Below are 72089 nucleotides of genomic sequence, written 5' to 3' on the forward strand. Positions count from 1 at the left end.
GGGCCCCGCCAAAATACATCATGTGCTTTTGTTTGCGGGGGGGATTACAGAACCACGGGCAGGAAACAAGTGTCGAACAACATTTTCAACTTCTAAGACCAGGTAAAGAGAAGCCGAACGATTTGAAGTTTCTATGAACCTTGTACGTCACGGCATTTCCTGCTGTTTCGTGCATCTCCAGGAGGAATGATCTCTTTCCTCTTCTATTTTATCCCCGACAGACGCTGCTTAAGCTGTTTTCATAAGCTACCCATTTCTAGAAGCCCTTGTAGAAAAAGGATCAATTTAACCAAGGGAGGTTAAAAAAAAAAAAAGCAATCTTTTTACTATTCATGAAGGATATCAATATTATAGCAATCAGACTCGACCAGAGCCATTGTTCCTTTGCAACTCCTAGAGAAGGTGTAATTTTAACAGTAAAAGGCCATTTCACTATTAATTGGGTCTAAGCTATAACTACACAATTAGTCAAGCAATCGCCCTGAAGGACACAGGCTTTGAGCTTCAGGATGAAGAGATGTGAAAACGGCAAAGAAGCAGAGTTCCATCTTGGATTTTCTGTACAACCTAGATTTACCTTAATTGGAAGATGCCAGTTAGTGCGTTAAGTGTCAGCTTAATATAGGTGGCACTGGGGATAGCTAGGGCTTCCAGACTCACAAAGTGCTACCATCTGTGGTGGGTCTTTTTAAGGCTGTCTCTAAAATTATCATGTGGATTGGGTAATTCTCTGGGTAGTTTGCCCAAGAGAATTCAATTGCCTCCCAAGGTTTCAACAGCCCCTGGAGAATTTGTCTTGGCATTTTAAGGGAGGCAGCACAGAAGCCTTGAAACCAAGGAGTAGGCGATTTGAAGGTGGGTTTCTGGCCTCGCCAGCATCCCCTAGACACAGAGGGGCACCCATGTTTCCATGTCTGATGTCCTGCCATGCTGTCTTTTCTCCTGGTCCATCCATGTCACTGCTTTCTGGTCAACTACAGGGCAGACCTCCACCCACCCAGAGCCAAAAGCATAACAAACACACACCATGTGATATTTCAGACCACAGCGGGAGGGCTTTTTCTAAGGCTGCTTCTGGATTTTCTGTCTTCCGGATCTCCCTGAGGATCAGGCTACATAATAATACCCCACATACATATCAAGTCTATAGTCTGGAATGTGCTTGCCCTGCATTACCCAGTTTACCCCCTGCAACTTCCTGCTGGGGTTGGCGGGATTGTCACTGTTAGATGTGACAGACATTGGAAGACTTCCCCAGGTCCCAAAGCCGGACCCACTCAGGAGCAGGACTCGAACTCAGGCTCAGATGGCAGTGAAGCCTTTCCAAACTTTCTACACACAAACCTGGCATCCACAGCGCAAGACATGTGAAGGAAGTGGAGGAAGAATGGCCCCCTCTTCTCCCTGCCCTGTCGGCAGAAACAGGTGGCCCCATCTATGTCCAAAGGGTTGAAAGACCCCCTTGTCAAAATCTCTTCTTGACTCAAGGCCGGACACGGAACAAGAAATTCCTACCTCTCAGTTTCCTCCTTTAGGCTAAAGTAGCATGTCTGCAATGCTCCAAGAAGTGTTATGTGGGAGGGGAAACCTATTAACTCAGGATCCCCCATTAGCCCACATTTCCAAATTTGCACTCAGCAGGACCCGAAAGGAATGACATTTAGTAGTGGAACATCTGGATCGGGGAGAAGGCAGGGAGGGAGAGGCTGGGAGCCGTCACAGTGAGAAATAGGGCAGAGGGAGCCTTCCCCAGGAATCGGGAAGCCCTTGGCCGGTGCAAGGTGCCCAGTCTGGATGGAAGATGAGGAAAGAGAGAAAAATAGACAAAAGGACATGTGTGAAAAGCTGCCAGAGACTCATCGGACCTGGGGACACCTTCTCCAGCTTTTCCCAGGATGCATCATCGATAAACCAACACGATAGGATCCATCCTGCCCAGGATACTCTGTAGGGGTTGCGGTGCAGCATGGTGGTGAGATTAGGTGGGGACCTTTCCAGCACCGTCTTCTCTGTCCTGGAATGTGGTACCACCATTGGAAATCAGAGCCGCGTGCCAACTGGGTCGTGAGGTAAACTGCTTGGGTACGTCTCCTTTCTTCCTAATGCCAAGGACACCATCACAACTGGACAAGGAAGGATAGTGAAAAATCCCTTATAAAACCCCGAAGGTACCATTCCACAACCCCCAGATGTTCCAGAAGGACCTTTGCGGAGGGCTTTTCAAGCAGCACCCACACAAGCCAATCTACCAGATGTCGAAATCTGGGGTAAGAAAGCAAACCCTGCACTTCCCTAGGCATCTGCCCCACCGATGCAGGGGCCTGGCCTCTCCCAGTGGGCAGCAGGATTGACTTTCAGTCTGAGCTGTCAGCTTGCTGCTGGAACCTGTGTCCTATGACTGTCAGGTAAAACTTGCAAAATCCTCCTTGCAAAAAAAGACTCGGTGAGGGCCCCTGGATCAAGCCCAAACTCAGAGGCCAAAAAAATCCATTTGCAAATAAAATGAGGTTCCGAGACATCATGCATGTCTAGCACATGAACTTGGAGCCTGGAAACTGAAGCTGAATTGTACAGATTCCCTTCCAGTGGCATTCCGGGAAATGCGTGCCAGGGTTCATGACATATGAGAGTTTGTAACTTCATTTTCTATAATACATTTCACACAAATTGTACCCCGACTTGCTTTGCACAGTTAAATAATACAGTTACATACCCTATGAGAATTCACCCACAGAGTTAACATACTAGAATATTCTGGTCCCATAATATATGAAGTCAATCCTTGGTTTCTTATAAGATTCAACACACACACGCTCAGTGGAAAGGGTAGATTTTCTTTTATTCAATGCTTTCACTGCATAAAGACAGATCATGGGCTATATTTTATTTAATGCAACAATTTTCAAACATTTTGACCTGCTTTCTCAAACAGCACCAAAAATAACCTGTGTTCTAGGAAAATAGAGTAAACAGAGGTAGAGTATATCCTACTGAAAATGTACAGAATAGATTTTCGGCCAAAAGATGGGAAGATTAAGGATAGAGGCAGAACTCCTCTCCCCCCCATAGGGATGCCCTGTAGGCAGTGGAAAGAATGTGGTAAGTACAACTAAAATTGGATTTAATCATCGCTACTAATAAAGGGCCAAGGCTATATGGCAATTTACTGTGCTGTCGGCAAAATGAATTGCTTAAGGCACATTAGCCGCGTATTAGATAACGCACACAGTAAGGAAATTATGATTAAAATAACTGTAGAGTAAATACTGAACATGCTTTACCATAATAACTCTTTTCAAAAATCTTTTAAAGATACCTCCCCCAGTGAATCTGTTTATCATCGTCTACAATTTTTATCAAATTCAATAAGCATACTTCTTACTCTATAAAATGTTTTTGAGTGGTCTTTTTATTTTTTTTTTCAGTTGGGAAATGAAAGAGTGATGTCAGATGACAGCATTAAATACTATTAAACAGACCGTAACTAACATTCGCTGTATAAATTATACATAAGCTGACACTTTTATGCACTTTGTGAAGAATTGTTTCATGGGTTATGAAATCTTTTCCAAAGCAAGCACCACAGAATAACATGACTAGTTGTGTTTCATGGCTACAAATTGGGAACTGAATTAGTATTCATTTATGAAGTTTTCACAGGGAACCCTTCTCATTCAAACACTTGTAGATTATAATTTATTTTTATCTGAGGCATAATTTTTCACGTGGCGTTTTTGCCAAAGTCAATATAACAGGAGCCAAGCCCTGTTCCCTATTCCCCATTTATACCCTCCTCTTCTTGGCTGCCTCCCTCCATGTGTCTTTTCTAGCTGGGAAGGTAAACAAACCAACCTGCCTCATAACAATCAGCTCTGCCAAAATGCTGAGCTGAATCTTATTTTTTACCAGTTGAGCCCGCCACACTTAGGACTCTATTCACACACTTTTGAAAAACAGCTTTTGCATTCTTAAACAAGCAGTCCGGGCCCTTGCTCTATGGCAGAAAGCCTGCACATTCACTTCGGATTCATGAGGAAAAGCCCATGCCAGAAGTGACGATCACCACCGGATTTCAAGACAGCCCAGATTAGCAAGGAGAACGTGCAGGAGCTTGGAAAACACCCCTTAGGATACCGCCAGGCATGCCAGGCTCCCCTGTGGCACACAGACACTTGGACTCCATTCCAAATACACACAAATGGTCACAGGCCACGTGCGGACAGAGTAAGGTCCAACAGGAAAAATACTGCAGTGTTAATGTGATAGGAAGGTCTAAGGATGGCCAATTTGCTGCCATGCGTTATTGTAACGAACATTTACCAATGGAATGTACCAGCGAGAACACCCGAAAATGGGGTTGTTCTGTGGATTTGAATTTTCTGGATAATCCTGATGAGGTTGCAGGGGCTTTAGAGTCTAACAATTTATTTTACATGGTGAAAATGTATTTGAATCTTTAATAATCAAGGATTTTCTTTGGGCTTTCTGAAATCCAGAAAAATGCCTTGTACACAGCAAAATATGTACCAGGAGACGTATGTGTTACTAATACATGTCAAGTGCTCAGTGCATAAGACCTCAACAAATATGTAATTGTTATCGGCGTTATTGGAAAGTGAGCTGATATATCTGTTAGGGCAATAAAGGTCAAGTTCTGGGTACTGCTGACTCTGGGTCACGAGATTCGTGTCTACCTCCACAAGAGTGAGAAGAAGACACTGCAACTACCCTCCGCTCTCTGAGCCTATTTCCCTACACATTTCATACTGAGCCAAACTGTTCCAGCGAATTTCGACACCAGCTAGGATTTTGCTTGAACTGAGACATTTGGGATGTGCATAGAATAAGAAAATCCTCCTCGCTCATCGAGGTGTTACTGCTGCTTGTTAGCCCACGCCCAACATGGGTGTCGGGACGCTGTGCCTCCCAGATGACCACTGCCCGCAGGCTTCAGTCTAAAGTGGGCTGGGGGAAGCAGCCGTGCTCCCTGACGGCTGCTCATGGCAGGAGCCACGGGGGAGGCTGACAGATGCCACAGAGCTGGGCGTCAGTGCCGAGGCAGAATGCTGGGGACAGCTTTGTCACGGTTGGTCAATGAGAATTTCAAAGTAGGGGAGCAGATTGTGCATAAGAGCAGAAGACAGCTACCAGCTCTGGAAAATATATAAACACACACACATATGTGTGTATGTATACGTGCATACATATATGTATGAGTGTGTATGCGCACCCACATATACATTTATATGTACTTATGTATATGTGTATTGTGTATGTGTGTATATGTATATGAGTGTATGTGTGTGTGTGTGTGTGTGTAAGATAGCAGATAAAATTATGGCCTTTTTTCCCTGTATTTGCAACCCACGAGTACAGTCCTCTCCACTCTGGCCTTCTCCACCCAAGCGTGGCTGGACATGAGAGGCTCCTCTCTCTCTCCCACTGGAAGTGGCCCAGAAACACCACTCTGAGGTTTCAAAGAGGAGGAGAACACAAGCTGGAGAATAAGTATTACGCATTAAATGTCTGTGTCCCCCCCAGATTCAAATGTTGAAGTCCTAGCCCCCAGTGGGACTATATTTGAAGATAGGACCTTTAAAGAGGTGGCTAAGGTGATGGAGGTCATACGGGCTAGGCCCTGACCCAACATGACTGGTGCCCTCGTGAGAAGAGGAGGGAATCTGACTCTCCGTCTGCCTGGTGACAGCACAGCCAGGAGGCAGCCAGCCACAAGCCATAGAGCGTTGCCACCAGACGCCAATGCTGCTGGACCTTAGTCTTGGACTTTGAGCCTCCAGAACTGAGAAAACAAGTCTCTGCTAAGACTGGCAATCTGAGATGCTGTATTGTCAGCTCTCGCCCACGGACACGAGTGATGAATACAATCAAAGCCCAGGTATGGCCACAATACGCCTCAGGGAGTCTAGAAATAGGCGATGAGTCCAGGCTAAAACTCCCACAAAAACACAAGGCTTGTGGGTGGCTCAGCCAGTTAAGTGTCTGACTCTTAATTTCAGCTCAGGTCATGATCACATGGTTCATGTGAGTGAGTCCTGTGTCAAGCTCTGCACTGGTTGAGATTCTCTCCCTCTCTCTCTGCCCCTCCTCTGCTCATGATTCTGTCTCTCTTTTTCTCAAAACAAATAAATAAACTTTAAAAAAGACGTAATTTAAAAAAATTAAAAAAGCTGGGAAACAGCTGGGTACAGACACGACTGTATTTAATTTCTGTACCCGGGGTCATAAAACATGCCTTCTGTACCTCATCTCTATTTCTATGTTGACACTCCTGAGTCATGTGAACAGGGAATTATCAAGAATGAGGGCCTTTGCACTCCGTGATCTTACCTGTCCCTGTGCCTTCAGCCACCATCTTTGCGGGTGTCCTGCACTTCCACAGCTTTGCCTGAACCTCTCTCCAGGGCTCCAGACAGGCACCGAATAACGACCAACACTCCTGAGCACTTAGCATATGCCAAGGGAAGATGCTTCACACAAAAATTAGCTCTTGTAATCCTGACACAAGCTAAGTGGTAGGAGAGGCTTGGGGAGTCAAGTCCAAGCCCAAGACGTCAGTGTGGGCATCTGTCTCTAGATGCCCAACTAGATGCCTCACTGTAGACCCAACACCTGCTATCTCTCCCTGGCACCCCCCCCCCGGGTACTTCACACTCAACTGTGCAGACACCTAACCCTTCTCCTCCCTCCAGATCAGATCCACTCCCTTTTAATTTCAAATGCTTTCCCTGGATGCTACAATTCAGGGCTTCCTGGGAATCACCTTGCTTCCCTACACAGAGACAAAGGAAACCACCAGAATGTGCCGCCAGGGTTCGATCATTAACATTGATGATTTTACCAGAGAAGAGTGAGCACCTCCTTTAATGGGGGCTGCAAAGGCAGGCTCTTTTTGGAGTAGCCAGTCAGCTTTCTGCCCCATAACGCTGTTCGACATCAGAGGCGGTTTGTTTGTTTTCTACGGCTACACAGCTTACAACAGCCTGCACAGCTTAAAACCGCACTCATTATCTCACAGTTTCCTTGGGCCAGGAGTCCCAACATGGCATAGCTGGGTCTTCCGCTCTGGGTCCCCTAAGACTGCAGTTAGAGTGTTGGTCACACAGTGTTCTCTTGGAGCTCAGGATCTGGTGTTGAGCTTACTCTGGTTTTTGTCAGAATGTAGTCACTTGTGGTTACAATACTGATACCCTGGGCTCTTGGAAGCAGCTCTCTTCTCTGTAGGCCATTGACAGCTGGCCTACTTCCCTCTTGGAGACCATCAGAAGAGTCTTGCCTGTGTTGAGTCTCTCCTTTCATGGGAGGCCCAGACTCTTCAAGGGCTCACCTGATTAGGTCTGGCCATGCCTGATAGTCTCCCTTTTGATGACCTCAAAGTCAAGTGATTAAGACTTCAGTCCTATCTGCAAAATTCCTTCCCCTTTACCATATAACTTAGCATCTTACTTGGGGGCCCTACCTCCCTCAAGGGGAGGAGATTATGTACAGCCTGTGCTCCAGAGGGTGAACATCTCGGGGGCCATCTAAAATTCTGCTTGCCACAGGTCGGAAGCAGAAAGATTTGGCCTTGGACCTGTAACGACATGGCCATCTTTGTTTAAAAGACTTTTTGAGGTGAACTCTGGCCCCCAACATCCCAGAATGGCCTAGAGCACAAGGATGCCGGCTGTCATGGCCATGGTCGCCATAACGCCATCAGTGTCTATTCTGAGCACCAGTTCCTGGCCAGGCACTGAGCCCCATGCCTGGACGGACAATCCCGATGCCTGCCACACCACAGGATGGCTTCCATTGTATGAGGATATTCTTCAAGGAAGGCTGGGGGCAATCCACGCCTCTTCTCTGAGACCTCTGCTCAGCTGGACCTATTAAAAGGCCAGGAAATCATAGAATGCATCTGATAAGGTTCCCTCCACTCAGGAAGGGCAGGTGCAAGCCTCTTCTGTGGATGGTATCATCCTCTTGTCGGCTGGTGTGGGGCTCATTCTGGAGCAAGATGGTCAGGCAGGACAGAGGCACAAGGACCCAGAGCCCAAGCAGAGTGGCTGGTTCAGAGGAGCACCGGCATGTGGAGATACCCTTGCTCATTGTCAACACCCTCTACCTGACAAAGCACAGGACCTGAGGAGGCCAATGGTGGACATGAGGGGATCACTTCCCATCTTCCCCGAGAACCGCCCTGCTGCCTCTGGCCAAGGATTCCTTGAGCCCAAGGAGTCAGCAGACTTTTTCCATAAAAGATCAGACAGTAAATATTTTAGACTCTGCAGGTTGCTGTCTCTGTTGCAACTGGTTAGCTCTGGTGTGGTGGGTGGGAAGCAGCCATAGACTGCACACAACCAAATGAACATGGCTGTGTTCCAGTAAAACTCTATTCATAGACACAGATGGCAGGCTGGGTTTGGCCCTCAGGTTGCAGTTTGCTAAGCCCAGCTCCCGGTCGGCCAGCCCAGAGTGAGTGGGGCAAAGTAGAGGGGGACTCCTGGCTTTCTCGTTTGTGGGGACACTACCAGTGTAAAAGTCCTCACATTTCATTCTCAGCCACAGGCTAAGCCCAGTCCTCACCACCTCCTCCAAGGCGCGATGGATTGAGTCATGTCCCCCAAAACTCATGTCTTCCTGAAACCTCAGAATGTGACTTCATCTGGAAATAGGGTCTTTGCAGAGATCTATAATAAAGAATCTCAGGGTACAGTCATCCTGGATTTAGAGCGGGCCCCAACTCCCAGGGCAGGTGTCCTTTTCCGAAGAGGAGAGAACACAGACACACACAGAAGGAGGCTACTTGGAGACAGAGGCAGAGGTCGGAGGGATGTGACCACAAGCCAAAGAGCACCAGCAGCTACGAAGCTGCAAGAAGCAGGAATGGATCTTCCCCTAGACCTTGGGGGAGAGCGTGGTCCTGCCAACACCCTGATTTCAGACTTCCCGCCTCCAGAACTGTGGGAATAGGCCCTCGTTATTTTAAGCAGCCCAGCGGGCGATAATTGTTACAACAGCCACAAGAAACTAAGGCAGCCGGGTTATGTTGTCTGCAGCCTGGCCACAGCGTTGCACGCCACAGGCACCATGGCGTCCCCCATCCTTTCTCAGGCATACAGTGGTCCCGTCACTGCCACGGACTCCTCTCCTGCACCCTTTGAACGTACTGCTCCGCACTGCTCCTGTGCCTCGGGGTTCCCCTCCCATACCTGCTCCCCGATTCAGACCCTCAGCCCCTTCGAGCATCTTAAAACCTGTGGTAGCAGCACTCAAGCCTCCCCTCTGGGTTTGGTGTGGGCCACCTTCATGCCCCCACACTCTCCTACTCTCCCCGGGGACCCCACCGGGACAGCGCCTTATCTGCACACATGTCCTTCACCACACAGCTCATCCCACCTCGAAGTCCCACTGTCTACAGCAGCCTCTTCCAAACTCCTGGCCACCGTGTCCGCCCCCAAGTAAGCTTGTATTTTCTGGTATTCTTTTAAGAAACCGAACCATTTTTAATTCACATTTATTGTTTGAAAATAAAAACCTTTTATGTCATCGTGATAAATGGGTGATCCAAATTACCTTTAAAAAAAAAAAACTTGCTCCTTTTTTTTAATGTTAATTTATTTTTGAGAGAGAGAGAGAGAGACAGAGTGCAAGCAGGGGAGGGGCAGAGAGAGAGGGAGACACGGAATCCAAAGCAGGCTCCAGGCTCTGAGCTGTCAGCACAGAGCCTGACGCGGGGCTCGAACTCATGAACCGCGAGATCATGACCTGAGCTGAAGTCGGATGCCCAACCGACTGAGCCACCCAGGTGCCCCTGATCACCTTTTTAAGATACAACTGTATCTGCAAACAAAAATGAAGTAATGTTATTGGAATTGCAGCGCTACACACTGGTGAGGCCTATTTTCACTTTTAAAAACAGATTAGCCCATCAGAGCTTTTCCCTTTGCGGTCATCAGAAGGATTTAAAGAGGATTGGGGCGCCTGGGTGGCTCAGTCGGTTGAGCGTCCGACTTCGACTCAGGTCATGATCTCACACTCATGGGTTCGAGCCCCACGTTGGGCTCTGTGCTGACAGCTCGGAGCCTGGAGCCTGCTTCGGATTCTGTGTCTCCCTCTCTCTCTCTGCCCCTCCCCAACTCATACTCTCTCTCTCTCAAAATAAATAAACGTAATAATAAAAAAAAAAATTAAAGAGGATTGACGGGGAGATACCTTTCTTACTACCTGACTTGGTACCAAGCCGTCTACCCACGGAGGCCTCTCGCCCAAAGGCACGGATGCCCCAGTCACTGACAGACTCTGCTGGAGGGTCTTACACACCTCCCTCTAGCCTCTGGTCTCCTGTGAGGCACCATGCTGATATGTTCTCATGCACTCAGTAAACATTTTATTTTATTTTAATTTTTTTAACATTTATTTATTATTGAAAGAGAGAGACAGAGCATGAGCAGGGGAGGGGCAGAGAGAGAGGGAGACAGAATCTGAAACAGGCTCCAGGCTCTGAGCTGTCAGCACAGAGCCCGATGCGGGGCTCAAACCCACGAACTGTGAGATCATGACCTGAGCCGAAGTCGGACGCTTTACCGACTGAGCCACTCAGGCGCTCCTCATTTTAAATGAACGTAAGAAAGGCAGAGAAACACAAATTTCTGGGGCTGATCAGAAAAGAAACATGTCCTATTTTTCAGTTTTTGGAAGAGAGGGGACTCAGCCCAAAAGCACACTGAGATAGTTCATGCCGCGTTCAAGCAGGACCTGAATGAAGACATCTGGACGGGCCCTACTGGTGAGCGGTGGCCGGCTGAACCCACAGCCAAGATTTGTGCAGTAAAGGACCTCGCTCTTCACTTTGTTCTTTACCCCTCCTGTTCCTGTCTGTACAAACAAGGGAAAGGACAGAAAATATCCTTATTTTCATATTTAGCTGCTAAGGAAGCCTGAAGTGAAATCGTTCTCTGCCCAAACATGCACACCAGCCTGTGTTTGATGTCCTGAGATCATCTCGGGGTCACCCAGGCAGAAGGGGCTGGAATCTTTGCAAGGAAAAGCAGGCCTGTGGCAGCTGCTGGCAGAATGCCAAGGCAGTGAAGGGTTTCTGCTAAAACCTCTCTCCTCACCCACTTCAGCGGAGACCCAGCCACTCAGCCCGAAGCCTGCCTTTCGTGCGTGCAGTGGGGAGGGGAGCGAGGAGGTCTACGCAAAGGAAAATTATTCTTCTAATGGTGCCATGAGCCTCAAGTGCCTTCCTCTTCACGATCTGGGATGTCTGTAGTCATCCAGAACCTGGGCCGAGCCACACACAGGAGGGGCCCCTGCATCCTGTCCCGTTTGACAGGTAGCATTTGATGCTTGAAGGTGTTCTGACTTCCCAGGTTGGGGTCGCCGGCTCCACGTACAGGGTGCACACAGCCTGGGACTGACCTTGCAAGTCCCATCATGACAACTGTGTTTGCATATTGATCCCTTTGTGGGAAAAAAGTAGACTTTAGAAGGGCATTTGATTTTGTGGGTGCTTTTGTTTAAAAATAACACAGGGGTGCCTGGGTGGCACAGTCAGTTAAGCGTCCGACTTCAGCCAGGTCACGATCTCGCGGTCTGTGAGTTCAAGCCCCGCGTCAGGCTCTGGGCTGATGGCTCGGAGCCTGGAGCCTGTTTCCGATTCTGTGTCTCCCTCTCTCTCTGCCCCTCTCCCGTTCATGCTCTGTCTCTCTCTGTCCCCAAAATAAATAAACGTTGAAAAAATAAAAATAAAAAAAATAAAAATAACACAAAACAAGAATATGACGTGCTTGGCATTGTGGAACGGGAAGGGACGTAGATTTGACTCTGTACTCTTCTGCATGCCTAGAAACTTCTGGGCATCACAGCTAATATTGCGAATTTACCATTTCTTCATCTACATATAAAAGATGAACTGGGGAGCCTGGGTGGCTCAGTCAGTTGAGCGTCTGACTCTTGATTTTGGCTCAGGTCGTTAATCTCATGGTCTGTGAGATCAAGCCCTGCATGGGACTCTACGCTGACAGTGCAGAGCCTGCTTGGGATTCTCTCTCTCCCTCTCTCTGTCTCTCTTTCTCTCTCAAAGTAAATAAATAAACTTTAAAAAAAAAAGGATAAACCCTTGAAGGTGAGGGTTTGTGAAAACTCCAAAATTCTATTTCTGGGCTTCCTGTCAACCCCAGGAGAGACGTGCAGGTGAATGAGGGTTACCTACAGAATGGGGATGACTGCTTACAGGCGCACAAGAGAATCACCTGATAGGAAATAAAACTCCTTACAGTCTTTTCCCGGCAGCTATTTCTTTGTTTCCCTTTACAGAACAGACCCTTTTGCCATGTTGGAAACGGAGCCTTCAGTGCAAGGAATATTTATTGAGCTCGTACTCTGTTTAACCCCTATTCTAGGTGGTTGTCTGTTCATAAGCGAAATGCAGATGCTTCCCTTAGTGCAGAACCATAAAATTAACAATAAACCAAAGCAATACGTCACATAGTGAGGTAGGTGGTAAGTCCTCGGGAGAAACAGAACAACAGAGCCAGGTAAGGCATATTAACAATGCAGGGGGCTGGGACGGGATGCACTGTGAACAGGCTGTGTGGGTATCGCAAGAATGAGGCTTTGGCCAAGGATCTGATGGGGATGTTGAGTGAGCCACGTGGAGATCTGCTGGAAAAGTATTCCAGGCAGAGCTTATGACCCCTGCCGTGGTCCTCAGGCAGAGCACGTCCAGGGGTGTCTGGAGCAAGGAGGAGACTTAGAAAGACATGTGCAATGGTTAACTTTATGTATCAACTTGGCTGGGCCACAACACCCACACATGTGACCGTACATTATTCTGGATGTTTCTGTGACAGTGTTTTTGGATGAGCATAACATCTAAGTCTGTGAACTTTGAGTAAAGGAGATTGCCCTCAGTAGTGTGGGCGGGCCCCCTCTAATCACCAGGACATTGGGACACATCTCCTTTCTCACTCTCTGGACCTCATCACGGGGACTTTCCAGAACCAGGCTCATCGGGGCACCCAGCAAATGCTTGCCCAGGGAAGGAAGAAAATTACTAGCAGATGTGAATTCCACCAGTGTGAGGAGAGAGCACACATCTCCAAACCTCACTCGAGGACAGTGCTGCCCTAGGTCCCTGCCGCGGGATCCCAGCTTCTGACAGCAGGCCAGCTCGGGAGGATTCAGTTCAGAGAGGGGATCTGCAGGATGCCTCCAGCCACCCAGGTCCTCCAGAGCGTGAGTCAGGACCCCTGCTCCCTTATCAGGACCCTCGCCCCTCCTGTCAGAGAAAGTTCAGCTGTGGGCACCAGGGCCCCCCACTGCATCGCACCTCCACTCCCCGTGGCAGCCAGGATGCACCCGGACTCGTGTTTTCGCTTGACTAGAGTCAGTCACTGCTCAGCATTGGCTTTTGTGTTTTGCAATTATTTCAGCTTCGAGGAATCTGGTGTGCTGGAAGTCTGAGGTGCTAAACTGATTTAGAAAACAAATCTTGTCACCAACTCTCTGCTCCATTCCTGACTTCACCAATACTCAGAGTCTCGCATGGAATAAGCATTGATCCGCTAACCGCGTTACGGCATGCAATAGGAACACGAAGTTATGGGAAATAAAAGGAGGAAAATATTTCTCTAATGGCGAGAGGAAGTCTCAAAATGAAAACACGGTTCTTCTGTCGGCATGAAATAAGACACCCTCATGGCGCACCAGCGACCCTGTTAAGATGTCTGCCGCACTTATCATTTTGGTTTTCCAAGCCGGGGCAGTGAATTCACAACTCCCCCAAATTTCAATATGAATTTTAAGAACACGGACAAGGAGAAGGTCAGGAATAGGGAAGTTTCGCACCACAATTTGTTATTTGTTTTTCTTTTAACTTCTGAAGTCTTCAAACATCCTATCAGTTAAACCGCAGAAAATTTTCTCTCATTCACATGAAATAACAGACCACAGCCTTAAAATTAAAATAACAAAAACACTCAAGTAACTCTTGATGTTGTTAAATGCAAAATAAATATTTGACTGTTACTTTCTCGGCCAACATTTTTTACATAGTTGTGGAAACATCGAGGGAAAACTATGTCCTGTGAAGGAGAAAAATAAGATAGAGGTAGGAGGGTTTTAATTGACAGTCTCTTAACCAAATTACTCCTCATACGCAGTTTTCCCCATGGATAAGCCACAGCATCTTTAGGAGCAAAATGGCCCTGGAACTTGGTAGTGTTCTTTGGCACTTCCCACAACTGCCCACAGATAAAAAGAAGAGGAATTCCTTGGTTAAGATTTACCTCAATGCACACAAGTTCATCTTTGGTAAACAAGCTAACTTCTGTTCCTTTCAGGGCAAACATTCTTTGGTTCCCTCATGGCCGCCCGTGCAGCCAACATCCCACCAAAGACACAAAGCAGCTCTCCTGTCCGCCTCCTCCAAGGCCTGGGCCATCCGAAAATGACTTTAGGAGGAGGGCAGCACTAGTGACATGTCCCCAAGTGACTTATGACCTCAGAAGCAGGACCTGCTGTGTGACTACCATGACTGGCCCATCACAGGGCAAAGCCGATTTGAACCTTTTCCCCACGATAAATTCTAACCTTGGGCACGTGGGGAATCTCCACAGGGATACCCTTTCTGGTAAATACACCTCCACCAATGGGAAATTCTACAACACACATAGTTTTCAGAATGTGTCACTGTCGTGCATTCAGAGATCTGTGGACTCCAAAAAGCCAGCCTAGAGCCTTACCCTGTAGATTCTCAAAAAAATTAGCAAAATGAACAAATGTGTGGTGAGACTTTCTTATTGAGATACACAAGCTTGGACAGACTAGCATAATAGCAAATCACTTATGGATTTGTTCACCATGTCTAGTTATTTAGAAAGAGGGGAATTCAGCTCTTTTTAGGTTAATAATTGCTTCTACCCAAAAAGAAATTTAAGTTGACTAGTAATTATTAATCTATCAGAATAAAAAGACCCTCTGAGGCCATAATTAGGAACAGAAAACAATGTCAACTCCTTTATTAATTGTATTTTTGATGATGAAAACACGGAATTCTGCTGGCTGAGTGGGCTCCATACAGATTCAGCAATAACTGAATGAGTCAAGTCTGCTAAAATGTTGCTAATGTTCTAATAATAAACAGTGGTTAGGGAGAAATACTAACTTTGGATACCAACTGGTAGTAACACTTTTACCCACTGCTAATATGAGCTTGTGGTGGTTAATTCTTAGATGGAAAAGAAAGACACTATATGTCTCAAAAGTACTCTGGTGACTTTGAAGAAGTAATACATCTACCCAAGGACCAGGATTAGAACCAAGGACTAATGAGGGTGATGGAGTGAGTTGAGCCAACTAAAGGCTGGGCAGGAGGGAAACATCAGTGTAGCAGAGAAGCTCTTTGGGACTTCACAATTGTTCTTGGTCACTGAAACTTTTCCAGGTTTCTGACACTGGTGTGATATCCAACCAGTCACCGGATATTCCAGGTGGTTAGCTATTTGTGGGGACAAAACGAATGCTGTCTTATTCTTGCAGACCTGGTCAAAGTATGAAACTGGAACCTCTGGATTCTTTCAGGAGCTAATTAGAAAACCTTGTAGGGACAAGACATTGTAGGCTCGCCTGTCACTTGGACAGTTGACTTTCCAAAGTACGTGTACCATTAAACAGACTCATAGAAAGGGCAGCATTTGTATCAAGATACATGGATACAGATTGGACATGGCCAAAGATATGAATGTAGATGTGGTAGAGGGGATGTGGGTATGGAGGAGGACATGATTATGAATGTGATGGGCAAGTGGATGGAAATGTGGGTGTAGAAATGGATGTGGTTATGGGTGGGGAAGATGATGCAGCTGTGGATGGAGAAGAGGTTCAGGATGACAATGAGCAGGAGGATACAGACATGGCTCTGAGTAGATACGGTTGCGGGTAGGGATGTAGATAAAGATATGCCCGTGGGTATAGCTAGGGGGTGTGGGTGAGAATGGGATCATGCCATTTGGGGCCAATGCCTCACCTACAAATGTAAGAGCTACAAAACCTTAGCTCCTCTCCAGACTGAGACCCTGTGTGACCAATCCATCTTTTCTGTCTGACTTTGAGCATTTGCTGTTTTCTTGAGGTGATTGATCTGTGGTTGGAAACCGAGTTTTATTCAGAAATTGTGTCAGTTGCAGTCGTCTGGTGCCCTTTTCCTCACCAGTCAAGCTAGCTTTCCTGAGCCCTGAGATACCATTGGCTAAGAGTTATTGTGCCCTCACGCAGCATCTGTATCTTCAGGAAGTTTACATCCTGAAATAGGTGACAAGACTAATGAAATGAAATTGTGTGGTTGAAAGATTAGGAATGTTAACTATGTCTAGTAAACTAGCTAGCTAGTATGAGTGGTCTCTGCACTTGAGGCAAAATGTTATAAAAACAAACATTCCAAAAAATATTATGCACATCGTATTCTGCCATTCAAATGCCTGCTCAGAATAAGCTTTTTTTTTTTTTTTTTTTTGATTTTTAAACACTCAGGCTTATAGTTTACTTGTTTCAGACAATAATCTCTACAGACTTCAGTAAAATATCCCTAACTAGTTACGGCACAGCTGGCCAATCGTCTCCTCACATGCTGTTGGATTCAGTCAACAAGTCAATTATCTATTCAGCAGATGTTTTGACTCTATGGGCCAACAAGAACTTTATAGCCTGCATGCTACAAAAGCCGCACACCCACACACACTCACTCACTCACACTCCTGATTGCACTGTTACTGGAAATTACCTCAAGATTGTGTAAGATTTATAGACAAATATCCCAACCTCACTTTGCCAGAGTCAGGATGGCATTCTCCTGAGATCTTTCGGGCTTCTCTTGTGGCTCTCTTGGGAGCCCCATGGTAATTACACACCACAATTACCATGTGTATCTTCACTGTGGTATGGCTAGAATCTAAATTCCTCCTCTATGCCTGTCAGAGCAAAGAGCCGAGAATCTCTCTGAAGATCGGCACTTAGCTGGTAACCTCAAAGTTCTGAATTTCTTCCACATGACAATATGGGACTCTCTTCCTTTTTATTGAGAGGCCACATGACAGATTTGGTTAGGCAAATGGAGCTCTTCAAAAGAAGTGTCTATGTTTTGTCATTGTGCCAGTGTCTTATGTTAAATATTCTTCTCATAGAATTTCCCATTATTAATATTATCCTTGTGGAGAATATTCAAGGGTCACATAAGAGAGGTTGGTTTTCAAAGGCATTCCATATTCTATAGGAATAACAGCTCTGTTCTCTTAGGAGGCTCCGCCTGTTTGGGGCCTGCTTGGCAGATCTCAAGAGGAAAACTGGGGTCTAACAATTTGAGGGAAGCACCCTTTCAGAAGGTAGCTGGGTGGTGAGAAGCCGAGCTGACTTTGCATGAGAGAAAACACTTTTGGAGCAGAATTTTGACAGGGGAAAGAGCTGGCTACTTCAACTTGGCAGAAGCTTTCACCACTGTGCTGAGTCCAAACGTGGCTGTGACCACCTGGGTCTCTTTGCCCAACCCTGATGTATCAGTCAGGGATGTCCAGAGAAGCAGAACCAATAGGAAGTGTGTGTAGAGAGAGAGATTTATTTTAAGCAATTGGCTCATGTAAGTGTGAGAGCTGGCGAGTCTGATATCCATAGCTGACAGTCTGGAAACTCAGGCAAGTTTTCTTCTATCAGAGTCTTGAGGCAAATCTCTCCTTCTTCTCTTGGAAATCTCAGCCTTCTGCTCTTAAGGTTTTTAATGCCTTGGATGAGGCCCAGCCACATGTTCAAGGATAGTCTCTTTTATTTAAATCAATCGATTATCTACAAAATCCTTTTACAGCAATACCTAGACTATTGTTTGAGCAGAAAGGGACCGTATCTTGGCCAAGCTGACACACAAAATTTAACCACCACACCACACAGGGCTCCAGGTTTCCAAATGCCAGCATTGTTTTCTCTGTCAGCTCTCTTCATGCCTTCAAGGTATGTCCCCAGGCCTCCCTCCAAAACCTGTCAGTGTGCTGTCTTTATCTCTTCCTTGTTAGGCCCTGGGTTCTCCCAGAACTCACAGGTCGCCCAACCTCCATTTTGCTACATCCTCCTGGGCTGGGGCAGGGCAGGGTGGTGGTCCACCATGCTGCCTGCCGCCCTTTCGCTCCATGATTCCACACCGTCCATCTCACAGCCACTGCCCTGTGCACCCCTCCTCCCCACGCACCCCTCCTCTGTCCAGTGGGACCGTGAGCCAGGGTGCCAGGGTGGCTGCTCATCAGCAAGACTGGCTCAGAAATCAGCACGGGCCCAGCAGAGAGGACTGGAGGAGACAACAGCAGAGCAGAGACCCAGGAAATGGGAGAACAGCCCCGGGCACCAGGAGGGTGTGGATAGAAAGGGCAGAAGGGAGGTGGGAGCCTCTGGCAGAATGAAGATGATTACTGGTTTTTCTGAGAGACTCCAAGCATGTAAGATGCTTATCAAGGAGCACCACACCTGCCTGGCCCACCCCCTCCCATTGGGTAGACCCAGCACTTTAATCCATTGTCTACACCCAAGAGGATGCCTTCACAGAAGTGAAGGTTTGTAGAAGCTTCTTTAAAGCAATGGCGAAATTAAGTGTGGGAAGAAATGGAAAGCGTGAATTGACATGGGGTTCCCAAACAGTCTTCCTCCTCGGATGTTATCACGTTGACGTTTAACCTAAGGAGGTCACAGAAAGGCTGTGTTCACACACCGGATACTGGACAAGAACAGTGGCATCTTCCCGACAGGACCAGTTTGCTTGCCTACACTGGGGACCTGGCCCCGCAGCTCGGAGGCACAGACGGTGGTAGTTTTCTGAGCCCAGGCCAGTAGTTAAGGTCTCCTGAGTTCTGCTGGTTTTCGGGCTATAGCCTAGGAAGAAGGCGAGTGCATGCACGCCGGGCAGCAGGGGTTCATGGAGAGTTAGAGATTGAATGTAACACCACCTCATCGTTTCAGACACGGAAGGAGGCCCTTGGCCGGGGCAGAGTGGCGGAATCGGGTCTGGAGACTATCCATTGCGTTTCTGAACCTAAAGTCAAGGGGTAAGCTGAGGGATAGGTCTTCAGTGTGCAAGAGTTTCCTCTAGTTTCATAACCGTTTTTAATTCACCTGAATTGCAAATAATTCTGTCTTTATACAACCGTGCCCATAAAACTGTGCATATCTGCACAGCTATGTGAAGGGGAACCAGGGGGAAAGTTCTTGCCATCAGCCACCAAGCTGATGAGAAACCAACCCCAGTCTACCCACCTGGCGAAAGACCTGGCATTTACGCCACCCATGGGGAGCAAATGCTCCTTCCATCGGTCAAGGAATTTTTCGCATTCGCAGAGGATTTTCCAGCAGTGAAGTACAATTGTTTTCTTGCAGGATCTCTGTCAACTTGGCTGAAAAGTTGGTTTATTATTTAGCTGATTTGTAGAATACAAGGGGTGGCCTTCCCTTCCGCGTTTCAGAGTGGTATGGTGGTCTCATTTAAATTGGAAAGGGAGAGGAAGTAAGGCCATGCCAAGTTTAAGAAGATATAAAAGGAGGGGCAATAAATTATTACCATGTGTTAGCAGCCAAGCCCAAAGCAGCAAAGTTTATGATAATGATCAAAGCAACCGGGAAAGCTGCACGCATTCATCGCGTTGACTTGCATTTTACGAATCGGGTGGCAGTTCAGGGAAATCATGAAAAGCCAATTAGAGAGGGATTTTTTTCAAATTATTGTTGGGCACTGTAAGAGCCTTTAAAAGGTTATGATGACTCTGCAGCCCTGGGGCTGAGACAGGCTGGCACGCCTTCCCAGGAGGCCGGGGCCAGAGGGAGAGCGGCCCCCGCTCGGTGGGGGGCGGGCAGAGCTGGGCTGACCCCCACCTACTCTGAAGGATTTTTGGAAACACACATCAGGCCTGCATTGTCTGCCAGGATATATTTTGGAGCAATGGTGGTTGGAACCATTTCCTAATGTTTTGGGAAGCAGAATTGGACCGTTTCCCCAGTGTGGGAACAACATCCCTCCTCCATGAGCTGCTGGAAGGAATGGATGCAAAGAGAGCGGGCGTGGAAGGCAGACAGGCAGGAGATGGCTCTGCTGACGTCAGGAGGAGGAGAGGTGAGGAAGACCAGGAAAGGGGGGCTGGCCTGCTTGGAGCCATCCCGTAACAACAGAATTGAGAGCGGGAAATCCAAAAGGTTGTAGCGTCCAAAAATCACCTCTATTTGGCTATGGAAAGCATCCTGGGATTCCCAGCAGCAGGCTCCATTCCGAATTGTATTTTTTGTTGTTCATATTTAAACGAACGTTTCTGGAGAACATGCCAGCGATCAGCTCCAGGAGAAGACCCCAGCCCACCAGGGAGCCAGGCCCTCGACCAAGTCAGAGTTCCTCGGGGTTCACCCCCAGATGGAAAGCACAGAGCCCCGGGCAGGGAGCAGGAGAGACCCCTGCCTGGAGGCTCGCACCACAGCCCGGGGCTCAGTCTGTGGCGTGGATCCCCAACACGTCCCTGTGAAAGCTGAGGACCCCAGAGCACTGAGCAGGGACAAGCTCACTCAGGGGTCTGCACCCAAATCCAGGGCTGTCATGGGACCAGGCTGGTGGTGGCTGACAGTAACCCTCCCTCTAGGGGGGAATTGTTCGGCATCGAAAGTAGGTGAATGTCTTGCCAAAGGGGGGAGTGAAACTCAATCCTGGGTTTGAAAGAAATGAATGTGGGGACCCTGGTATTTTTCTGTGCATCTAGGCCAATGCTGGCCGGGGTGGCACTTGGGGACTCTTCCACCTCAACAAAGACATACTGCTACAGGGGGAGGGGGCTACCCAAGCAGCCAGCCTCTCCCCTGCGTCACCCCATTCCATCGTCCACAGACTGAGGCTCATCGTGATGCTCACCTTCACCAAGTGAGTGTCTGTGCCAGCCACAGTGACAACTCTCATGTCCTCAGAGTGGCCCCGAGAGGGACTGGGTGCTACAGACTGGGTTCTCTGGAAGCCAGCACCAGCTGGACTGTGGAGTACAGGGTGTTCATTCCCCAACACCTGTGAAGGAAGCAGGGAAGCAGCAGGCTTGGGCAGAGTGCTAGAAAAAGCTAGATCAGCTCAGCGAGGGGCCCCAGAGCAAATACCGCCCAACAGAGCTGTCCCATGTCAGCAAGAAATGGCCAGGCCCTTGCACCTGTCTCGCTCGGACACCAGATGCTGCTACCCGCGAAGGGCATGGCCTTGATGGCCTTGGCTCTGCAGGAGCAGAGGGCTGGCAGCCGCAGCCCCACATCTCTAGGCAGCAGGTGTTTCTTCGGAGGGCGGTCTGGAAGATACACACCCACGGCCACCGTCCCTGAATTACCCTTGTCCTCCAGGGGAGGAGACAGGCACAGAAACATTAGCCAATGTTCCCAGCATCACACAGCTACTTGGTGAGAGTCTCCAGTCCCAGGCTTGCAAGCCCACAGCTGGTGTCCCGTCCTCTGTATTATGCTACCCTACGGCGATGATGTGTTTAAATGAGATGGTACCTCCTATTCACAATAGACAATTTATGGAAATAACTGAAGAGTTGGTCAACAGATGACTGGATAAAAAAGGATTATATACATATAACATATATACATTGTTATATACATTATATATTATATATTACACACATTATATATTATTATATAGTTATATATGTTATATATACTATATATATGATATACATTTATATGTCATTCAGCCATGAGTAAAGACATCCTACCATTCATGTGTACCTTGAAGGCATGATAACTGAAAGAAGCCAGGCAGAGAAAGACAAATACTGTATGATCTCACTTATATGTGGAATCTAAAAACCTCTATCCATAGAAACAGAGACTAGAATGCTGGTGACCAGGGGTTGGGGATTGGAGGAAATGGGGAGATGTTGGTAAAAGACTAAAGACTTCCAGTTATAAAAAAAAATTAAAGTAAAATCATGGGAATGTCCATGAAATGTTTAACTCCAGCCCTCGTCACAATGCTCAGTTAGTGCTACCTATATATGTACCATCGTAAATGACTATGTTCTGAACCAGGCTGCATGAGGGACATAAAAATACTGCATGAAGAACACTTCATGGGAATGTAAGAGAAAACTGCCGCCGGTCTGCCGGCAACTGGAGGTATGATTCGGATCTCCTCTGTTTCCTTGTCACAAAAACAAAAAACTTGGACTCAGTACCCCCAAGGACACTTCCAAGTCTGATGTCCAGGGTGCTCTGGTCTTGTCACTGCCTTCAAAGACACATGCTGCTTTGGCCCCAGAGCCCAGAAGGGCTGCTTGGGGAGCTAGAAACACGTCACCCCAAGGGGAAGCAGATCCCCCGGTGAGGGCTGTGGAGCCTGGGACAAGGACCCACGGCCCGTCTGTGCACTCGCCCAACTTGGACACAGGGTGAAGGGAGGATTGTGATGTGGAGAGCGAAGCCAGGGGGTAGGAGGGCAACTTACTGACCCCTCAGAACTTGAACAGCATCCCAGCCATCCCTAGCAAGGAAGCTGCTGAAACATTCCACAGTCTGTGGCTGTCAGCACCACCCACTGAAGGCAAGGAGGACACAGAAGGTAAGAGAAATCTCTTTCCCTGCTGTGAGTCTAGATTTGCCTCACCCAGTGTTGGAAAAAAAACCTGCTGATGGGATCCCAGAGCTGTTATGGGTGCTCTTTGAGAAATCATGGAGAATAAGAAATGTGCCTGCCTGTTGGGATGAGCACTGGGTGTTGTATGGAAACCAATTTGACAATAAGTTTCATATTAAAAAAACAAAAATAAATAGATAAAAAGAAAAAGAAAAAAAAGAAACGTGCCTGAAACAGAGGGAAATGTCTCCTTTCCTAAAGAAGAAAGAACCAGTCCTGAAAACTACAGACTGGTAAACTGAATACTGCCATGGCGATAAATTCTTATTGAGTTGATTAAGCATGATTTGCGAGTACATAGTACAGGGAGAGCAGGATTTCCTGGAGCCATCATGGGATCCGTGATTAAGTGCACCAACCACCCAACACCAGCACCTGTCTTCTTGGCGTCTGTTCTGAAAGAGAAAGAACAATGTCGTAAGCCTAAATGATCTTGATTCGGGAAAAAAAATCTGTCTCTGGAAGATGCCAGAAGGCTTGGGAGGGGGGGTGCAAGTACCAGCTCCCCACCATTCTCCAGGGACTCAGGTGCATCTCATGTCATTCAGGAAGACTAAGGGAGGGGAAGAGAATTAGCTCTTGCTAGCCTCTATGACACATCAGGTGAGATGAGGCTCACCTCTTACCCACGCCCCCCTTCATGCATGCGCCATTTTACCAGACAGATGCTATGTTCTCTGTCTTATAGATTTGAACATCAAGACTCAGAAAGGCTAGGACCTTGACCTTGCAGCCAAAGGTGGTAGAACTGAGAGTATAATGATGACCATGCAGCAAGGATGAGAATCCAAGTTGGGTTAGCAAACAAGAGAAACTGAAGACAAAGTCAACATACTTGATAGCCTGGGAAATGGGACCAAGGCATGCCAAGTCAGGTAAGCAAAGAAGAATTCTGGGAGAACCCTTGAGAGGTGGGCTTTGGCTCAAGGTGGGCATGTGTGTGTTCCCTCTGGCATGCCGATGGGACATTGGGAGGGTTTGGCTTTGCCTACGTGGCCCAGGACAGAGAAAACACGAAGCAACTATTATTCCTATTTAACAGGTAAGGAGACAAAGTCAGAGCATGTGAGTAAGCAGTTCATCCAAATTCAAACTGGTGGAATTCTGAGTGCAAAGCCAAAGTCTTTTGTGCCCTCATTAACAAGACTGGCATTCTTGCCCGTGCTCCCCTTACCTCATGGCATTGGGCTAAGGGATCCAAATGAGACCCTACTGTTGTGTATCTGAATGACACGGAAACATGTGAGCTGGCACACAGCAGAGTAGAGCGGATCAGGAGCTGGTTGGGCAGTGCTGATCAATGAGTTAATATCCGCCTAGGAGAAAGCCCTGATGCGGTGCTGGCTGCAGAGCTTTGCACTTGACCTGACCTAAAGCATCATTTCCCAGACACTTGAGATATCAAATTTGTAGGCCAAACAACGTGGGGAGGCAAGCTTTGCTATGGTGCTCGATTCCAGCACAGGGCTCAGGAAGAGCAAGCCAGGTTGAACGACATGAAACCAAATAAAATGCAACAGGGAGTCACTGAAAGTTCTGTATTTAGGTTTTAAAAAATCAATTATACAAGCACAAGATGGGAGGGATGTGGGTTTACAAATGTTTGCACGAAAAAGCAGGAAGGATTAATGACCACAGTGAGACATGGTGGCAAAGAAGCAAACGCATTCTCTGGCTGCATCGAGCTTCCAGATGGAGGGATGGTGACACTGGAGTGGGATGTTCCGTGACGGGCACTGCATTTTCAGGCAAAAATCAACAGCAGGGACTGCATTCTGAGGCAGGTGACCGAGCCAATGGAGAGCCTAGCACTTCAGTCATTTGAAGAGCAGTTTGGGGTTGGTTCATGTAAAGCCAGGACTTAGGGAAGAAGGTCACTTACGGTTGTCTCCATATGGAGGAAGAGGCAGACGTGTGAGCTGGCCAAACACACCAGAAGGGCCAGTGGACCGAGCTTTCGGAGACGGATGGCATTTCGATGTGAGGAGGACTTTTCGACACGTAGCACTGTCCCAAAAGGCTGAGAAGTCCTGGAACTGGGAACATGTAATGGAAGCAGGGACGTCACCTGCCGTGAGCAGTGCAATGCAGGTCCCTGCACGAAGGAGTGCTGGGCCTGAGCTGCAGCTTTAAACAAGATCCATAACAGGCGTCTGAGTGGCTCAGTCAGCCAAGTGTCCGACTTCAGCTCAGGTCATGATCTCACTGTTCATGAGTTCCAGCCCCACACCAGGCTCTGTGCTGACAGCTCAGAGCCTGGCTCCTGCTTCGGATTCTGTGTCTTCCTCTCTGTCTGCCCCTCCCCTGTTCATGCTCTGTCTCTCAAAAATAAATAAACATTAAAATTTTAAAAAAAGTTACATAAGATCCATGGAGCCCTGGGGGTTCTGCAGCTCTCCTTTTGGGCTGTGGAGAAAGGATCAGTAGCCCAAGGGCAGGGGCTCCCGGCGTCAGGCCCCCCATCTACAAAGGCAGTCCCCCTCTATCCATTTTATGCACTGAGCCCTATCTAAGGTTTCATTCAAACAAATCTTCTCTGGCTAAAAATGAAGTTTAGAAACCATTATTCTGGATGGTCTAAATGCCCACCCCGTCCCCAAGCCCCATCTCCCTGCAGCCTCGTAGCCAGAACATGAACACACGCAGGTGGTTTGGAGCTCGGTACCTTTCCACAGAAGAAGAGAAGGAGCAGGAGAAAGGTAAACCACAATGTTTTGGGCAGCCTGGAGTCAAGGCAGTACAAGTATTTATTGCGGTGGCTAGTTACCAACAGTTTGTTTGGTCGGGTGTAATTTGGGGAAATTGCCCAATGACTTGGAAGTTTTGAGGCCAGAGATGCACCTTCATCTTGTGTCTGGTAGCCTTGCTGATTTATCCGTGAAATTGGGCCTCTCGGTCTTTTTTTGTTTCAGCTCATGGACCGTGTGTGCTCTCCACCAGAAATAGCACCATGGTGATGCAGGGGGGAAGGGGATCCTTCAGGGAGTTGACCCTGTGGTTTATGTTTCGTGACGGTGTTTGACCTCCAGATGACATCTACAACTCAAGCAAAATGACACCAGGACCCCAACTTAGCAGTGCCCAGAGCAGCAGGAGTAATGGTGTCCCAGAAGGAGACTTGTGCTTGGCTCAGACTCCTCCACTGCAGGGAGTGGCCCTGGTGTTACCAGCACAGGGCCACCTCTAGATGTTCACACACAAATCTGGTCACATCCTTCCTTAAGACCATTTGGGCAATGAAAGATCCATCTATGAGTTGAGGATTTGCCAGACTCTAGAAATCCCCAGTGAGGCTGGAGTCATGGTCCCAGCCTCAGGAAGGGTGTGGTTCAGCTGGCAGAGCAAGAGGCATCAGGGGGTAAATGCCAGTCCGGTGCTCATGGTGCGGAAGGGTTGGGGGCTGTTTGAGCTGTAGCAGAGGGCTTCTAAGGGGAAGCAGTGCCTGCATCAGAGATGTACTCAAGGTACTGAAAGGAGATAGGTGGTCATCCTGGTTCACCTCCTGGTGAACACTGGGGATCCTGAGGGCAAGGGTCTGGAGAGAACAGAAGATATGCACTGGGGCAATAGGGAGGGGGGCACAGGTACCCCAAGCAATAGGGGAGAATTCCAGGGGCTTGGCCAGAGGCAGCAGGGTTTGGAGGGAAATTGACCTGAAAGCAGCTTATGACCTGGAAAATTTGCTATGGCCAAAAGGAGGATCCCAGAAGCTCAGCTGAGTTCTCCTGACTTGATATAAGTGCACAGGAGCCTGCCAGGTAAGGTATGATGCCTGGTGGCCGAAGTTGTGCCACGGGAGAGAGAAACTCCACATGGGGGATATTTTGCATTGAATTGTGTCCCCCAAAGAGCTGTCAAAATCCTATGAATGTGACCTTAGTTGGAAATAGGGTCTTTGCAGATGTAATCGAGGTAAGATAAGGTCACTAGGGTGGGCCCTTATCCAGGAAGACTGCTGTTCTTGTGAACAGAGGATGCTTAGACACAGGACACAGAAACACCCACAGAGGAAGGCCATGTGAACATGAAGGCAGAGATCAGGGTGATGTTTACACAAGCCAATGCCCGCAAGGATCCAGAAGCCGCCAGAAGGGAGGGGAGAGGTGTGGAACAGACCCTGTGGAACAGACCCTCCCTCAGCGCCTCAGAAGGGTCCAGCCCTGCAGACATCTTGATCTCGGGCTTCTAACCCCCACACTGTGAATAGATAAATTCTTGTTGGTCAAGCCACCCAATTTGTGTTCCTCTGTTTAGTCAGCCCTACAAACCAGTACAACCACTCACCATTTCATCTCCAGTCAAGAGAGGGTGTCCATGCACCTGTCACTGGAACTGCATGGAGTACACACCAGGTGGGCTTTTCAGACCCTGGTCAGAAGACCCACTTAAAGAAGTCAGTCAGCCCCAACTGAGTCTGCCGCTCATCCCGTGCCTTTTTCCTAAAGACCAAAGAAAAGTGTTTGGAGGCAGGAAGCCTCTTTCTTGGTTTACAAATGGGCAAACCGAGGTTCAGAGATGACCCGTACTGTCCCCCGGAAAAGTTCAGTGGCCAGGGGGGATCAGCTCCAGCCACAGGTCTGGGAATGAGGGATGACAGGGTGGCACACGCTTCAGAGCTCCTGCCCCAGCATTGTTTAGTTACAAATTCTGCAGCTTGTTTAGTAGCCACCACAGAAAAGTGCTTTAAAAAAAATTACATTTTACCTTCTCCTTTTTTTTTTTTTTTTAATAGGTAACATTTTCATGAATGTTCTTATCACGGTCATGGAATTATGCCTTACATATCACAAAGTTCTCCCAGTCAGGTGGCAAAGGACTATTTTCCACCTCAGTTGTTTCCTACCCACAATGCTGTGTCTTCCCAGATCTCCTCTAGCCCTTGGCCACATAATGGCTCTGAAATCTGAAGGTGACACCAGGAAAGTTCTGGAACATGATCAGCACAGGTAGAGCTGATGTTATGGAATTGATGCCTTGCACTCTGCTGGCCAGGTGAGCATAGTAGTGATGTTGGTTGCATTTATTATTCAAAAAGAGTGGGGGCCGGGGCACCTGGGTGGCTCAGTTGGTTAAGTGTCCCACTCTTGATTTCGGTTCAGGTCATGATTTCCCAGTTCATGGGATTGAGTCTGGCATCGGGCTCTGCACTAACAGCATGGAGCCTGCTTGGGGTCTCTCTCTCTCTCTCTCTCTCTCTCTCTTCCTTTCTCTGTCCCTCTCTCTAAAAAATAAACTTTTATTAACAAAAAGAGTGGGGGTTAATTTAGAAGCTTTGATTCCATGAAGCTGGGATGTTGTCATAAAACAAGAACGTAAATCACACTGTGCTGGGCTGAACACTGTGGGCCTCCCAGTAACCGGCCCTTGTCATCAGAGCATCTGAAATGAAGGTCTAGCCCCACACAGCAGCAGAACCCTGCATGGCTCAGCTCAGAACCATGGGCACCCCTTAAATGGAAACATAACATCGGCACCATGAAATGAAGTCACTCGCTCTCGGTACCCACTTCTCAAACCTACCAAAGCCAAAGCATAAACTAACAAAACCAGAATGATCTGCCTTTTGAATGAATGACAGAGTGCGATCAATGGGCAGCATAAACTACTGGAAGAACTCACAGCAAGCAATCAAAGAACACTTTGCATTGGACATTTGGAAAGATGCTCACCCACAGAACAGAGTCCCAAATCCCTTCCCGCATTCCTTGAACCTTCCGTCTACATAGCAGTGTTTCTCAAAGCACCCACTGTGTGAGAGACACTGTTGTGTGCTGGGGATGACACACCATCACCTATGCTCTGGAAGAGGTTAAGCTAAGCAAACGATGCCAAGCTGAGGACGAGTACAACGTGTAGAAACTGCTGTGCACACACAGCCTGGGAGAGTAACAAGGTAGATTTAGGAAACATTTCTAGGAACAGGTAACAGTTGCACTGGACCTTGGAACAGGGGTAAAGCTACCAGTGTGAGGTAAGAGGAGCCTCTGCAATACTTGCAAAGCTGTGGAGTCAGGACAGGTGTGAAGCACCCACACAAACTCAGCCAAACACCCAGGGCCCTGGTGGGGCCGGCATAGACTGGGGCCACTGGAGGCAAGAATGGAAGAGAGATTACGTGTGGACTACGGACGTCCTGGTGTGCTATATTTGGGATACTGAGCATAATCCCATTGACCCTAATTTGCAGTAGGATAATGACACGAATCAGGTTCACCTAAGGACCAACAGCGCACAATCAACTACAAAAATGAAGACAGTCTTGCTCACGGAGTTTGCTGTCAGCTCCTCAACCATGTGTCATAGGCATCAGTTGAAAGCTCAAAGTTATCTGAGTATCACAAGGCCCAGGTGCCAGCCACACGCCTGGGACAGCCCTGCTTTCAAAGACTCCCTCCAGGTTGGCGTTCGTAACTCTAACAGTCACACCTGTTCTGTGGGCCTTGTCCGGTTCCCAGGCCTTTTACATGGGGGACAGGTTTTCAATACAATAAAAATTTCTCTTGCTCCTTACAGATTGGACTCGATTAAATATTCCACTGATAAAGGGTAAGCAAATGTCAGCTTCAATATCATAAACAGAGAAATGAGAGCTCATGCAAAAGCAGCAAAGCAAACAATCCATTTTCATACTTTATTAGAAACATTCATTGCCATAATGACTACATTATATTAGGCAAGCAGGTGGAAAGGTGTTTTGAGCATGATATCCTCAGATATCTTCATTTTGAACATCTTCTCTGTCTCCTGCACAGACAGATGTTTTATTCCCTGTAATGGAGCTAGGGCATGAGATGTTGTGATTCCAGCTAGTACGTAAGCGTTGGAAGGTCATGACCCATCACCGTGCGTCCACCACAGTGGGAATCCGTGATTGCCTTTTTCCACTCCGCACAATGGGAGGCATTCTGGATACAAATGGCAGACAGAACTCACTGTGCACTAGCCAGTGTCCTGCCAAAATCCACAGCTCACTTTCCAAGTGTGCCTTTCAATTTTTCCAAACCCTCTATCATTTGATAGCCACATAATTCTGACCCAGCATCTACAGCCAAGAGATAAAGAAAGAACTACTGTATTCCTCTAATATCCACACCACTTTGAAAAGTATTGGCAGATTACCTTGAAGAGGAGATTCTGAAAGCTCTTCTGTTGTCCATTACTAGTTATCTATTGCTGTGGAACAGAGCTACCACAAACTTAGTGGCTTAACAGAACGTACGTTTGTTCTCTCAAGGTTTCCGTGAGCAGAGCTTAGCTGGGTCATCTACAGGGCTGAAGTCAAGGGGGTGGCCAGGTCTAGGGTGTTGTTTGGAGGCTCAGCTGGGAAAGGGTCCACTGTTGACATCTCTTGGTTGCTAGCAGGGTTCATTTTCTTGTGGCTGAAGAACCAAGGACCCCGGTTTCTTGCTGGCTGTTGCCCAGAAACCGCTCTCAGCTCCTTGCCGTGTGGCCCTCTCCAGATGGCCCTCACAATATGCCAACTCACTTCTTCAAAGCCAGCAAGGAAAAGAGTCTCTCAGCAAGGCAGATGTTAGAGCCGTGTGGAATGAATCCACATGCACGTGATCACATTTTGCTGTATTCTTCTGGGTAGAAGCACACACAGGTCCCACTTACACTCCGAGGGAGAGGATCTGGGAAGGGGGTGGACACCAGGAGGCAGATGACTGTTGCCCCCACCTTCCTTGAACTGTTAATGTTCGGTCGAGCAGCTGGAGTAGGTGGGACCAAATTTAACCACAATTTCTTATGACAGAATTGAATTCCTTCCAAATTTAACAAAATGGAGGGGGGAGAAAAAGAATCCGTGTAGATTAATTAGCCATTTCTTCCTTCAATGTCATAAATTCAGATTCTCATTCCGGCATAACTTTCCTGTGTGTATCAAAATCCCCAGTCTGCATAATTCGGAAATTTTCAGTTTCTGCTTTTCTTTGGCAAACAAAGCTAAATATATCAGAGATGCTGATTAGGAGACAAAGTAGAATGTTTGGACTCAGCCAAACAGCAAATATTTATTGAGCGGTTGCCAAAACCTCTGTGAAGGCGCCCTGGAAATGAGAAGAGAGGGCTCAAATAAGGCGTCTGCCTCAAGAGCCTGAAAACTTCAGTGGAACAGGAAAGGTTTTCCAAATTTCCAAGTATGTGAAGAGAATGGGTCATTCTTCTCCTCTCTTAGGTTCTTTCTCTTATTTTTTTAAGTGTATTTATTTATTTTGAGAGCGACAGAGACAGCATGCATAGGGGAGGGGCAGGGGGAGAGAAAGAGAGAGAGGGGGAGAGAGAGAGAGAGAGAGAGAGAGAGAGAGAGAGAGAGAGAGAATCCCAAGCAGGGCTCTGCTCCATACAGTCTGATGTAGGGCTCGAACTCACGAAACCGGGAAATCATGACCTGAGCCCAAACTGAGAGTTGGATGCTTAATCGACTGAGCCACCTAGGCACCCCTGCTCCTCTCATAGTTTCTAAGGAAATAATCAGAGGGGTACTTCTCAGATGTGCAAAAATCCACATCACACACACAGTAAGCAAATCGATATCAGGTTAGAGCAGAAGTGAGCACACGATGGGACCACAAGTCTTCCGTGTTAGGCAGGAAGGCAGACTAGTCACACAGAAGAGCCCTCCTCTCAAAACAGCTCTGTCCTCCATCAAATGTAATTGCAAATGGATTGCAAGGCTCACAGAAAGTGAAGAAAGTGGACGATGTTCCCAAATGTGAGCTGAAGTCAGAGCAGGGAGAGCCAGAGGTGGGAAGCAGGTAGGAGATGTGCTAGTGGGGGCTGGTGCAGGGGCCTGGAAAGCCAATGTCAGCATTGAACCTTCAGGAGCAAACTTTGATCCACGGGCAGCAAGGAGGGCTGAAATTGGCACACCCAGCTTCAGGCTGAGACTCCAGAATCAGACTAAAAGTGGCCCATGTCAGTGGTGATTCCTGGCTCCCCAAAACAAGCAAAACCAAATGGAAATCTTCTAAGGAGAAAACTGTACTCAAATAGGCTTTCAGGATTTTCAGTAACAATCTATCGAATATGAATTCACTGTCAAAGACGTTCCAGACATACAAGGAAATGAGGCACCATGTGGAAGAGGCAACATAAGACAGGCACAAGGTCTGAACAAAGAGAAGTTCTTCGAGAAAGAGGAGGCACAAGCAAATTGCCCACAAAGGGACAGCTATCGGGCCAATGGCAGACTTTTCAGAAGCCACAGGGAAAGCCACAGGCCCAGGGATTAGTATCTTGAAAGTGCTAAGTGAGCCGGAAGTATGTAACCACAAAAGCTCCCTTTTAAAAATGAGACTAAGAAAGAGGCACCTGGGTGACTCAGTGGGTTAAGCGTCTGAATTCAGCTCAGGTCGTGATCTTGCAGTTCATGAGTTCGAGCCCGTGTCCGGCTCTGTGCTGACAGCTCAGAGCCTGGAGCCTGCTTCGGATTCTGTGTCTCCCCCACTCTCTGTCCCTCCCCTGCTCATGCTCTGTCTTTCCCTGTCTCTCAATAATAAATAAACATTAAAAAAAAACTGTTTAAGTGAGAATAAAATAAACATACGTTCAGTTTAAAACGCATAGTAGGAAGTAAAAATATTCTAGAAGGAAGTGCGAGATGCAAAAAAGAACGAAAAGCTAACAGAAGGAAAATCTAAACAAGTATTACACGAAGTAATAATCATTATGATGTCTAATTTCTGGGAATGAACAAGGACAGAATTAAAACAGTTTAAACAGATAAAATGTAAGTCCAAAGGGGTCATTAAAGGTTGTTCTCAGATACTTGTATTTTCCAGAAGAGAGTTGAAAACTTATCTAGATTTTCTTAAGTTTCATGTGCATATTATATTTTGAAGTGTAACCATTAATGAGAAAAAATTAAAGTGTATAACTTCAAAGCCAGTAGAGATGCAGAAATAAGAAAACAGAAGTAAAAGTAAAATAGGAAGAAATTAAATTAATTTTTCAGTAGCCAGCAAGAAAAAGGCAGCCTTTAAGTGAGACAAATAGAAAACACATGTGCAGTGATGCCAACAACTCATGCATACTAGTAACAATAATAAATGTTCTTTGGCTAAATTCCCAATTGAAATGCAGAGATTATTAGAGTAAATTTTTAAAATATCTAGATATTGATATCGTTGCAAGACACATATGTAAGACATAAGAATATGGATAGGTTCAAAAGCCAATGATGAAAAACAGAACTAAGAAATAAAATCTCCTATAAATATTATTAGGGAGAGAAAAGAGAGATACACTGTATACTGAAGGAAGAGAAAAATATTCTAAAATTCTATGAGCAATGTAAAGGAACCTCACAAGATTCAACAAAAATTATTGACAGGTCTACTTGTAGAAATGTACAAACCATCCCCATAGGGAGATATCTAACATTCTTCTAGGTTAAATAGCCAAAGCATTAGTAAAGATTAAGCAGGTTGAATATCCCAGTTAACAAATTGATTGTTGTCATCTATGGAACCCTCCACCTGGAAATTAGATCTCAAACACAAGTAAAATGTTTACAAAACTTGTCCATGTACTGGGTCATAAATCGAATTTCAGCAAACCTTAAAAATTGGTTTCAGACAAATGATTGTACAAATCATACAAATGCCCATCACAAAGCATTGAAATTATAAGCCAAAAACCAAAAAAAGACTAAAAACCTTATGTTTTAAACATTTAAAAATACATATAAATGACTCATTGATCAAAGAAAAAATCAAAATAGAAATGCTTAATATTACAATGAAATGATCATGTCAATATTACACATAAAAGCCTGTGTGATGCACAAAACGCAATGAGTACAAGAAAGCCTACAGACCTGCATTCTCACGTTGCCAAGTAAACAAAACAGGTAAATCTCTGACAATATTTTTCAAGAAAAAAGATGCAACTAATGTTAGAAATAAAATGGAACCAAACTGTAGACCCAGAAAATGTTTAAAAGATACTTTTTAAATGCCATGAACAACTCTATGTCAAAAAAAAAACTAAAAAGTAAAGTGAAAATATTTCCAGAAAAAAGTTCCTAACCAAAGCTGATTCAAGAATAGATAACGTTCTTTGACTTCTAAAGATTAAATCAATGTGTTAAAATATTCCAGAGAAAGAAAACACCAGACCCAGGTGGTTTTCTAGCAAATTTTACCAAACTTCCAAGGAAGAGATCATTCTGACCTTATACAAACTATTCTACAGAATACAGTGAGTTAAAGCTCTTTGACTCATGCCACCAAAATTGCCTCGACGAGGACAACACAAAAAAGAAAATCACAAGCCAATCTCGGTCATGAAGATAGGTGAACAAACTCAAACAAAACATTAGTCCATCAGGGGCACCTGGGTGGCTCAGTTAAGCGTCTGACTTCGGCTCAGGTCATGATCTCATGGTTTGTGAGTTCGGGCCCCGCGTTGGGCTCTGGGCTGATGGCTCAGAGCCTGGAGCCTGCTTCGGATTCTGTCTCCCTCTCTCTCTATCCCTCCCTGACCAGTGTCTGTCAAAAACAAATAAATGTAATAAAAAAAAAATTAAAAAAAAAAAAACAAAACATTAGTCCATCAAATCCATTAAAAGAGAAATTATATTATGACTAAGTTGAGTCCAAAAAAATGGGGATAATATAATTTTTAGAATCTATTAATATCTTTCATCACATAGGTAGATTATAAGACTAAAATCATATGATCATATCCATTGAGGCATACAAGACTGACAAAAATTCAACACAGATTCACTATTTAAAAACATGTGGTTGAAGGTTGTGCAAAGCCAAAGCAAACATCATTCTTTTATCATATTTATCATGAATATTTCCAAACACAACTAGAGAAATATGCATGATAAACTCCCATATGCCTGATTCTCAAATAGATTGTAGGAGTAATCATAAAGGACAAAACAGTGAAGCATCTAGAAGATAGCACAAGAGAATTTCTCAATGCTTTTGGCTTAGAGAAAGACTTTTTAAACAGGATATAGAAAGAGAGCTCTCCACCCAAACAAAAAGATCAATGAATTCGAATTAATTACAATGACAGATTTTCGTGCATCGAAACAGCGTTAAGAGAGAGCAGAAAAGCAAGCCACAGAGCCCTGCAACACTCAGAACTGGCAAAGGTTTTCTATCTGGAGTACATAAATAATTCCTAGGAATCAGAAAGAGGAAGAGAAAAAAATGAGCAAGAAACTTAAAGGGGCATTTTCTTAAAAAGCATATGCAAGCACAGACAATAAATATAGAAGGTCCTCATTCTCATCAGAGATCGTGGAGGTGCAAACGGAACCCCTACAAATGGCCTGCATGCCCATTGAAATGCCCAAAATGTAGAAGACCAACACCACCACATGTTGGCCAGAATACAACCAGAACTCTGACACATCGGCATTAAGAGGGTGCACTGATTCAGTCGTTCTGAAAAACTATTTGGCATCACCTAAGCATACGCAACTAAGCATACGCATATGCTATGACCCAACCATTTCATTCTGGTATATTCCCAAGAGAAATGTTTGCTCATGTGCCCCCAAAACCACGTGCACAAATGTTCAGAGAAGCATCGTTGGTGAGAACCAAAGAGGAGGCATAAATAAACTGAGGCGTGATCACACTCCGGACTCTCCAGCTTTGAAAAACAAATCATAGCTAGGTTCATACAAATAACACTGTACAACACTGGGAAATGAGAAAAATCTAACTAGTAGAAGACATGAAGAGATACTTAGCAGAAATATGAATGACACAAAAATATATGTAAAGTGGCTTTGTCTCATTAGTACTGGACGTAGTTAAGATGACAAGGAGACACATTTTACCACTACATAACACCAAGTTTGGAGAAAGATGTGTGTGAATGAAAGACATTAAATATTACTAGTACGAGCATAAGTCTGCACAACCCCTTTGGAAAAAAAAATGGCAGTGTCTGGCAAATTTACACATTTTTATGTGCTACAGCCCAGGAGTTGTAGTGTTGGGTACACACCCTAGTGAAATCCTTGCACATTTTTATGAGAGTGCTCACAACAGTTTGGTGTGGGTTTTTTTTTTCATCATAAAAAAAAAGAAAAAAAAAAAAAACCTGAAACAACCCGAAAGTCCACTGCCAGGATATGAATAGATAAATGTGGAGAGAAGCACTCAAAGGATTATTACATACAACACTGAAAATGAATGATCTGTTCTAGAGCTACATCAAACAACATGGATAAAAATCATAATTTGAGTGAAAAAACACTCGTCACTGAAGATTGCAGGCCGCCCCTGAGGTGGGAGCGTGGGTAATCTCCCTGGCAACGCAGCTCTCGTTAGCTAAGAGCAGGTCTCTGGAGAAGGGGCAGCTGTGAGCTGTTAGCAGCCAACCCCACCGCAGCTGGAGAGTGAGCTCCCAGCCCCAGAAAGGGGTCTTGGGTGGGTACCAAGGCATCTACCACACCACCCACACACGATTGTAGAGCTGTTAGGGTGTCAGAGTTCTCTCCCACTTACTTTTCCCTTGTGTTATGTAACAAGATACGTACCACCAAATGTGTGTCTGTGTCAAGACCCATACCTTAAGTAGCTTTGAACAAGCCCAGTTGGGTTTTTCTTGTTTAAATTATTTTTAATTGTGGCAACACACACGTCACATAAAATATACCATTTTAACAATTTTTAGGTGTACATTCATATGGCTGTGCAATCACCACCATCCAGCTCCAGAACTCTTTTATTTTTCTTGCAAAATGAAAACTGTCCCCATTAAACAACTACTCCCCATTACCCCCCTCCACCTAAGCCTCTGAAAACCACCATTCTGCTTTTGTCTCTATGGATTTGACTACTGTGGGAACCTCATATGAATGGAATCCTACGGTTTATACTATCTTTTGTAACTGGCATATTTCACTTTTCAAAATGTCCTCATTCATCAGCATTGCAGCATGAACTTTCTTTTTTCTTTCTGTTTTAAGGTGAAATAATACTCCATTATTTATACATAGCACATTCTATTTATCTACTCATCTTCCAATGGACACTGGATTGCTTCCACATTTTGGTTATTGCAAATAATGCTGCTATGAACCCAGTATACAAATATCTGTTCAAGACCCTGCTTTCAATTCTTTAGGCTATGTAACCAGAGTGGAACTGCCAGATCATATGGCAATCCTATATTTAATGTTTTGAGGAGACCTCATACTGTTTTCCACAGAGGCAGCACCATTTGGGGATTTTCTTTTAATATGGAGTTAAAACTTTTCTCAAAGCTCCACCACCACCACCACCACCATAACAGAAAACAAACAAAAAAAAGGAACTGACACTATTTCAAGTTACCCTTTTCTTGACTTCATCCTTATCCACTTTAGTTGGCTGTATGTAAAATGTTCATCATTTTTTAGGAAGGCAGAAATTAGGTCAAATTTCTTTGGCTATGCTCCATCATTAGTTATCTTCAAATGAGTTGTTTGAAGTCAACATTAAGGGAAATGAACATTTCTGAAATAAAAATACAGTGCAGTTGAACAAAAATTTCCCCCTGCTTGCCTATCCCCTCTGAAAGCACAGTCAGATGTGAAAAGCTTTATGAAGAATTCGTGATTACCAAGTAAAAATGGTCCTTTGATTACTAAGTTCAGTCATTTCTGGATATATGTACAGTATCATTCCTGCTGCCCAAAAAGGTACAGACAGATATATTCAATACAGATGAAATTATAGAAAGAAAGGAACAGGATGTATTGGGGGAGAGGGAAATCTTACCAATTTATCATATTTGTGAAAAGATTAAAAATTAGAAGAATATAAACATTTTTAAAAAATTTTAAGGGGCGCCTGGGTGGCTCGGTCGGTTAAGCATCCGACTTTAGCTCAGGTCATGATCTTGTGGTTCGTGAGTTCAAGCCCCGCATGGGGCTCTGTGCTGACAGCTCGGAGCCTGGAGCCTGTTTCCGATTCTGTGTCTCCCTCTCTCTCTGACCCTCCCCCATTCATGCTCTGTCTCTCTCTGTCTCAAAAATAAATAAACGTTTAAAAAAAATTTTTTTTAATTTTTTTAAAGGGGGGGGCGCCTGGGTGCCTCAGTTGGTTAAGCATCTGACTTTGGCTCAGGTCACGATCTCACTGTTTGTGGGTTCAAGACCCACGTTGGGCTCTGTGCTGACAGCTCAGATCCTGGATCCTGCTTCAGATTCTGTGTCTCCCTCTCTCTCCCTGCCCCTCCTCCACTCACACTCTGTCTCTGTCTCTCAAAAATGAGTAAACATTAAAAGAATATTTTTATAAAGAACTAGAAATCATAAAATCATTTCCTTTTCATTCATAGATCTCTGCCCTCATCGGAAATGACAATTTCAGGGGATTGACTTGAACTTGATCCTGACTGCCAGTGGATCTAAACCTCATCAATACAGGTGCACAGAGGTAGGGGATTGAAGAAACCAATAGCTTCTTCATTCATCGCATAAAGATGTGTTCTTCACCTTTCAGAGACCCTGTGGGAGCTTTACATTCATTTTCTCTAATCCTCACAATAGCCTTGCAAATGAAGTTATTGTTACCCCATTTCACAGTTGAGAAAACCAAGGTTCCCAAAGGTTAAATAGCCTGCAGTAAAGGTCACGTTTCATTAAACACGGAGTCAATAATCAAGCATAGTGTGCTTAGTCTTGCTCTTTTTCTGGAGTCTACTCTCTATTCCTCCAGAGGGAGTCTACACAGAGTACACTTCCTGGGTCCCTATAGAGTGAAATAACTGTATTTTGCTCTATTGGATGCTAGTTTGGCTGGGTATACAATTCTGGAGTCGAATTTGTTTTCCCTGAGACCTTTGCAGTGATTTCTGCTTGTGTTGCTCATGAGAAGATTGCAAGTCCCTATGATCCTTGATTCTTCAGAAGTAGCTGTGCTTTTTCCCTTTCTTGGAAATCCCTTAATAATTTTATTTTTACAGTAATAAGGTTAGACTTCCATCTTTTTATACCCACTCTCCTCAACACTTAGTCTTTCGATCTGATAACTCAAGCATTTTTTCAACTCTGGGAGACATTTTCCATTATGTCTTCATCCAGTGACTTTCCCCTCTGTCCCTCCTCTGTGCTTGGGATATGGGTCTCAGCATCCCTCCTGGAAATTCACCCCTTTCCGGCTCTAATCTCCCCCCTTTGGCTCAATCTTGGGCAGACGCAGATGCTGCCCAGTGCCAAGCTCTGGGTGGGCTAGGACTTCCAGCAAGCCAGGCTTCTGAAAACTCTTCTGGGCAAGAGTTACTCTGGGGGACACCACCGAGTCCCCAAGTTCCACTGTCTCCTATCTCAGAGGTGCCCAGCAAGTGCTTTCCTAAGGTGCTCCTCATCTGGCTTCTCATCTGTTTCTCAGAGCTTCCTACAAAGCTACTTACAAAGTACCTTCCAGTACTTTAGTGGGTTGAATGTTTTAAAAAGTCTTTTGTGTCATTTTATGGCATCTATGCCCCTCCTCAGTCCACCTTGTGGCTCCTAAATTCTGTCTGTTCTTTAACTATTAATGGAACACGCAGAGCAAAGTACCAGTTTTTAGTGAATTACAGCTGAGATCAATTCTTAAATGACTCTGTTGAAAACCTATTGAAAGCCCAGAGTATTCCTATTATATAACTCCATGTCAATTAGTTCAGGCTTTTATGTTATGTTAAATTGGCAGCAAGATTTTCTCGGACAATTCAGAATTATAGTCGAGTTTTGATCCTCTTTCCTGTTCTTCTCGTGGCATATCTCAACAGCACAGGGATAACCTGACCATTCTCATGCCATTTCTAACAGCTGGAATGTGCAAAATGGAGCTACATCTATCAGAATAGAGTTTTTACTTTTAGCACATTTTCCTTTTGGCTTCTTTTTTCTCACCATGCTTCATACAATTTCTGCCGCCAAACAAGTAGGTTCAAAGGTAAAAATTGAAGCCATTTAACCTCATTTGTAATTCCATGGGAGCATTTGTATGTGTGTGTGTGTATTTCATAAGGTGAATCCCATAAATAAGTTTTATCATTACTTACTGTTTTATTTAGTATTGAGTCTAATCAGCTTGTCAAAAATTTTAAAAATATAAATGATGTACATACAAGTATCAGTAAGTAAACAGTAAGTAATTGATATACTTACAGTATCAGTAAGCCCAAAATATAAGGTTGGGTCACAAAGAGAACATTTGTTACAAACACTCCAACATCCCATTCAACAGAAGGGAAAAGCTTCATCCCAGGAAGTTTGAAAGGGAGTTTAGTAGAAAGAATATGTTCATCAGAAATGTGTGAACTTCATATAATTTCAGTGGCTTTCCCAGACCCCTTTGGTTGAAATTCTCATGAGAAATTTCATTTAGCCAGTGGTGGGAAGCCTAGAAACCAGGAAGTACATTATTTAAAAGTGGAAAAGGGCTTAGAATTTAATGGGAAACTTAGTGACCTCCCCCCACAGTGTTTCTCTGGGGCTGTGTGAGGCTTCTGTGAGTAGATTGTACTTGGGACAACATGGTCCCCCTACCTTGTGGCTCATGTACTCAAAGAGGGCAGAACTTGGCTGCAAAGCACATAAAATGCTGTTCAGGGCACACACTCCAGCAGCTCAGGGCTGTTCTCTTTCTTTGCAATGCTCCACCTCTGCATCCAAGGGCCAGGATATAGTTACGATGGGGTTTTAAGCAATTTCCCCTGCTCCAGGGTCATGACCAGGGTTATTCTCCAGCCTCTCTTGCTTCCTATTTCACAACGCCTGCTGATCCCGCAGACCACTAAGGAATGATGTGTAAATTTCACACAGCTTCCACGTTTGGGTTGGAAGAGCATCTAAAAACTTGGTTTCTTACCCAGAATTTATCCAAATATCATTAGTTGGACAATCTCACGTGATCAGCCTTTCTCATGAGACCTTCCTGGGTTTTAGCCCAGCCAGAAATACTAAATGGGCAGCCAATCAGTGACTACAAAGGCACACACATTTTTTAAATATAAAGACTGAAAAAACAGTTCTTTTGAACCTCAGAAATGATTTGCATTGGCCTGTGCCTTCCTCAGAGACCAGAGTCAGCTCTCCATCTTCCTGACACACCACACGGGTTTTCTTAGAGTCCAAAGAGGATCGTTAAACAGGGGCAGAACCACTGGAGCTAGAACGAACAACTCAGAGTTCCCAGGAGGGACTCATCCTTAGCTAAGGTATTAGTTGTCTGTTGCTGCTGTAACAAAGCACCGTAAACTGTCACCTAGAGCAACAAAGTTATTCTCTTCCAGTTGTGAGGTCAGAAGTCTAAAATCAAATCTAAGCAGGGCTGTGCCCCTTCCAAGGGCTTCATGGAGAATCTGTTGTCTGCCTTTTCCAGCTTCCAGAGGTGCCTGCATTCCTGGGCTCACACCCCTCCCTTTGAAGCACCCCAACTTCTTGCCTGTCTTGTTACTCCTCTTCATACTAACTCTGTTCCTCCTGCTCCCCTCCTCAATGGGCCCTTGTGATCACAGCAGACCCATACAGAGAATCCAGGACAATTTCCCCATCTCACAATCCTTACCCAAGTCACATCTGTGAAGTCCCTTTTGCCGTGTCAGGTAACATTCACAGGTTCCAAGTATTGGGACATGGACATAAATGATAGACCAATTCTTTAGCCAACCATGGTCAGTTTCCCATTAACCAAGAAAATCTGGACTCCAAAGCCAAAATGAGTGTACTCGTGGGTATTTATCCAAAGGGGTTGGAAACTATAGAGTGTGGGAACCTGCACATGGGTATTTATAGCAATTTACCCATAAGTACTGAAACTTGGAGACAATGGAGGTGCCCTGCAGTAGGCAAGTGGATAAAAGAACTGTGCAAAAGCACGAGCGCACCCTAATGTAGACTCTGGGCTTTGGGTGACTGTGATGTGTCAGTATATGCTAATCACTTATAACAGACGTACCTCCTGGTGTGGCACATGGATGGTGGGCGAGTCCCTGTGTGGTACGGATGGTGGGCCAGGTTCTGCCTGTGCAGGAAAATCTCAGTGCTTTCCCTTCTATTTTGCTGTGAATCCAAAAAAAGTAAAGTCTTCATTTTAAAAAACGAGAGTTGGCTATTACTGGAAACACTCTGTATTTGCCCACGTTGATAATTTTGACCATAGTTTATAGTAAATTGCATTTGCTTTCTTTGAAAATGTCAGTATATAAATAAGTGCGTTTTCTTGTCCAAATAAGGGCAATATGCAACATCAAAAAGACATATAAAACGGAAGGAAGGAGGTGGAAGGAAGGGAGGAAGGAAGGAAGGAAGGAAGGAAGGAAGGAAGGAAGGAGAGGGAAGGAAGGGAAGGAGGGAAGGGAAGGAGGGAGAAAGAGAAAGGAAGGGGAAGGCAGGAAGAAGAAAAAGTTCAAGCCTACCCCTCCCCGCCCCCCAACAACTTCCTCCTTCTGGCAGCAGGAGGAGCTGAAATCAGAGTCCTGGTTGGAATGAGCAGCACAGAAGAAACGCTCTCTGCTCTGAGCCCATTCACCAGGCTTGGGTGTGATGGGGAAGCAGGGCCCAAGAAGGCTCCACGGGGCCCTGGGTGTAGGTGCTGTTACCCAAGGGTCGTGTCACCCCACGTGAGGCTGTCAGGTTTCAGGACAAGGTGAGCTCTTACGGCTCAAGTAACTCCTGGCTCCCTCTGGACAGCGTGCTTTGTTTTCCTTTGCTCTAGAGTGACTCACACCACTTCCCTGGGCCTCAGTTTCCCCAGACAGTGCTGTCTGTGGTGTCATGAGGCAATGATGAGGTGTGCTTGCCGTGCAAAGTGCAGTGTCATGTTTATGATCAAATGATTCCCCCAAGGAGTCATTTTTCTTCCCCTCTGGTGGCATACATCACGGAAGCAGGGAGTGAAGGGTTCCTGTGGTGACTACCAAAATAGATTATGCAGACAGCCACTGACCATATCTGTCATCTCACCAAGGGAAGGCCACTCGGTGTTCTGAAGAACGAATGGGTGCATGGTCTTTATCACAGAAAGAAGATTCGAGAAAGACAAGGCCAGAGCTTTCCATCTCACGACTGTGAAAGTGACTGAGGGGAATTGGGCCCCCTGGGCCATTTGAACCCAGGCCGGGTTGGGGCCGCCCATCGACATCACCGCCACTGTTATTTTCAAGAGGAACAGCCCCATACCCCAGGCCCCATAAGCAGTGGGAGGAAAAGTTAGCTTCAAATATGAGTTAACCTATTTTTCTGTATTTTCTTTATTTTTGCAAGTAAACTGGTGCCTTTGTATGAACGTATGCTGTACCTGGTGTACCTGGATTGGTGTGATGCGGTGTGTTTAAGCTCCTCAAACACCCCAATATGTGTGAGTGACTGAGATTTCAGGAATTAACATGATTGTGTGAATAAAGTTTTTGGGGGTGGGGTGGGTAAGGCTCCCTCTTTGCTATGCCTTTCTTCCAATACATCTTTAGAAAGGTTATGTTAAAAAATTAAAAATAAATACAGAAACAGAGAAATGAACTTTCCCCAAAGCCTCCCCACCCCCACCCAGTCAAGTAACTCATCAACAAGATGGCGGGCAGGGCCTGACATCACAGGTCCTGGGACAAGCCCTCTCCGGGGGGCTTACTGCTGCATTTCCCACAGCCCCAGTGCTGTGGTGGTGACAATGGCTGCAGCAGACACTGTGGTGGGGGGGGAGGGGTGTGTTGAGCTGGTTGTGGCCCCCAACTTGCCTTCCCATGGTTTGACCTCTGTTGCTGGGCTGGAGACACAACAGGCACAGAGGGCCGTTGGGCTCCCACAGCAGAGACCTGGAGGGTGGGAGGGTGGGAGGGTGGGCCCTGCTGAGCTCACCCGCTCCCTCTCTCCCTCCCCCACATCACACTGAAATGAAACATTAAAAAGACATCCCCGGCGCGGTGGCCTGTGGCGTCGATGTCTTGGCCAGATAGGGAGCTGGAACATTTCTCTGAATCCCGAGCCTGGGTGTCCCAGTAACTCCGCCACCACTGTGCCTTCTATTGCTTCGCCCAAGTCCTAACGCAACTCGGGGGGTTGGATTACAAAATGATTTGTGATAATGGGCGAGAAGGAGAGGGTTATTTGACTTCAGGAAACAGCACTGCAAGTTGGGAATGATATATGAAATGAAACAGTCGATGCACGAGGTACAACAGGCTGTCCCCCCTGTGCCGAGCCGCTGCCTTGTAACCAGACACACAGACGTTTGGCTCAATCAGCAGCAACCCTCCCAGAAAACCGTAGCAAGCCCCTAAGTCGCAGATAAAATATAGCCAGCTAACAGGCGTGCTGTTAATTAGCCAGAGTGAAGGACAGAGCACGAAGAAAGATGGGTTTCCACACGCATCAAACATCTCCTCCCTCCCAACTCACAGGACCCATTTTGCCTTCAAAAAGGCCAAAAATAAACATAGTCATCTTTTTTTTAATGAATGTCGGTCATGACATTTGGAAAGGTGAGGGCTCCTGGGCTGAAAAACAGAGGTGAGCTATTTTTTTAATTCTTTAATTCCTGCTGTGAAATAAAAGAGAGATTATTATTGAGAGTTTCTTCAACAGGAAAACAAAATGGTGCAAAAGATTTTCCTTTAACTCTTTAAATAGGAGTTGCCTTTTTTTTTCTTTTTAATTTCAGAAATACCTTATGATTGGTTCTCAGATACTCACGGACAGCCCATAAGGTCTCCATCTTTCCATCCCTAAACAGTCTTTGTCCTCACCCACCATCACCCAGGAGCCTACCAGGTTCTTCCAGATGCAGGCAGACAGTGTCCACAAAACCACTGGCCTCGTCCTAGCTGCAGCTCCCAAGGCGAACATTTTATGTTTTTGCCGAAGAAGCCAGGACGTGCACAGAGCCACAGGCCAGTTTCCCACACGGTGAAGGTGGTCTCATCCCACAATATATCATAATCATTTAAAATATCAAAATGGTGCCAAATAATTAGCAGACGAAACTCACAATTCCAGTAGTATGACTCTGAGATTAAATTAGCCATTTATGGGTTTCAGAAAGAGAGACTAACGTTTTACGGTGCAGTTTTAAAAAAGCCATTGAATGATTCCCCCGCGTTGAACATTTCCTCGTGTCAGAAACAGGGCGAATGACACAGAAATCATAAACCCAGCTGATAAGTGTTAAAAACCACTTTCGTCTGCCATCTTAGTGAGTTGAACGGAGGACTTCTCTATCTACCCTGGTGGGACCGTCACCCGCAGGCTTCCCTGAAGGGCATGTGTCCCTCCGTAAACCACATTTGATTCTTTAATAATTGGATGCTTTTCACAAGCTTGCTGCATGTAAGACCCAATTTATCATAGATGCCACTTGCGTGCCCACTTCTCTACACGCGCACCTTGGACATGAGCCTCCAATGTATGCGCCGAACCATTTGAATTTTAAAAACCGCCACCCAAAACTGGGGCTCTGTGTTTCTTGTGCTTTTTCCGATCACGGTCACACAGTGCTTGGTCCGTGCTCCTGACGTGTGACTCCGCCGTCACTTCCTAAACGGCAAGCAAGCGGTGCTGTGCTCATAAAAGCCCGGGCCTGATTTTTAAAACCAGTCGGCCAAGCGATAGACCCGAAGACTCTCCCTGGTCATGCGTTCATCACGCACCTGGAACACAAGGGTTTGTGTTTGTTCATTAAAGGAAAAGGAGTAAAAATGTGCTCCAGGTATCTGTCTGTCAGCTTTTTAAATAAGGAGCGCGGATGTGAAACTGAGCCCGACTTTAAACCTGGGTCTCCCAGGTGAGCCGCGAGGATCCGTGTGTAAGTGGAGGTGGAGGGGCGCTGGTAGAAACAACATCGGCCCGTGATCGCTGGCCCCGGCCCTCCCTCCGCAGAGGGGAGACGGGGGCCTCTCCCTGCGCCCAGGAGCCTCACCAGCCTTCTCCATCACAAACTTGCTTCCCGCCCTGGGAAGACGTGTGCAAACACAGGCTGACAGGCAGGACGTGCCCGTTATGGTCATCCAGGTACCAACGCCTGCTGACGTTTCCAGGGACAGCAAGCAGGTTCACCACTGCCTCCTGTGTTTGCAAACATCTTTTCCTCTCTTGTCCTATTCAACGGGCCAATTAAGCCTTTTTTTTTTTTAATCAGCCCCGAGAATTTTGGAGGGGAAGGGGACAAAACCCAGGGCCGCAGTCCCCAGTCCTCTGTCTGGGCTCCTCGAATGGCTGAGTGCCTCCCGGCCAGCAGCACAGCCACTGAGCCTGGGGCCAAGCTGGAGAGGGGAGCCGTGCATGCATTTACTCGCGGGGACAAACACCTTTCCAGCAGGTCCTCCAGAATCGCTAAACAAAACTGGGGAGAAGGTATTTTTGATGTAAATTCCGAGCAGCTGGGACCCTGTATTTTCTTGCGGAAATAACACCATTTCCGAAAGACGTCTAGCACTGGGATCTCGGCAGCCTCACAATTTCCTTTCTTGTTTACTAAAAAGCCCCTGTTTGGGCGCTCCTGTCACACCTACGCATATTGGCTGGATGGCGTCCTATTTATTCCCAGCTCTGGGGCGGCACAGCTGCGCTCTCCCAGGGTCGTACCTGAGCTGTGCTGTGAAGAAAGCCATTTTCCGTGCCCGGGATCCGCACGCGGGGGCCACTTGGCCTGGCCCAGCCCGGGGAACTTTGTGTGGCCGCCGCGGAGTGGGTGAAAATGAATCCGATATGAAAATGTCTGAAGCAATAAATTAACACGCAGCAGGGGGGCTGGTGGCTCAATCCTGTCTGGTCCAGACTCTACCTGACACCCATTACTGTTCCAGGAGGTGGGACCCGGGGACGGTACTGGGGCGAAAATGAACATTCCCCAAAGGCTTGAAGCTATGCCGTAGGTATGTGATGTGATTCTGCGAAGGAGCCCGGCCGGCTGACAGCAGCACTAGTGTGTCGGATTCCAGGTAACCTGTCGGCCGACTTCTCCTCCCATCTCGCGTTCATTTAACGCAAAAGGAATATCTTTGACATTTGGAAAAACTATTGAAAATGGGGCTCCTCGATAAAGCTTATCAGTGTCTTTCTCAACACCGAACAAACAATTCTGCAGGTCTGCCTGATGCTTTCTAAAGGTGCGAAACAACGGGCTTGACAATAGCAGTTAAAGCAAAAGCTGAAAGCCTCTAAACATTTCGCCCCGTATGCTTGCGCCAGGTACCCGAGACTAGCAGCAGTTCCCTGTTCTAGGACGTCCTTAATTTCTGTGCCTTCTCTGAAACACCCCTGACCCACGTCTGAGTTATTCTCCCGGAACAAACATCAGTGACAGGGATGGACGGCTCCCCCAAGAATGAATCTGGGCACGAATTCACATTCAAATTGCTCGCAGTAAAATTTCTCTTCTTGATATTTTGTTTGGAATATTTCATGCTCAAGGTCTTCAGAGGTAAGATTCTAAAGTGCACATTACTATTATTTTAAATCAATAAATCGCTGCTAGAGTCACACGGTGCACGAGCTCAGTTTTCCAACACTTTTAAAGGAAAAGCAAATTTGAAGAATAACATTTGTTTCTCCCCCTAAGGTTGAAAACAATACATTTTTTATAGACACTCCGTTTTTATTGTTTGTGAGGAATTTCCAGGCTAAATAATGAATCTTGTATTCTGATTTTCCTTTTGAAATATAGATCAGCCCTCAAATGAATATTGTACAGTTTTAACTATAAAACCAGTATGTGTCATCACTAGCGGGAGAAGGTTATACTGTCTCATACTTCAACTTTCTGTTTCTAAAAACCACATAAACATACTCATATTAAGTATGCTACTTCTGGGAAAGTTGCTGGATTAAACGGAGTCACAAGATGCTAATAATTTATGTCAGCTCTCATTGTAACCATCCCAGAAAAGGAATACTTATTTTGGGGGTCTTATTTTTGTCATTTTTTTTTAATTTGCTCAAATAGTTTTCTTATCAGCAATTTGAAAAACACTCAGTGCTTTTGCCCAAAATATTTTCAATGCTCATTGTAGCAATTATACCTCAGCTAGTTAAAAGTCAGATAATTAAACACAAAAAGACCACCTTTTTTTTTTTTTTTTTTTTGCATTTATCCTTTGGAGACTAGAATTTTCGAACAGCCAAAGCTATGCAGATTGGATGTGGTTGTCTGCAGATTTCTTGCTGCATATTAAGAGCACTTGCTCTCAATTCACCCCTGCGGAGGGGAACAGCAGCATTTCTTGAAGAATAGAATCGTATATTGAAGCATGATACCCAAAACAACTTCTGCCCCAGGAAGGCTTAGCAACAGTCAAGAAAAAAGTGCTGAGGGCAGGAAGGAGAACGTATTTAAAATAAGCACATAACTCATAATGGAGCTGGATTAGTCAGAGAGGCGATAAAAATCTCCCTGCTGCGGATACGGAGCGCACAACAACATGTATTTCAGCAAAGCAAAAGAAATAAATACGGCTGCTTCCCCAGTAATAGAGCTTTTCAAGAGGTTTTACTACTTAAAAGTTTTTAACATTTCATGGGCTGCAATGTCTTTCTTCCGAGACAATGTCGCAAGATCATGTGTTTACTGACCACCAATTTTTTGTTTTCTCGTGTTTTGAATTAACGAAGCCAGGAACGGCGTTGTTACTGGGGCTCCTGGATTATCTCGAAAGAAGAAAACGGAGGGACCATTTGTGTCTCATGGGCCTCCTCCTGGCCCTCCAGCGAGGTACCAGGGGCTGTGCTATAGAAACTCTACTCAAGGTAGAGCTGACCATGGGGAGGGGGGCAGTGTGGGGGTGTGAGTGCACGTATGCGCCACTGCCCCTCACAGACTTTCCTTCCGTTCCCCAGTCTCTGTCCTTGCTCCCCAGAGGCATTTTTGGTCCCAAACAAGGCATCATTCATCACTGTCGCCGGTCCCCTTCATTCCTCACTCCCGTCAGCAAATATGCTGCGTGCTGCTTCTTTGAAGGAAGCTTGATATAAAAATAAGTGAGGTTTCCTTCTGATTGGATAAAAGCTTTATACACACACACACACACACACGCACACACACACACACACAGTCTTAACCGACCTGCGGTCAAAAGTAGACCCAGACACCTCACTAGCGGAGGTCGATATGGACCTACATTGACCTCCCCGACCCAATTTTGCACAATACCCAAGGCCTTTTACATGGACATGCGTGGCCTCCGATTTCTCTTCCTTTCCGGACGTTCCGTAGCCTTGTCCAACCACCTCGAGGTTTCCGTCAGACCCAGCATCTCTTGAGAATCTCCTACCATCCCGAGCCTCATGTGAGAAGGGGCCTCCCTGAGCCCTGCCCCCCACCTAGAGCAGTGCTATTCACAGAATGCTCCAAGAGAAATTTGGATGTGTCACCCTGAAACCTCATTTCCAGTGATTGAAATGAGCTCCGTGCCCACGTGGGAAATGCGTGGCTGTCGATCTTTCTGAATACATTTCACGACATTGATTTTAAATACTCCACCACTGTTTTCCTTTGGATTGTATGATTATCACGCTCATTTAGAGGCCCCAGAACTCACATTGTAAAAATCAACTGACTGTTTCTGACTTGCTGATTTTCCATGAAAAACAGGGAAAACTCCAATGTGTTAGGGAGAGAATGTTTGGATGTAATGTGAGCTAAAACGTGCCACTTCAGTGGGCTGTGAAAAGTCTCCACTTATGTGTGTTTAGAGTCCAATTCTGCCCCTAACTTAGGCTCAAAATCCCGCCCGATGATGTGACATCCCAAACAAATCCATGATTTTCTAAAGTGTGTCACGTGTCCTGAAGAAATAGAATCAAAGTGCACTTTGCAACATCCCGTGCAAAAGGGCTTACCACCTGGAGGAAATGCTGCACGGCTCAAGAAAAAAAAAAAAAAAGAGGGTCCTTCACTTTTCATGATTAATTTGTTTAGACCTATCCATCTCTGAAAGTCTCCCCCATAAAATTTGGTCTCGTCAGTAGCCGTGAATGTTGTGGATTAGCCTGGCCCCAAAGTGGCCCACACTGAAAATAACAACCCAGCCAGTTAATAAGGCCCCGTGTTCCCACTTTTGTGCTCCTGCTTTATGTGCATGTAACTCACTCTAAAGACAATAGATTCTCAGAACGCAGTGCAAGAGGCCTGGAGGAGCTGGTCTGCATTCAACCACAACACACTGGACACAGGTCCTGGTTCGTGTCCCTTCCAGAATATTCTGGGAGACGTGCCCCCGTCGAGAGGCATGCCTGAATTTGTGTTTCTGAAATCAAAGTCCATTCTTCCTGAGTATTTGGTCAGAAAAATCCTAAGAGGAAGCGTGAAGGGGAAAATGGAAACGGGGGTAGGGGGGTGGCGAGCGAGGGAGCCTCAGAAACCCAGTGCAGGGCCTGGTGTCTCCAGTCTCTCCGAGTTCCGGTCTCATTTCCCTTAACATTTTAACTACCGTCTGCGTGCTCTGTGCTCTGTACCAGAAACACCAGCTTGCCGATGCGGACGTGCTCGGTGTCTAAGGCTGTGAAGTTGGTAACTAGCTGTTCACAGGCTGCGGGGAGGAGGGGATTCTCTGCAGGCGGCTCACAGACTACAACATTCCTTATATAGTGCTTGCTCTCCAAATTTCCTTTACACTTTGTTTACTATATATTCCAATAGTGTAATATTAAACAAAAACAGTGTGTCCTACGCCAGGATGATTGATTACCGCACCGTCACAAGGTCACCTCCTAGGGACAGGCTGGGTGCAGGAGGGGGCTGGCTGACTGGTACAGTTAACACTATATCCGCATTGTATGAATGTCACCAGCAATCCAGTGATTTATTGCTTGGAAGGCTCTGTTCAATTTTTTCTGCCTGACCAAATTGCACATTTTCTAGAAAAAGAAGCAAAAATATTTCAGCACATGGATTACCTCACTCCTCATTTTCCCCACTAGGATCCGCGTGCATTTGTAGCGATCCTGATGATCAAAACCTCCCCGTCGCCCTCCCCTTTTCCCCCTTCTTCAAGATATTTGGCAAAAATGATTATTACACTAATGAAAAGGTGCAGCAGGAGATTAAGGGCTTTTTAATCAGATTTTGGTAACATCTGTGGGCCAGCAGTAAGGGCAGCTGTACGTTCTGTTTCTTAATTTTAGCTAGATTTACCTTGGATATAAAATTGGTAGCCTCGGGGAAAACTGAGTCGGGGTTGGGAGGGGGATGTGGTCTTAGAGAAAACTCCATGACCGAAACTGTTTCGAAACACAGCAAGATAAACCTCTTTTGCTCCAGAGGGTTTTTATCCGCCCCCCTGCCCCCCTTCTTTTCCTAGAAAAGATGTACAATGAAACTAAGGCAGCATTTGTATAAGAAACCGGTGGGCCAAATTGAACACAGATATCTCTGCGTGGGGGGGGGGGGGGGGGCGCGGGGGGGTGCACCATCCAGGCTGGGGTCTGCTAAGGCTCTCATTCACAATTTATCCCAGGTTTCTGAGGGTTATTTCTCCCCATAAGCCACCACTTAACGTAACTTACATGAGCCTTCAGGGTTCTGCTCACGCTCTATGTAAATATAGATGAAACAGAGAGAATATATAGTCTAGTGCAGTTGCCAGTACATCTTTAAATCAATTTGCTTTTTATTTTTGATTGTGCATTTGTCCTTAACGGTGGGAGCCATGTGGGCTTCAAACACTTAGCATGGCCATCAGGGTGAGACATCTCTCAGAGCGTGCGTGGCTTTCGTGGGTTGCGTATTGGGGATTTTTACCGCTAGCGCTGGATGTTCTGAATACTCTGGATCAGGAAAAATAGATCGGACAAGATGTAAATGTTTCGTGACGTTTTTCTCCAACTGAACAGACCGCTGAGAAGTCTCCATGAGGCTGGGTCATTTGCATGCCAGTTCTTGGCTCTGTTTAATTTTATAAAGGGGTGAGGGGGAAGGGTGCCACAGGAAGAAAAATAAGAAAATGTGGAAGAGAGTAAGTTTTTCAGGGGTAGAGGAAAATTCTCACCAGAAACCCCCTTTGAAAAGTCCTAAATGGAGCCTGCTTTTCATGGAAACAGAAGATTCTAGAGTACTGCTGCCATTCATTGCTTCTTATTGGCCGACAAGTTTTTAAGACTCGCAAAGTGACTAGTCCAGAACAATTTCACAAAATATTCCCCAGCCAGCTCATACTGGGGTGTTAAAATTAATATTCTGTCATCTTTCACAGGTATTTCCTCTCCCTGGGCAGGAAGTGTTATTTGTTACGATGACAACTCTAGTTAAGAAGACTCCACAGTTGCCTGTACCTACAAACTGCCCAAGAGGCTGCGACAGAAAATGGGCTAAAAATCTTGTGGGGACTGACCTTATCTCCGTGTATTTGTGCAGAAGACAGGCCTTCGTCTCTTGATAACGTTCAGAAAATGTTTACTAGATCTGCATTTTGGTCAGAAGGTCCAAGCTTTTTTTCTCCCATAAAGATTCCTTAAGGGACAGAACCGATCACTGCTGGAAAGGCACTTGAATCAAAGGCATGTTTGGCACGCTCTTGAAAACCGAGGGCGCTGGTCACTCAAAACCTCTTGAATATGTGTTTAGGTGACAGAATATGCTCCTCATTTCCTTTCCTGGGACTTGAGTCTATGGTGCTTCCCTCAAGGAGACTGAATCCTCCCAAAAGACAGGCAGAGAAAAAAACAAACAACAAACAACAACAACAAACAGTTTTCAAATGGGGAAGTCTTTCAGTTGTAAAAAAAAAATCAGATAAATTTGGGGCACCTGGTGGCTCACTCAGTTAAGCGTCCAACTTCCGCTCAAGTCATGATCTCACGGTTTGTGAGTTTGAGCCCCAAGTTGGGCTCTGTGCTGACAGCTCAGAGCCTGGAGCCTATTTGGGCTCTGTGTCTCCCTCTCTCTCTGCCCCTCCCTCACTTGTATTTTGTCTCTCTCTCTCAAAAATAAACAAGCATTTAAAAAACAAAATAAAATAAAACAAAATAAAACAAAATTAAATTAAATTAAACTAAATTAAATTAAATTAAATTAAAAAGGACCATATTAGAAAATGCTCGAACCTGAAAGTGACAAGTTTACACAAAGTTCTTGAGACCACTTACCCAACTCAATTGTGAAAAATTACTAGTTATTATCAACAAGATTGTTACAGAATGTGGTATTTTGGTGCTAGTGTCTATTCAAGGTATTTCCTGTGAAATCACAATTCAGACTGGGGTTTGAACTCAATGGGAGGAAATCAGAGCAATATGTCTTCCTAGGACTTTGGTGTCTAAATGTCAGTAACCATCGTCACCGGCTGGCTCAGGTTATGTCCGTGATCCGTTGCTTTGGGGGACTTTTCCTCACCTCTTGTGAGCTTTGACACTTTATTCAGATGCTTTAGATTCAAACAGTACAAGATTTTCTTTATTTATACCTACTATACAAAAACAAACAAGGGGTGCCTGGGTGGCTCAGTCAGTTAAGCGTCCAACTTGGGCTCAGGTCATGATCTTGCAGTTCATGGGTTCAAGCCCCACATCGGGCTCTGTGATGACAACTCAGAGACTGGAGCCTGCTTTGGATTCTCTGTCTCCTCTCTCTGCCCCTCCCCTGTTCACACTCTCACTCTCTCTCTCAAAATTACATAAACATTAAAAAAAATTAAATAAAATAAAAACAAACAAAAGACAACTTTTATTCTTGAGATATTACCACAAGCCCCATAGTCTTGAGACTTTTCATTTAAAAATGAAATTGCAAAACATTGTATGAACTGCCTGCTGTATATTAATATTCAATGTTATTTTTCCCTGATTAGTAGGGTTCAATAAAATTTTTTTTCAGGGCACCTGGATGGCTCAGTTGGTTAAGCATCCAACTCTTGATTTTGGCTCAGGTCAATCTTATGATTCATGAGTTCGAGCCCTGCATCAGGCTCTGCACAGACAGTGCAAAGCCTGCTTACAATTCTCTCTCCCTCTGTCTCTCTACCCCTCCCTATTGGTTCTCTCTCTCTCTCTCTCTCTCTCTCTCTCTCTCTCTTTCACACACACACACACACACACACACACACACACACACACTAAATAAAAAAAATAAACTTTAAAAAACACCTTTGAGAAAGGATCCATGGATTCATCACCAAACATCTCAAAGAAATAGAAGGGAATTCTAAAATCAGCATCTGTGCAGATAGGAAAGAAGGCAACAGATCTGACCTTTCCTGCCCTTTTTCTTCCTGCCCCTCGGTAGATGATACTGCTTTTGTTCTTTCACTTTTTGTAAAAGAGAAAGTCACAGACCTCCCCCAGTGTAGCTCTCATCCATTTTCCAAGGATCTACCTCCACTGGCAATTAAGTGATGCGCCATCTACAGGGACGGAAATCATGACTTTCCAATTTGTTCTTACTTCCCTTTCAACTCACAGCCCAGCTAGGTGGCATTTAGTGGCAATCAGGGGACACAATAAAGAGATGCAGAGAAGTGGACAGGCACAGGAACAGGTTTGCACTGAGGATTTCACCGCATGCTAGAGACAATGGCATCACAACCGTGCAGGGTGAATGTTACAGATCTCTCTGAGCTTTCTTCTACAGATAAACATATACATCTGTTTTTTTTTTTCTCTTTTTGAAAGCCCCAGGCCACATGTACTGACAATTCGGATTGTGTTAAGGAAAAAAAAATCCTTCTCACTGCACACACACACACACACACACACACACAAATACAAAGCAAGAAAGCCAACAACATCCAAAGATTGCTACAAGAACACAAAAGGTCTAGATTTCTCCTCACCAGGAAACACCCTCCTGTTCCCCAAAGATGGGGACTTGGGATGTTTTTCAGACCCACAAACAAGGGTCATTGCCTTTGACAGGCAGCGTTTCTGAGTCTGCACAATACTTTCAAATGTTCCCAGGAGCTCTCTGCACTTGTGAATGGCTAGCTGGCATTGTCGGCTGCCTCTTTCATTCCCCTCTGCTTTGAACACAGAAGGTAATGGATTTTTTTTCAATGTTTCCCAGAAGTAGTAGTCCCTACCCAAGTGTATACGGTGGCACCGGATCGTAGGTGGATACCGATTGGTCGTTGCTGGGACACCATTCCTAGAAGTCCCAGGCAGTGTGTCTAAGAATAATGTCAGTACATTGCAGACCCTACGGGTGCCCGTGGGCAAGATGGGTATTTTGGGATCTCGGATGGCATGGGTAATTCTGGGGCTTCTTGCAGGAGACAGGTAACTGCTATGATGATGCTGTTTTCCACCCTTTATTATGACACGCCAGAGAAGCACTGCTAATTAAACAAACGGGGGACAGAAGAGGCAACGATAATAAATCGTGAGCCAGTTTAAAACAATCGAAAACACCCAGAAGGAATTAGTCGCAATGCAGAAACGTGAAACCACGTTTCAATGATTTCGGAGTTTCTTCCAGAAGTCAGGTGCTAAGTAATCACAATAACTCCTCATTTCCATTGAGTTCCTTAAGGTTCCTCATTGGGAAAGGAAAAAATAAAATAAAATAAAATAAAATAAAATAAAATAAAATAAAACAAAACAAAACACCACAGCTTAAATAATTTAAATGAAAACATGTCTAAGGATGCGATGTGGCAGAATGTCTGTAGCTCCAGCCCAGACACATCTTGAAGGAAAATATCAATATTTGTCAAAAATTATCTGGGCACTCTAGAAAACGTTAACGCTTTTTTAATTACAAGGTTTATGTCACTTGGTGAAATTTTAATGTAATGAAACATTCAGCTGGACCTTGTGCTGGATGTAAGAGAAAATTATTCATTGAAAATCAGACCATAGGCCACCTACTGTTTTTTTTAACAAATGGTTGAACTATCACGGGGTTACAGAACTTAACATGTAAATTGCAGTAGAACTTATAATTTCTGATTCAAATCCCCGAAGACTGCCATTTAAGTCAAATATATGAGTGAAATTTTGCTTCTGTGCCATAATAATGCAGTGAAATGGTCAAAAATCTGAACACATCTAGAGTAATTATTAACCCAATAATAATGTATTTTTAGTTATTTAATCAAAGGTATAAAAATTATTAATGTCAAATTCTTCTTATAAAAATGAAGTTTTAAACACCAGCATTTAATTTCAAGGGTGACAATGCTAAATCTAACCCATTAGGGGATTTTCTTGCAAAGCCAAGTAGCATAAGCAAGAGAGAAAGATTGCTGTTCATATTTCAGGTCATTACCAGGAAATAGCAGAAAAGGACTATTTTTCTCCAAAATGGTCTTGAACTAATTTTTAACATTAACTGAAATTGACCAATCTCCCATAAGCTCAACTTGATCTATGGGCTAAGACAAAAACCACGAGGCAAATCCCGTGGAAATCCCATGCTTCCCAGGTAAACACTGCAGGAAGTATATGGCACCAAGCATTTCTATCCCACACTGGCCGCGCCCTCTCGCTTTCTATTTTGTGCAGCAGGGAAATCCGAAAGGTGACTTTATGTCACCTGCTAACAGTAACGGATTTTTTCCCCCTTTGGCTCTCATCCCCTGAATGTTAAAAACCTACTGGTAATACGGAAATTGGAATTTCCGTATCACCTGCGCTAAGGAGGTTTGGTTGCCCACGAGCTCCTGCATTTATGTGCTTCTAGCTCTGCTCTCCATCCTTGCGTATGTCCCTGAGACAAAGTTCTCATGTCTCCATTGATAATACAGAAATCTGGTTGTCTCTTGACACCGGCTGTCTATACCCCAAGGTACCAGGAAGTAATATTTCATTTTTGCAGCCGTGAGGTGTAAATGCATTCTGCCTCATTCTGTCCCTCCTGCTTTTTGGTGGTCAACGGGACCAGCAGGAGCCTAACTTTGGCGTCGGGGGGAAAATGAAATCCGTTCTATAGCGACCCGAAGAACAGAGACCGTTGAATAGGAGGGAGGGTCCCCAAAGTCTCCATCCACCGAAAGACTCAGCCTCCTCCCACATCCAGCTGATCCACAGACCTCCCCCAGAATGATGAGATTGAGATGTCTTTTTGTGTTTTCACTTGCTTTCTGGAAAAAAATGTGCAGTTGATATGAAGAAACAGGGAGAAAAAAGACCATCGCCCAGCCCAGATCCAAAGGAAGAAAGGGAGGTCTATAAAAAGAGCCACGGTCATCAAGGCATCCTGCAGGCATCCTTCTTTAAAGACACAGTGGGCTGATCTGCCCGGTCCCACCTGCAAACGTGAGCTGCCCAGCGCTTCCTCAGCTGTGCCCTCCCCTGGGTCCGCTCCTTGCCACGGCCACTCCGGGAATCCCATGGCTGGGTGTGCTCCTCACCAGGAACTGGGGGTGACGGAGGACCGGGATCCCTCCCCGCCCTCCAAGCCGGTCCCCACTGGTGTGAATCCCCCGAGGTCCTGGAATCTGCGCCCTGCCCCTGCTTTTTCGTCCCTACCTGAGGTGACCGGTCAGCTTCGTGCCACAACCTGCCTTTTCGATCCACTGCCAGTCCTGCTCTGCTTCCGTTTACACAGTCTCATTAACAGCTCTCTTTCCTCTGGCTACCTGCCACCACGATTTAAGGAGACTGTGTTCCTAAACACACACAAGGAAACAAAAACAAAAACAAAAACAAAACTATGTTAAAGTACAGTTGTGGGTCCGTCCGGCTTTCAGCTCACAAATACTGAGCAATTTGGAGCAACTTCTAGGCGAGGCATTTCAATTTAGACAGATTCATGCCTGCTACCTGGACACAGAATTCTCAGTGAATCGCCACAGACGGTGAATCTTAAAATATGTTCCTATAATGACCAGTATTTATGAATTTTCTAATCTACCAGAGGGACTTCAGTCTAGAACAGGGAAACTGCTCTTAGATATAATAAATGGCGACTGAGGACATATCAGGTCTGTTACAGAGAACGATGTATCGTGCTGTGTAGGGCCTGACGCAGACTGACGGACGCACGGGGTGCTGCTGTGCATCCCAAGCCCTGGTTCCCTTGTCAAGGACCACACTGGGCTTCCACAGACCATTATTTTTACCAGGTGCCAAATGCCTTTTGGAAAACCCGTCCAGAGGGGGCGCCACGCCTGAGTGCACTCTCTGGATGCGGCGTCTGCCCACCACACGGCGGACACCCTCCTTTCCCAGGTACAACGAGTGGGAACCGAGAGGTACACATTTCTGACAGTCACCAGAAGTCATCTTCTGATCAAGTCCTAAAGTAGCAAGATTCTCACCATGATCTCATGCACCTAACAGCACAAGCCTCCACGCTTCTTGGGCTGTTCGTTTTCTACTTATCTGGGAACCAAGATTGAGTCTGTCTTGGCTTTTCTGTGCTGTCCTCATGCCCATGCCTCTGTGAGGGAAGAAGGAATCTGTCCAGCAGAATAAGGGCTATGAAACACTGCCATAGCCTTGGGCGCGTCCTCACAGCAGGATAGGCTGGGGCACATTCAGCTTCAATATGGCAGACTGGGCATGAGGCCGGGTGCCATTTGTACTGAATGTACTGGAAGCCCTGACCGGTGGGGCCAGCCACTCATTAGATGAATCCACATGGCTTGGCTAAGCCTCCCGTGTGCCCAGCCAGTGACAACCAGTTAGCTGCCCAACAAAGGGATGATCGTGGCCCCTTGTTTTCCAGGCCCCCTTGCACCTGTGGATCTGTGCTCTACACCAAACACACTCCCCCAGAGTCCCCATTTGGTTTTTCTTTCTTTGTCACTAGAATGCGAGCCACCTGCCAGCCACACTATAGCCTCAGAGCCCACCACAGAGTGAATCCTTCTTTTGAGGGATCCGCCACCGGTTTGGAGGGACATAGTCACATAGATAAGGCACAAATACCACATTAGCGGGTGAACTGGATACGTGGTATGGACTAGAAGAGTCAGGGAGCCACAGGAAGGAGACTGGTGTGGGCCTGAGGAGCTCACTGCAGGAGCTTGGTGACACCTTTGTGGGCCCCATGGAGGGACCCTGGACCCCCAGCAGCTGGGTGGCAGAAAGCCACTTTCAAACGTGGTCCACGATAAGGCCGTATTGCGTATACTGCCTCGCGGGCTCCTTCTCCCCAGCTAATCAGAGCAGATCACATGTCTCAATGCGGAAATTCTTAAAAAGCTCCCAGAGTGAAAAGCTCCGTGAAGGAAATTTTACATCTTTGTGATGGCTTTTCAGAAATTTCTTCAGTAGAGTAGCATATTTTCGTGGGGCCCACCTGTATTACTCAACATGGAGATGACAGCAAACACTGGGAGTGTCAGGAATACGGACCGGCGGGGAAAGAGTGCACCTTGGCCAATCACCTTGATCTCCACCCGCTGTAGGACCAGCCCCAGGCTGTGGCGGGCCGGGCCGGCTGTGTTGGCTTGGGCCACGTTCAGGGAGCATCTGGTACACAACCTGACGGTGTGTCCCCAGTGTTCAGAAAGCGTGAGGGCTCGTGGTGACACTGTTCCCTGGGGCAATCCCCGATCCATGCCTCAGCACCCCCAGGACAAGGGGCCCTTGGCATTTAGAGTGAGTGGTTTTTGCCTTTGGTTTTTCTGTAACTACATGACAACTAATTCACTCTGAATCTCCTGTCACTTGCCCTGAGCAAATTAGAACATACGTATTAGAGAAAAATACTTTTTAAAACACGACTGTTACAGACAGAATGTTTGTGTCCCCGCCCCCCCCCACCACCAAATTCCTAAGTTGAAGCTCTAACCCCTGTGTGATGATATGAGGAGGTGCAGCCTTTGGGAGGTGATGAGGCTTAGACAGGTCATGAGAGTGGGGCTCTCGTGGTGGGGTCCCCGCCCTTAAAGAAGAGACCAGAGAGGGCTCGCTGTCATTCTGTCTCCTCGCGGTATCAGGACACTGTGAGAGGCAGCTGTCTAGGAGTCAGGAAGAGAGCTGTCCCCGGCCCCCGACTGTGCTGACACCCCCATCTGGGACCCACCCCCTAGCTGGGGCGCTGGGAGAAATAGACACCTGTGGTGAAGCTGCCCAGCCTGCGGGACTTTGTTAAGGTTCCGGGGCTGCCTGATACAAGGACTCCATATGAGGATGCTCTCTTTTTTAACTCAGGGAACCCAAGAGCAGAAACACCAATCTTTGTGCTTGAAATTATAAAAAGCAAAACTGGCCTGGGGAGTCTGGGTGGCTCAGTCCATTAAGCATCCGACTTCGGCTCAGGTCTTGATCTCACAGTTCGTGGGTTCAAGCCCCGCGTCGGGCCCTGTGCTGACAGCTCAGAGCCTGGAGCCTGCCTCGGATTCTGTGTCTCCCTCTGTCTCTGCCCCTCCCCTTCTTGTGTTCTGTCTCTCTCTGTCTCTCAAAAATAAATAAACATAAAAAAATTTTTTTAATAAAAAAAGAAATTAAAAAAAATGTTTAAAAAAGCAAAACTGGCCTCATGAAAGATAATGAGAGAAGAATGGAAGAAGAAAGATGATGAAAAAAAAGAAAAGAAACTCTACAAAACAATTGATACTGAGGCAGAGGTTGAGAGGCCGAATGCCAGCCTTCGATTCACACTGATGCTTCGAGCCAGCTTATCCGCTCCTAAAATATTTCCATGCAATTGAAGCGTTTTCACAAGTGCCTGTGTGAATGGCATGGCTATAATAAGCATCTTTTCTGGGCTAGATTACACCATCGTACCAAGTTAGAGTCCTAATTATCAGGTCTTCTTGGGAGCACCTGGCTGAGTGAACTTGTACTAAAATATATTTAATTTGGTTTTATATAGCACCTTTTAGTACACACTGTGCCTTATTTCAAACTGCTTTAATGAGTAATGAATCAGATGCCGGCAGAGCAGTGACTCCTCCAATGAGTAGAAGAGATATTACAGGCACAGCAATAGCTCAAATTGGAAAACCAGGGCTCCTGTGGCAGCTCATCTCTTGTTCTCTGCAGGAAAGGTCACGCTGTCACGCCTTCCCATGTGGCTGAGGGCAGGGGAGCCCGGAGGAACCAGCACGTGGACATCAGCACGCCCACGGTGCAGCAGGTGCTCGGAAGCGGGCCCCACCCGCTGGTGATGGGACCATGAGCAGCCTGGCAGGCAGAAGGAGGCTGGAGAGGACAGAGCGGCCACAGCTGTATCCCAGTAAGCAAGGAGAACTGGGGTACAGCCATCCATCTACGTGTGTCCCCAAGAATGGGTTGAATGTGACATCTGGTAATTTGATGACAGGTGATGTTAGGAAAATCAGGCAGGCAGGGACTGAAACTCAGAGCCCCACCTCCAGGCCAAGATTATAATACAGTCCCTGAGAGGCCCAAAGAGACTGAATTTGCATACGGGGAGGGTGACCATGGTGCTGGCTTGCCCAGGACCATGGGGTGCCAAGCTGGAATGTCCTAGGCAGATAGGGGCAAGTTGGTCACTCAGTTCTAGAGCAGCACTTCTCAAAGCTCAGACCACTTGCCCATTAAAAGCCAAGCTGCCAGTGCCCTGACGGATGTAGGATTCAACAGCTTGCACTTAACCAGGGCTGTTTTTGCTTCATATTTGCAAACAACCTCTGAGATCCATTTTCCCAGAGAAACTAAAAGCAGCAGCAAACATTGTATCAACAAGGAGAACTTCATGGCGAAATCTTCCCTGAAGAGAGGCAGGTCCCCAGGCCAGACAGAGCTGGGTCCATTCAATGGGAATGAGTAGCCCCAAAAGTGGGAAGAAGAGACTGGAGGGGCGCCTATGAGGCCGAAGCAGGCCGAATGTCACGTAGTGTCCCCCACAAGGCTAGATAGAGCAAAGTTGCCCAAAAGCAAAGCCACAGGCTTTTCCTCTATTTCTAGCATGCACCAAAGCCCTCAGAAAGTGAAAGTGAGCTTCATCAAGGAAGGGTAGGAGCCCAGCTGGGCACCTGGTGCTACACCCTGCCCAAACGACCTTGCAGGGGAAAGGAGGTTCACTGGGCGGGGGGGGGGGGGGGGGGGGGTGACCTCTTAGAAAAAATAGAACCGCCTCTTGTGAACTTCTGACGTGGGCCAGAAACTGTCTTATGATCACATTCAAAACACACATTACCATTACTGCCACCTACTTAGGTACATAATACTGGCTCCATTACTGAAGACAGACAGCCAAATCCAGCAGAAGCGACTTGCTCTAAGTCACAACACAAGTAACGAAGAAAGCCAGGCATGTCAGACTCCAAAGCCCAGGTTCTTCCCAGTTTACCCACCCGCCACCCAAATGTAGCACCCTTTATTCAGATGGTCTTTTTTGCAAATACTCCCAGGACAGATGCTATTTGAAGACTTACCCCAGCAGCTATCCAACTTGTCACAGTTCCCACTGCTACAGAGGTATGGATCCATCCTGGCCCCATCCTGCCATCACAGCACCTGGCTATGCATTGTAGCACCCCCCCCTTCCCACCTGTATGCCCTTGAGAAAATTCGGTGGGCTTTGCTTTCCTGTTTATTCATCAAGAACAGTAATAGCAACTTCTTATAGAGTTAAAATTAAATAACATACCCTACCTCATAGTAAATGCTCAATAAATATCATCCATCAGTCTATCTTTGCTGCACAACAAAATATACACGTGAAATGGTCCCTGGGCTTGCAGGAGTACAGTATGGACCCGGACAGCCATGAGCCCCAAAAGAGAGCAGAACTCATCTGTTTTGTTTTCTGTCTGAGGTTCGTGTCCAGCTGCGATGATCATGAGATGATACTCAATGGCTTGAGGCATTCACCACACGGGAGGGTCTGGCTGAGGACACAACAAAACTTAATCTCTAGCCTCCAAAAACACTCACAAGTGGGAGCAGTAGCTGTTGAGTATTGACAGCGACCGGAGACCGAAAGCCTGCCGTGTGACAAGTACCTTGCGTCAATTACCAGTTTCACAGCTTACAATCATCTTACAGATTCACTCATTCATTCATCCACCAAATATTTGCCCAGGGCCCATTATGCGCCAGGCACAGGGGCTGGGGATACAGGAATGAAGAAGCCATGCCCTGCCCTTACAGAGCTTACCAGCTAACTGCAGAAGACAGGTGTGGTGCTATCCAGTAGGTAATCTTAACACTCTCTGATAAACAGAGCTGAGGCTCAGTGACAGTAAATAACACCCAAGTGACAGGGCCAGCGTGTGATGGCACCTGAAATGAAACTCAGATCAGCCCGTTTCTAAAGTTTGTCCGCCATCCCCCATAACACACTGTTTCGGACACCACCACTTCCTCCTCTTCTCACGTCTGTCCAGCAGCTCAGCCACGTGTGCCCCCTGGGCATCCCCGGGAGGAATGATGCTGGGGAATCCTGTTCATTCTGCTCCCTCCTGGAGATGGGCGCCCCACGTCATCCGCTGGATGGCAGGAGAACCCCCGCAGTAACACAAGCTGTTTAGCTCCGTACAAGCCAGAGTCTCTACACCTTCTCTGGCCATGAAAATTTTATTTTGTCCGACAGCAAGACACAGAGCTCCCAGACCAAGGCCTTTGAGGTCATCTGGACCAGCCTCTTTCTCTCACACCCATCAGCGAATCCAGTTGTGTCTGCATTCAAAATATATGCAGAATCGGGTCCCTTCTCAACCTCCCTCTGCTGCCACCAGGGTCCAAGCCACCAGGGTCCATATCACCACAGTCCACGCCACCAGGGTCCATGCCACCAGGGTCCAAGCCACCACAGTCCATGCCACCAGGGTCCATGCCACCAGGATCCACGCCACCAGGGTCCACGCCACCAGGGTCCAAGCCACCAGGGTCCACACTACCAGGGTCCACACCACCACAGTCCACGCCACCAGGGTCCAAGCCACCACGGTCCACACCACCAGGGTCCATGCCACCAACGTCCCCACCACCAGGGTCCACACCACCAGGGTCCAAGCCACCAGGGTCCAAGCCACCAGGGTCGGCGCCACCAGGGTCCACGTCACCACCGTCCACGCCACCGGGGTCCTCACCACCACGGTCCATGCCACAAGGGTCCAAGCCACCAGGGTCCATGCCACCACAGTCCACGCCACCAGGGTCCACACCACCAGGGTTCATGCCACCAGGGTCCAAGCCACCAGGGTCCACGCCACCAGGGTCCAAGCCACCAGGGTCCACACCACCAGGGTCCACACCACCAGGGTCCAAGCCCCCAGCGTTCATGCCACCAGGGTCCATGCCACCAGGGTCCACACCACCACGGTCCACACCACCAGGGTCCACGTCACCATGGTCCACGCCACCAAGGTCCACGTCACCATGGTCCATGCCACCAGGGTCCTCGCCACCACCGTCCATGCCACAAGGGTCCAAGCCACCAGCGTCCATGCCACCAGGGTCCATGCCACAAGGGTCCAAGCCACCAGGGTCCACGCCACCAGGGTCCACGCCACCATCTGTCATGTGGATTGCTTCTCCACTTCCACTCTTTCACCTTTGCTGTGAATCAGCCTTGGCAACATAATGAACATAGTACTTGCCCAACATTTTGAATTACTCAAGACCCTGTGGGTCACCCTATAGCCAGGGACAACTTGGCAGACCTCTGTGCTCAGCTGGGGCTCAGCTTAAGCTGAATGGAAATTTTCAGGCTTGGTGGTCAAGTGACAGGGGCCTGAGTCAGCATGGTTCTCTTCTGCCCCATGTGTCACTCAGCACTCAGTGTCCAGTACTCAGCACTCAGTGTCCAGTAGGCCACCCAGTCTCAGGGTATCAAATGGCGGCAAGCCAGGGCAAGCCCCATACCGATGCACTCTGTGCTACTGTCTCTTTGGTCACATGGCCAACCCCAAGGCAGCGTGGGAGGGACCACCCAAAGACATGAATGCAGACAGGGCAATACTGAAGTTAGTCTGCAAACAGTCTAGCATGGCTGTGCTTCCCACCACACTTAACAAGAGGGAGCTCTGACCCTGGCCTGAGAAGACCCCTTGATTGGATCCCGGGTGATCCCTAGTGCCAAGATCCTACCTTTTTGCCTCCTCATTTAGTGCACTCCTCCATATCAATATCCTTGGCAATCCTCAAACCTGCTTTATTAGTCAGCATTCTCCAGGGAAGCACAACTGATTGGCTGTGTATATATACAGAGAGATTTAATTTAAAGGAATTGGTTCATATGATCGGAGAGGTAGGCAAGTCCACAATCCGCAGGGTGGGTTGGCAGCTAAAAACTCAGGAAATATATGATGTTTTAGTTCAAGTCCAAAGATAGAATTCCTGCTTCCCAGAGGGATGGCAGACTTTTTCTCTCAGGGCCTTCAACTAACTGAATGCGGCCCACCCACATGCTGGAGAGTATCTGCTTCTCTCAACATCTACTGACTGAAATGTCAACCTCATCTGCAACATGTCTTCCCAGGGCCACCTAGATTGGTGTTTGACCAAATATCTGGGTATTATGACCTAGCCAAGTTGACATGGAACATTAACCATCACACCTGTCAATCATACGCTCCTCTCCTAGTCCTTGTATATGCTGTTCCCTCTGCCCCAAACACCATTCTCCTAGCTGCCCCTTCAATTTTACACACCTCTCCTCCACATTTATCTCAGGGCAGAAAATCTAAAATATAAGTTCCTTCAGGGCACCTGGGTGGCTCAGTCGGGTAAGCGTCCAACTTCGGCTCAGGACACGATCCCACAGTTTGTGGTTTCGAGCCCCACATAGGGCTGTGTGGTGACAGCTCAGAGCCTGGAGCCTGTTTCGGATTCTGTGTCTCCCTCTCTCTCTGCCCTACTCCTGCTCACTCACTCACTCTCTCTCTCTCTTTCTCTCTGTCTCAAAAATAAATAAACATTAAAAAAAATTTTAAATAGGGACACCTGGGTGGTTCCGTTGGTTAAGCACCGACTTCAGCTCAGGTCATGATCTCATGGTTCATGAGTTCAAGCCCCACGTCGGGCTCTGTGCTGACCGCTCAGAGCCTGGAGCCTGTTTCGGATTCTGTGTCTCCCTCTCTCTCTGTTCCTCCCCTGCTTGATCGCTCTCTCTCTCTCTCTTTCAAAACTAAATAAACTGTTTTTTAAAAAAAATTTTATATACAAGTTCTTGCACTCTCTTCACTTCTTTGTATAATTTTTAGTGTCCCTTACTACCTGACATATTATATTACATATATATTTATTTCTTTGATTTATTTACTGAACGTAAGCTCATGGTGGTTGGGTATTGTCCCCTTTGTCCCCACCGAAAGCAGTGCCTAGTTGAGTACATGCTGAAGTGTTTATTGAAAGAATAAATGAATCAATGAATTCATTTTATGAATTGGAGCAGACTTTCAACAGTGCTTTCCTAAACTGCACAAATATTACATTAAACTGATAAAAATCATACCTTTGAAAACTTTACCAATTTATTAGGCATTTGCCAAGTAACACAATGTAGCATTTTTAATTCCTCATCCATTACCTTGCAATCTGAATTAAGTTGTCCTGCTTACCTCCAGGTTTGAAATACTACTGTTAAGAGAAACTCTTCCTTGCTCACTGAGAAATCACCCCTAGATGACAAGAACGAGGAGTAAAGCACCACAAGCTCCATTATATTAAAACCAGAGCTCACCTGTAACCACACACCGGCACGTATGAAGGACCCCTTGGCCCAGTGGGAGGCAGAGCAGGGGTGCAGCAAGACCACCAGGGGGGCACATCTGCCTGTGGCTACAGAATTCAAGTAAAACTTCCAGGTCACAAGTCTTTCTAGAAGGCAACATACCCAAAAGGGGCAAAATCCAAGATGTATGATTTGGAAGCAAAACAAACAAGCAAACAAACAAACAACAAAACAAAACAAAACCCAAAAGTGTACCAGGGGTAGAGAATTTCTCCTGCCCCAGATTCTGTTTGGCACCATGGAGAAGCAAGAGAAATGTGTCAGAATGCGGGAGCGCATAGTAGGGACACATTTGCAGGAAGTTGTCTGGGAGAAAATGACTTAGAGGTAGTCTCATGATTGACCTCTTTGGTGGGGTACAGGCACATGCCAAAGGAGCATTTTGCCTTGAGAACCTCCCTGCTAATCAAGAACACTGGCCTGGCCCTCGCCAACATTAAGCTTCTAAAGCTTGGTTCATGAATAATTCATCTCATTCCAGGATGAATAATAATTTTTAAAAAATGAATAAGCACAGAATATATTTAAAATACTACTGGAAAGGGAGAAAATGGACAGGAAAATAAATGGTAAATAAAGAACACTCACTAGAAAGAGGTTTCCACAGAGCAGATGAAAATTGTTACCAAACAAGCCCCATGAATTTTTAAAAACTTAATGAAATAATTACTTCTCTAATACAAAATCTCAGAGCAGAGCTACAGGAGTTCAGAAAATGTATAGTGCAGCAACCGCAGAAGAAAGAAGAAAAAAAAGAAGTAGAGGAAAAACACTAATCATCACAGGAATGAAGGGTACTTTGGCCATAGCACAATAGCAAGATCTATTGCTGGGGCGCCTGGGTGGCTTAGTCGCTTGAGCGACCAACTTCGGCTTGGGTCATGATCTCGCAGTCTGTGGGTTCGAGCCCCACGTCAGGCTCTGTGCTGATACCTCGGAGCCTGGAGCCTGCTTTTCATTCTGTGTCTCCCTCTCTCTCTGCACCTTCCCCCACTCATGCTCTGTCTCACTCTGTCTCAGAAATAAATTAACATTAAAAAAAAGAATGAAAAAAAAAAAAACAAGATCCATTGCTAACAACGTGGAAAGGCGCATGGAAGGCAGGACTGAGAAAATGAGCAAATAAAATGGAAATGATTAAAGATGTCCAAAGTAAGAGCAGGGGGAAATAACATACAGATAAGATACCAAACACGTAAATGGTGTCCCTGGAGCAGAAAGCTGAAAAACTGCAACAGAAAAGGAAAAAAAAAATTTTTTTGAGATATAATTTAAGAAAAGTTTTCAGAAATAAAATATAACTTGAGCCTGCAGATTGAAAGAGTACAATGCAGACTCTGAAACAAACAATGTCTCATGGTGTGGTTGCAGCACTCGGTGATGGTCGACAATCCCTCCATGTGCTAGGTATTTCCACGGAAAGCTGAGTAATAGACTCCAGGGTGTCATTCAACCGCCCCCCCCCCCCATGTCCTCTCGAAGGAGGTCTTGCCTTTGGGCCTCATTCCTCACAAGAAGAAAATGTTGGAGGCCCACGAGGGTACACAGGTAAGAAACTGCGGAACCAGAACTTGAGCTTTGGACCCACTGGTTCCCAAGTCTGTGCTCTCAACCTCTCACACCAGAACGTCTCTCACCCTAGTCTTTGTCTGGTTAAATGTTTCTCACTGTTTAAGGCTCAACTCGCACATCGCCCTCCTTCTGCACCCCAGTAATTACCAACACTGCCTCGTCTGTGCCCCACAGCTCAGTACTCATCGACAAGGGCACTGTCCCTCGGTCAGCTAAGACAGGTAATCACTGGAGGGACTCATACCGCGTCTTGTCCAAATGAACAGAATCGACGATTGAGGAATCATATTAAATTCTGACACTAGCTTTGCCATTTGGCTCCTTTATCTCTTTTCTTTTTTCTTTTCTTTTTTCTTTTTTTTTTTTTTTTTGACCACTTTATCTTAACGTAGACCTTTGCATTAGCCGAAGCAAAAGTCAGGGCACGTCACTTTGTGAAGAGCCCTTAGCATGGGAGTCAACAAAAGCAAAGCACGACTTTGTCCCTAAGCTCATTTCTGGAGTGAGCGGGGAAGGTGGGCGGGGGCAGAAGGGAACCGTGGAAAATAAACGATGCCTCAGATGATTGCAGAAACACACACCAATGCAGTCCACGCTGCCTTGGGAGTGTTAGAAATCTAAAAGCAACTTTTGGTTGCCCCGTTTGTGGAACACTCTGGTCTCTGATTTTCCTCTCTCCTGTGCATCTGTCAGTGGATGGGTAACCGGGTCCAAAATGTCATGTCTCCCTTTCCACAGCTAACCACCCACCTCCCACACAAATCTAGGCTCTCATCTGCTGACTCTTCAGCCTTCTCTGTTTTGAGGTTTGGTCCAGAAATGTTCTGGGGGGAGAGCTACAAGGAAGTTTAGGAGATGTCTTTCTCAAATTCCTTTCATCCTTCTAAACCATCTCCTAGATTACAGCTCCTCTATCTTGAATGGAATCCAATATGGTTTATCAGAATGAAGGAGACTTCTCTTTCCCTTTATGTTTTTTTAAGTTTATTTATTTCGAGAGAGAGAGTGGGGGAAGGGCAGAGAGAGGGAAGAGGACGAGAGAGAAAACCCCAAGCAGGTCCCACGCTGACAGTGCAAAGCCTGATTCAGAGCTCGAACCCATGAACCGTGAGGTCATGAGCTGAGCCGAAGTCGGATGCTTAACCAGCTGAGCCACCAGGGGGGCCCCTCCCTTTAAATGGCATATCCTAACCCTGTCCTTTTGCTAGTTTTCTTTCAATTAAAAAGCACAATCCTCTCCCAGAAAAGATAAGGTCTTTTCTCGGGGGTTCCTTGGTTTCCCATTAACCAGATCCTGGATTGAATGGAAAGAAAGTTTCTTTGTCAACTCAGAAATATTCACAGAGAAGATCTTACCTACCAAATCCCATCCTTTGTCACGATGGAAATTGGGAATGTAGCCTGTTGGGAAACGTTTGAGAAAGGGAGATAAATGAATAAAATACATGGAAGATGTGCAGAAGTAGACAAGTTTAGACGGGCCGATGTTTTTCTGTTGCTTCTGTGGATCACAGAAGGCCTCCAGGCAAAGCCCGGGCTTGAAGCACTGCCCCGTTCACCTGGAGAAGCCCCCACTTCGTGGGGTTTATGGGACTTCTCCTCTGCCTCTTTCCCCTTTGCCTTTAATTGTCTCCATAGGGTGGCTCCCCCAAGCTTGGAAGGAGGGTCCCCCATTAGTGGAAAGAGTGCTAATTCCAGGCGATTTCATTATCTATTCTCTGGTACCATTAATTAACCAGTGGGCCAAGGGCTTACCGTGTGCCACACAGCTGTCACATCAGATGTCTTCCCCGCCACAACCGTGAACCGTAATGTCACCAGGGCTAAGAGCAGACAGGGAAACACCAAGTGATGGTGAGGATAATTCATCACCGGCCCCGGCTCAAGACCGTTAGGAGGGAGATACCTCATAGTTATAAAGCTGTTCATCTCGCACATGACAGGAGAGTAGCTGGTCCGCAGAGCAGAGGCTTGATGAAATATTATAAAATCAAACACCCCAAAAGAATGGCCAAACAAAAGGCTTTTTCAAAGGCATCTTTATACCGAACTCTTTCTCCCGCTTAGAAGCCTGGTAATGTCAGAAGGGCCAAGATGATCTGAAACGGGACAAATTTAAAGCAAAAGTGGCCATTTACAGAAAATGACTTCTTCTTTGGGACAGCAGAAAATGTCTGAACGTGTGAGTAATGTGTCTTCTGGCAAACAGCATAAAACAAATGTTGCCAGACCCCCTTCTTCATGTGCTACGTTGTACTTTTATGCATGTACGCTGTGTGAACAAGCGGGTTAAAAGTTAAACAGTCGCCTAGGGCTAAGAGCAGGAGTGCGGCACAGGTAAGAAATGGGATCCCTGACTTCCAAACTATTACTCTATGTCTTTAGCAGGAGCTAACAGGCACCGGTGTGCACAAATGTCTTTCCTGAAGGTGCCAGGCATTATGAAACGGGGCTGTTTTAATGTCTGAAATAGCCGTCTGACCTTTAATCCGAAGCCATAAATTTATCATTGTCTGAAATTGGTGGACTATCATTCTTATTAAGGCCCGTTTTTAGGATTTAGCATTTACAGAATTCTTAGTCTCCAGTGCATGGGAAGAGACTTAGAAGTCGCTGGGGTATGCCGGAAGATGGTAGAATAAAAAGGAGTTAGCAATTTGCAAACAGGACATGGTCACACTGCTGAACAGAGTAACAAAGGCAAGAAGGAAACAATGGCTGCTGAGATCAAGTTAGTCTATATTTCATAAAATGATAAATACCTAGAAGTCATGCTTATGTATAATGAATTACAATCCCTTCCACATTTACCTTAGTAACATTTTACAGGGGTCGTATTTTACTCCCAACTACCAATTATGCCATCATCCTGGCATTTACCTGGACATAATGATACACAGCCAACCCATTCTTGTAACATAATTCATTGCTTGAAAGTGTTTGTAAAGTCACACGGCGTTCTACATACACATAATCACTCTGATATTGCTATTAAATTTTACAGATTAAAGTTTAGTAAACCTTAAAAACCTGATGTTGGTTTCTGGGTACCTTATTAACCCTAGAGGAAAAGATGTTCAGCTATTTAACTGTCAATAAATGTGTAACCCTGTAAAAAGCAGACAATGTATAATCCATTATACAATGCCTCACCTACCATTTTAATGGAAAAGAGACTTGCTTTCTTAACTGTGAAAGGCAGGCCATTTATACTCTCACTCCTGCCACAATATTATGCCATCTATTAAAATATGAAAATACACACATAAAACACATGCATACACGCTTTCACACTTTACCAACCCCCCCCCCCAATACTCTGGTGTTTTCCTTTCCCTGACTGATTAAACTCCGTAAAGAAATCACAACTGTACCCCTGGTCTGCATTTATTCATTTTAATTTAGGTTTGGGGGGGGGGCGGGGGAAAAACACACACAAGAATCCAGATCTTTTTATAAGCTTGTGAGGTCACCAAATTTAAATTAAGCGTCTGCCTGTAAAGCACATTAATAAAAGTACTATACAGAGGGAAATTTAATATGAATGGTTAAAATGCATGGAATTCAGATTTTACTGTCAAACAGCTCAATTAAACAAATTGAATTTTTAAGCAACAAAGGGGAATTGAATCAAATTAGGAACAGAGTGGGATCTGAAATGGGGGAGAGGGTGACCCTCCCGCACTGAGTTTTCTTTATTTGTTGTCTCGGCAATTGCAGGAGGTTCGAGGGCTGCAGTACAAAAGGATAAAAATGTTCGCCGTTGAAACACAGTTTTTGGCTCCCAATAAATCATCTGTCACTTCATCACAGCCCAGTAGATAATGAGCAATAAAGTTTTCACACTCAGGGAATGAGGGCACAGACACAAGAAATACAGCTGAAGCTATAAGTCTGGCTTTTCTGAAAATGGAAGGTGCTTTGTATAAGCAATGACCCTACAATTTCCTCAAAGAAGAACGCAGCATCGGTACAATAAACAATTTACTGCATTAAAAATTAAACCCCATTTATTAGCAACTTTAATGACAACAGTATGTTGGGGTCGATACATTAAATAAAGCATGATGTTGATCCAGAAATAGCTCTGTGCTCGAAATCCGCCGACGCTGGCACAGGGTGGTCTATACAATGAGTCACTATAATTTTTACTGGCATTATTTGAAATGTTTATGTGCATACAGTATTCCCCATTTGGCATTTAAATATTGCTAACATATCTGTGACTCAAAAGTAATTTTTATTTAGATGGGTTTCTGGATATTTGCCCCCACACACACACACACAAATCAATTCAAAAGAAAAGAAATTCGAACTATCGATTCCAAAATCATATGCTAGCATATTCCACAAATGCATCCCTG

The sequence above is a fragment of the Felis catus genome, chromosome D2 (assembly GCF_018350175.1).
Source record: "Felis catus isolate Fca126 chromosome D2, F.catus_Fca126_mat1.0, whole genome shotgun sequence".
Classification (NCBI taxonomy): Eukaryota; Metazoa; Chordata; class Mammalia; order Carnivora; family Felidae; genus Felis; species Felis catus.